General features: G+C 58.8%; 1 protein-coding gene across 1 annotated transcript; it reads right to left on the bottom strand.

Annotated features, from left to right (window-relative positions):
* Positions 1 to 4,347: 4,347 nt before the first annotated feature.
* Positions 4,348 to 37,326, bottom strand: LOC119090550 (neuronal calcium sensor 2; the record flags this gene model as incomplete). The annotated part of the gene is given in 2 exon segments (XM_037213372.1): positions 4,348 to 4,471; positions 36,352 to 37,326. A coding segment is annotated over 1 exon segment (111 nt), but the record flags the coding sequence as incomplete, so codon positions are not given.
* Between the last annotated feature and the right edge of the window lie 27,571 nt (positions 37,327 to 64,897).

Here is a 64,897-nt window from a genome sequence, read left to right as displayed (position 1 = left end):
TCCCCTCTCCCTCTCCCCCCAACTTCCTCTCCCACTCTCTCCAACTCCCTCCCCCGCCCTCTCCTATTCCCCCTCCCGCTCCCTCCAACTTCCTCTCCGGCTCCCTCCACCTTCCCACACCCTCTGTCCACTTTGACGCGGCATGGCCTCCGCGTCCCGAGCGCTCTGTGCCCGGCACAGCCGCTCTGGTCGGTGCTGCGACACCGTCCGGCCGGCGGAGGACCGAGCGGCGGCCTGGCCACCCTGCGCGGGCACGGCCGGCGGCGCCGGCAGCTCGGCGCCGATTCAGCGACTATCGGGCCGCCACCGTCGCCTCCGACAGGTGTCCCAGCGCCGAGCGACCAACGCCGTACAGGTGCGAGCGCGCACTGCGCCACGCAGCGGCGAGGGGCGGGGGGGGGGGGGGTGCAGGCTACCGACCGGCGACAGGTGCTGTGAACTTCTGCCGAGCAGGGGCGGGTGGGCCTGCCCCGACTGCTCCTGGCCTGCATACGTTCGTGGACCTTCAAATGGCGGTTGACACCGTCTAGCAGGAGCCGCTGTAGGCTGCACTGTCCGCAGTTCTGACCGACGCATCGGGCCCGTCCGCTAAGCATGGGCGGCCGCGGATCTCCGCCGGCTTGACACGCCAGGCGCACGGACCTGTTCGCACCAGACGGCCGTTCCACACTCCTTGGAGCGGCGCTGGTCTCACCCCCCGCCGCGGCGTCTGGCGCCGGCCGCCGACGCCGTGGGATCCCGCCGTCCGTTGGGCGACCGTGAGCCGCCGCCAGGGTCACAGCGCGGGTCATGTCCGTGAGACGCCTCGTGACTCGTGCGGCTGCGGCCCGACGCCGGCAGACCGCCGGAAACGAAGTACTTCCGGCCATCAGCCAGACAGCAGCGGCGTTTGCCCGACACCAGAGTGCCACTCTTCGGGATTACCACTAGCAGTATGTCCTTGATGATTTGCCAGGGGTTGTAACAGCAATTGAACTCACATTTAAACGTGCTGGGACTTGGGTCCGGCGGCCACGAATACTTGGGTTTTTGGAAGCAGTGAGATGAGATAAAATGCGACCGATATGGCGGAATCGTACGCCGATGCCGCGCAGACGGTCCATTGGGTGTCATCGTGACGGGAAATGCGATGACTGCGGCACATGACGACCCATTGGGTGCTGAAGAGGGGCCCCGCGTGTGTAATATCCTGCGGCCGCAGCATGCCGATAGCACCCCATCACCACCGCGAACGGGCACGACAACGGCACGGTGGCCAGATGAGCGCGTCGGAGGGCGGCCCACACAGCCGGGGCTGCCGGCGGGCTCGGCGGTGCCGACAGCAGGCGGGGGCCGGCGGCCCGCGCCATCCGCCGTCGGGCGGCCGCCGCGGGAGACCGTCGCTCCGACGACCGAGACGGGCCGACGGCCTCCGCACGGGCCGATACATATGGCGTGGGAACACACCGGCGCCGCCTAATGAGATGTCCAGCACACCAGATCGATTGACCCGCGTGGGGCGAGGACGGGGCAGGCCCCCGGCGCGCCCGGCAAGGCCGCGGAGAGAGCAATGGTGGACCGAGCGGCCGACCTCTCGGAGAGACCAGCGGCGTGGAGGAGAAGGCGCCGGCGGCGCTCCGCTCGGGACGGCGGTAACGGCTCGGAGAGGTGCTCGCTGTTCTGGGCGCCAGCCGAGGACACCGCTCCCAAAAGCGGCGACGCGACACTTCTGTCGGCGCCGTCGCGCTTCGATTCCCCCGCGTCGCACGCCACAAAAGCCGCCGCCGGGTGCCGTCCGGGCCGCTGGGAATGTCCGGAGACGGCGCGCCTGATCCGCGGCTGACGACGCTCGGCCGGTCGGCGGCCAGCGGCCGGCGACAAAGCCCTGCCGCTCGAGACGGCCGACGGGCCGGCGACACCCGGCTTTAGAGCTCGCGCTGCGGCCGACGGCCAGATCACGAGCTGACAGAAGCGCCGTCAAATGTGCCCGCCGGCGACGCCGCCAAGCGATGCAGCGAACAGTCGATCAATAGCCGTCGAAGGGCGCTTGATAGCGGCATTCGGCCGAATCGTCGCCGAGCAACTCGTCGCGGCTTCACCACAGCCAGTTCTTTAGCCGGGCCGTTCATCGTCGTCTCGCGGCCCGACCACAATCTCCAAAAATCGATGTTGGCGTCGGGCTCTCTCCCTGTCCGCCGTCCGCGCGGCCCGGGCGCTGCTGCAACACGCCGCGCAACAAAGCAATCTCCAAACGGGGAGAGCGACGACGGGCGGACAGCTGGCCAGGCCGGTCACGTGACGCCGCGGGTCGCCACCGGCCAGCGGTCTGTCCTCTTCACGACGGTGGCTGAGAGAGCGGGGCCGCTGGCGCGCCACCACGCCACGTCGCCGGGTTTTGACGACCCGGCCGGGGCGGGCCCGCTCCGTGCGAGCGCCGCCGGCTGCGTGGCTTCTCCACTCCAGCGGCGATTGCGTCCAGACGCTCGAAACTTGTCCAGAATGCTCCCGAACTCGGCCCGGGTGGGAGGCGCCTGCTCAAGTTCCAGTTCGAAACTTACAGAATCGGCCAGAGCAAAGGGTCTGATCTATCCCAAAGTTTCTTACGGATGGGCGTCCGAATGCGGGCCTCGATATAGCTGAGTCGTGGACGTTTTCGTCCGGCGCGTGCCTCCCACCTGCAGTGAGTCGGGTGGACATGGGGAACGACCGTCCTCCGCACTGAGTACTAACGACACTGGGTATGGTAAGTACACACCAACACACGCGTTGTTCACTTCACGCAACGCGCAGGACACGCGGTGGAGACGATCTCCGCCGCATTCATGTGGCGTCCAGGTCTGCCGTTTTGACCCAATGACACTGCTATCCTTACATAATGATCCGTGGAAGCAAAAGCGTCCGCTTCAACTATCCAGGGAAGTCTTACAGCTTGCATTAAAGCGAATTGCCGAGCGCTTAAGTGTCACTGCGTACATGTTGATGCTGGGAATTTTTATCTGTACTGTTAGGTGACAAAGTCCGCAAGACGTAACCGGAAACCTTAAAATAACGTCACCATTCCGTAACGTCGCAGTCACTCCGTCATACCATGTAAATACACGCCACAAGGAGTTTCGTACGAAGGCCCAGACGTGGCAGACTGGCATAGCAACGTGGAAAAATTGGGAAAGAGATCAACAAACTTCCAATTTTCTAGATTCTGACTTATCATGCTGAACGATGAACAAAACCAGCCTTTGACACACCAGGGGTGCCGGCTAAAAGAACATATCGGGCGTCTTACTGAACAAATGAAAATACCAACGCCTCAAGCAGTGCCAGTGGTCACGAATGACCATGAGCAAGCGAGAAATGTTCCACAGCCCCACCCCCACCCCAGGTATGTCATCCAGTCAGCGCGAGAGATACCTCGCATGGCAGGCCACCGCCCAAAAAGAAAAAAGAGAAAGCCTACTGGAAAGGCTGCTGGGCGCCGCAGCACGGCCTGCTAGGACCGCTCGGAATCTAGAGAGCTTCTAGATGCCTTGCGTATTTGCATGGCATGTCTCAAAGATTGACTGGCATTTTCTGTCAACCAGTGCTTCCTGACATGCTGACGGGAGCTTAATGTGCATACATAACATATGCTTCACACTGCATATACATTAGTCAATGCACGGCGTTATTATGCTAGTTTCCTTCTGATCCGGCGCGATGCTTATGCTGGCGTTCCCGCATCTGCATCCGCCTCGTGTACCGCGGGGTACTGCGGGGTACTGCAGCCGACACCGCCAACCACCGCCTAAAACCAGCAACGCCCGGTGTACCGCGGGGTACAGGGGTACTGCGGGGTACTGGGGTACTGCGGCCGGCACCGCCAACCACCGCCCAAAATTAGCAACGTTCCGAAATCACTTGTACATTTTCCACGACACGCCCGAGCGGCCGAACAAAGGCGTCCGCGTGTCAACCACCGCTCGCAGGCCGGCCAGCCGAGATTAATGCAGCGGCGGGCCGTCGGGCCTCCAGAGGGCCGCCGCACGCCGCTGCCAGCTGATTACGCGGGCGACTCCCGGCGCCCGCGGAGATCGGTGACCTTGACATTTGGGGGGTCGGCGGCACGCCAGCGGAGCGTGCGGCCAAACGGCTGGTGAGCCACGAGCGGCAGCTGGCTCGGCTGACAGGCAATCTGAATTTCCTCCGGCGTTTTTGCAACACATATCAACACATCAGTTAGACCGCGTGCTGTCATTCATCCCGGCGGCAATACCATCCGAACACAGACGGCGACGCCGGTATCGGCATTGTGAATAGCCTAATGCGCTGGCGTACTGAATACTAATGTTTTCCGCATTGCAGGCTTTTCCTAAGCGATGCCACAGGACTTACCCGGAATCCTTTGTACCACTCCTTGATGGTGGCCTCGTCGTAACGGGTGTGGGCTTTGAGAAACTCGAGGTCCTCCTTGGACAGTTTCTGCTTGCTACCCATGCACCCCATGACTGGCGTTTATCTGAAACAGACACGGACAGACGCCGGTTAAACAACGCCGCCACCAGCTGAAACATCAGGTGGTGGTGGTGATGGCGGCTGGATCTGGGCACCAAGACAGCCAGGTCAATGAACGAGCACACAGTCACACAGACCCCACCGACGGCCGACGGTCGACGGTCGACGGTCGACGGCCTACGGTCGACGGCTTACGGTCAACGGTCGACGATCGACGGTCGACGGTCGACGTCGACGGTCGACGGCCTCCCGCCGGGAAGCCGACTCGCTCTCCGTTACGGTTCTCGGGCTCGCCAGCCGTCATCGATCTGAGCATGACTCAGGGTCACACTGGCGTGCTTCGTCCCGCCTAGGCCTCTACAACCTCCACATCCGGTCGCTAGCCTGAGCCACAGCCGCAGCCCGGACCGATCCCCGCTCAGGCGGGACCCCGAGCCCGAGCCCGAGCCCGAGCCCGAGCCCGAGCCCGAGCCCGAGCCCGAGCCCGAGCCCGAGCCCGAGCCCAAGCCCGAGCCCGAGCCCGAGCCGGAGCCGGAGCCCGAGCCCGAGCCCGAGCCGAGCAGGAGCCAGTTGGCGCGGGCGCTCTCGTGCCGTGCGCGGCCACCGTTCCCGACAGCGGCGGCGGTCGTGTTGGGCCGGTCGCCCGAGCAACAGGCGGCCGGCGGATCGACCTGACGGAGCGGTCCACGTCAGCGCCGCACGCCGGCGAGATGGCCGGCACACAACCGGCGCCGACCGGCGGCCGGCGCACAGCCGCCGGCACGCCTCGGCGGAGCGGCCCGCATGCCTCTCGTAGGGAGACCGAGGGAGCGGCGCGGCTCGCGGAAACGCGCCTGAGGTGTGTCGCCGTCGAACTGGGGCAACGATTTGTTGACGGGCAACCGCGGCCAGCGGTTTATCTTGGTGTGGATCACGTCATCGTCATAGCGCGCGTGATGGACATCCAAGAGCGCTGGCAGCTGTATGCATACGACGGACTTGGCTATTTCTAGCAGCGCACATCGCCAAACAAACGGACAAATCAGGGGATTAGCGTGCTGGTATGCTTGGGTCATGGCGTGCTACTCATGTCACGTGTTGAACTAATGTCATGTACGAAGCTGTCTGAAAATAGGTGGAGCACGCCGTGCCTGAGGCACCACTTCTTTGTTCACCCAAAATCAGCTCACGCACTCAGGTAACCGAACAAAAACAGAACTTCACACAAGTCTCCGCTTTTGTCGATTCATAACAGCAATTCAAGAATCGTGCCAATCCACAACGCTTCGCGGCCAATCCTCCGGCAGCCCCCTGCCGGCGGTGGAGACCAGACCAGGCCAGACCAGGCCAGACCAGACCAGACCAGACCAGACCAGACCAGACCACCCCCACCCAGTCTAGCCCAGCCCAGCCGCCACTGTCTCCTGGAAGCTCCAGTCGGCCGCCGCCAGCGTACATCTGGTCGAGCCGCTCCGGAAGCCGGGCAGACCCGCTCCGGGAGCCGAGCCGGGCCGCTCCGGGAGCCGGGCCGGGCCGCTCCGAGAGCCGGGCAGACCCGCTTCGGCAGCCGGGCAGACCCGCTCCGGGAGCCGGGCCAGGCCGCTCCGGGAGCCGGGCCGGGCCGCTCCGGGAGCCGGGCCGGGCCGCTCCGAGAGCCGGGCAGACCCGCTTCGGCAGCCGGGCAGACCCGCTCCGGGAGCCGGCCGGGCCGCCCGGTCAGGTCACGGACCGCGTCGCCGCCGGGAGCGCGCCGTGATTTCCCGCGGGACGGCGCGCCGTGACGTCACCGAGGGCGGGATATCAATCTGGCCCCGCGACGAGCCGGCCCGCCCCGCCCCGCCTATTGACCCGCGTCTGGCCCGGTCGAATCGGCTCCTCGGCGGCGCCGACCCCGCCGCGGCCGGCCGAGGAGCCGAGGCTAACACACTGCGGCGGACAGACTCGCCCAGCCACCGCCGACTGATGGCGCTAATCACTGCACTGAAACGTGTTTTATCATCGTCCTGAGCGAGCGACGGGCCGCACTGCATTGGGCGTTGTTGATGGAAAACGGCGGGCGGACGAGCAGCGCCCACACACGCGTACCAGTCGCGGGAGCTTATCGGACACAATGCACCGGGCGCTTATCGGACACAATGCAATGGGCAGTGGAAATCGCCGCCAGCAGCCAGCCACGGCCGATCAATTATGGCGAACGTCACCCACTGTGGTAAGCTGGCTGATCCCGCCGCGGATGGGAGGGTAGCACCCGCACCCCCGGCAATCACCCCACAACGAAACACCGCGAGCCGCCGACGGGGCACGGAACCGCGCGACCACAGCGGCGGGCACTGCATCGCATGGGGCTGGCGCTGCAGCGTGGGACGCAGCAGGCGGCCGGCCGGCACGGCCTGAGAACGGCGGCGCCCGCGACAGCCCAGACGACAAACTGCCGACATCACACGGAGTTGAAAGGCCGGCGCCGGTGCCGCGCGGGGGCCACTCGTCAGCCGCCGGGCGGTCGGCCAGCGTCCCGTCACGAACACCGAGCGTGGCGTGGGGACAACCCCGCGGCGGGGGGTCGGTGCCGCCAACGCGGCGCCGTGGCGGACTGGCGCACTGCAGGTGCAGGTCGACGAGGAGCGGGCGGCGTTAGAGGCCGGCGACGGCGAGCCTGGGGGGGGGGGTCAGGCGCACGCCGCACGAGCTCCTCCAGCTACGGAGCCGGCCGACAAGCGGGACCGGGCCCCGCCGGGCCGGCCGGCGCCTCGCAACGCCCTCTGGCGACAGACGACCTTGTCGCGCGGCCGAGAGGAGCCGATCGTTAGGCGAACCCATCGACCTGGCGCGCCATCCCGGCCAACCGAGCCTACCGCCGTCTCGAGCGAGTCACGGCCCGGCCGGTGGGTCACGCCCGCTCGTGAGCGAGCGCCGCCGTTCGGGCCTCGCAGGTGCGGCGACGGCCGGCGCCGCTGGCACGGCCGCCACGACATAAACACCGGTCATATAAACCGACACCGGCCGACTGACACGACCCAGCCGCACCTGGGCGGGCCGGCACGAGCGCCGCGGCGCCCGAGCTCTCCGCCCCCGCGCGGACCGGCCGGTCGCGGCGCCTCGCGAGCGAGCGCCCGCCGCCAGCCCCAGCCGCTCGCCCCATGCCGACATCTCGGCGTCGCAGCACGGCGCGGCCGACGGACCGCGTCCCAGGGCTCGACGTCCGTCCGTCAGAGCCGGCCGGCTCTCCCCAGAACGGATGAACTCCTGCCGGCCCGGCGGAGGGCCAGCGAGACGGGGCGAGCGAGGCCGCCCGGTCGCCGCCGCTGAGCCGGGCGGACCGCGAGGTGTGCGTGGGCGCAGCGCCGGACACGGCCGGCGCACGTGTCCGGGAGGGGATGCCGAGGCCAGCCGCGCTGCGTCACCAGCCAGCCGCACAGGCGGGCGCCGGGGGATGAGGTCACTCACTGAGCACGCAACTGCGACTGCTGCAGAAGTCGCACGCTGAGCACGCGACCGTGGCTGCCACAGAGGTCACTCACTGATCACACCACTGCGACTGCCGCAGAGGTCATACGCTGAGCACGCGACCGTGGCTGCCACAGAGGTCATACACCGAGCACACAACTGCGACCGAAGCAGAGGTTAGAAGCTGAACACGTGACTGCGGTTGTTGCAGAAGTCATACGCTGAACACGCGACCGTGTTTGCCTTATAGGTGAGGACACACTGAGCGAGTGACCGTGGTTGCCGTGTAGGTCACAAGCGGCGCATGTGACCGCCACTTGGTGCTGAACACGCCCAGCGGATATGATCGTGACTCAGCGTGTCACGTAAACCACGAACACAACATGGCGTTGTCTCCTCTTGTATCACAATTCCGGCTCGGCTGTTGGTGATGCGTCATCATTCCGGTGGCTGCCACCTAACGATGTGTCACCTATCCCACGACCGTGGCCTGGCATGCCGCCCCCCCCCCCCCCCTCCCACCCCACGGTCGCGACCATTCCCCGTGACAGGATCTGGCGCGGGGCGGGCCCTGCAGGCGCTGCCGGTGGCGGCGGCGGCGGCGGCGGCGGCGGCGGCGTCTTCCATCCCGCCTCGTGAGTCACGCGACCCGCCGGCGGGGCGCCGGGACCGCCGGCGGCGGCGGCCGTGACTCGCGTGACTCCAGCGGACGTGGCCCCGTGACTCCGGCGGGCGTGACCCGCCTCCGGCCCGTCTCGCCCGCCTCCGGCGTCCCGTGACTGGCCGCGCGTCATGTGGGAACGGTGAGCCGACAGCAAGCCACAATGGGCCGGAAATTATTGCGGCCAACAAAGGGAGAACGTCATAAGAGCTGAGCGGGCGGCCGCGCTGCCGGCCGGGGAGTCAGAAAATGGCCGAGACGCGAAGCAGGAGGAGGGCGCCGGCGACGTGGACGGTGCAGTCGAAAGGATCTGTGCTGGCCAGGCCGTTTCCTTCCCCGCTGGGTGCGATATCGTTTGGCAGATACCAGTCAAATGCCCCCCTCCCCCACCGCCTAAAATTCCGCAAATTGTGAAATTGACGAGGATTACGATTTGGACCCGTGCTTAGCTACCAACCTTGTTTGCTTCATTTTTGTTTGAGCTTGTCATGGGTTCTAAAATAAGATGCAAAGTATAGGGCTGCTGATGCAGCTACAATCTGAAAGGGCTCCCCTGATGGCTGCTTCGTATTTTAGAATGCTAAGAACGCCGAGGACTCTCTCACAGAGACGCGGACACAGGCAGGCACAGAAACGTATATGCAGGAACAAGCTTCCCAAACATGAAAAAGCGCGCCCAAATATGAAAAAGCGCGTCCATGATAGACACTGACCACCGAAAGGCCCCGTCTTCCTTTGCTTGGAAAGGAAGCTTGCAGAACTGAAATGATCTGGGTCTGCATCTAGATAGGATCCTACTGACGGGTGAGATTTACCGGGGGATATGCGACCTGGTCCCGGACCGCCTCTCCGTCGGTGACCTGCATCAGGCGAATTACACCTGGAACTGCCTGAGAGGCGATCATGCCACCAACGGGCATAGGACAAAGTTAGAAGCAAAATGCGACTAAATCGTGAACAGATGTCCAAAAGTTAACATGTGCAAACAATATAAAAGACATAGTGACAGCGCCTCATTTAAAGTCAGTAATTGGATTTACGGGCGTAATTGGGCTTAATAAGAGTTAATAACTGAACTCACGGGCGCGTCAACTGTTCTGGTTATTCCCCGCAGGAGCATTGGAGCACTCAGCCCCCCCCCCCCCCCCCGCCGCCTACGGAAAAGGTGGCGCCTCACAGGAGGCCTCATTTTTAAGACAGGGCTGAACTGCTGATCCTTCCATTGGCTCAAAGTAGCCTTACGGCGCACGGGGCCCAAACAAAGCCCACTAGGAGCCAACTGGATAAACGTCTGTAAATAATTACGCCGCGTCCAAACAGCTTGCAACCGGTTTTTGTTTTGGTTCTTACGCGAACAGCAGGTCTAGCACAAACAAAGGCGTTTTACAGCGGAACGACGGATGGTTTGAAAGCCGGGAATTGATCCGGCAGGTTTTCACCAACTCCAACGTCGCAGTTTTCACAGCTCAAAAGATCGCTCTTCTTTGACCACAGTCTAAACTAACAGCAGCTTACAAGATTGATGCACACCGTCTGGGGCTCCGCGTTTATCACACCCCGGGCCCTCTTGCTTTACACGCATCAAGAGCAGAACGCCGCTCAGTGTCCAAACACCGGGCGTTAACGGCCCCACGCCGAGAAAAGCACATCGCCTGCTCCTAAACCGCGCCACCATTCTGCCAATGGCCGTCACCAGTCCAGAGACCAAGGTCTTCCAGGACCGGCGGCGCTGCCGGTCCGCCGGACCCTGCCAGGGCCCACCTGGTCTGGCGGCGGCCGGGCGCGCCGAGAGGCGGGGGGCGTTCCAAGGCGTGCCAGGGCGTGCGGCGCCCGGCCGGACGCCGGCCCGGCCGGCCGAGCCTGTGACATCACAAGTCACTGGCCTTGAAGGCGGCGGCGGCGGCCGGCCCGACCGGTCCGGCCGCCGGCGCCGCCGCAGCCGCCGCCGCCGCCGCCGCGTGGCCCGTCGGGCGATGTCGGCACCGGACGCGGCGCCGAGGAGCACCGGACGCGACCCCAAGGAGCACCGGACGCGACGCCGAGGAGCACCGGACGCGACGCCGAGGAGCACCGGACGCGACGCCGAGGAGCGCTGGACCCGACTCGGGCGAATGCAGGTTCTGCTGGACCTCACCAGGAAGGTTAATGAACACCGCCGCTGTTTGTTTTCGGTTGATTCCGAACTGATAGTAACTGCGGAGTCCAGGGGTGCCACCGGTCGTGACTCTGAATCACCAACGGACGTGACTATCAACCATGACTGGACGTGACTCTCAACCATAACTCGACGAACTCTTAACCACCAGTGGACGTGACTTTCAACCAGACCTGGAAGTGACTCTAAATCACCAGTGGTCGTGACCCACAGCCCAAACTGGACATGACTCTCAATCATCACCGGTCGTGACTCTGCCACCAATCGACGTGACTCCGAGTCATCAATAAGGTCGTAACTGAGCCGCCAACGGTCGTGACTCGATACACTGAGCAGCGATCCCCGCCGGACGTGCTCTGAATCACCACCTCGTGATCACGTGACCTTGAGCTTCCAATGCAATGACTGACGCGGGACACACAGTGGCGGCATTAGGGCGACGCGCCACGTCATCATTGGTAGCCAATTATGCAGTGAGCTTTTTAGCAAATGCTTTATCTTTAAGTAGAGCAATGCACTTTCTGTACGTAAAACTATACACTAACATCTGAAACTTTGACCGTGCCCGTTTTCCCGAAACCCTTGCATAAGATCCTGGAGATAAATGCCGCCACCAGCACGCTGGCACGCCGACAATCCGGTAGGAGTGGACGTGGCCGGGGGAAGCATCTGTCAGAAGACCGCGACCCAGCCCCTGCACAGCGCGCCGCCGCGTGACCGCAGCGAGCGCGCCGAGCTCGGCTGGGACCACAGGGCCGGTGGCGGCCCCCGGAGGCCCGCCACAGACACGGACGGACGGTCGGCCGGTCGGTCACGCCCCGCCTGGCCGTCGCCAGCCTCGTGTGACGTGCTCCGGCTGATACAGCAGCGGCCCGGCCCGCTCACGCGCCGTCGTCAGCTGCTGCCGCGCGTCACGTGGCCGCGCCACGGTCGCTGCTGTTTGTGCGCCGGCCGCGCCACGCCGCGCTGGTTTTACTTGAGGACTAGCCAGTCTTGTGTGCCGACTTTTTCACTGCTCACGGGGCCTGGGGGGGAAGGGGAGCGTGGTGCGCTGGCGACAGATGTGGCAGCGTGAGTCAAGCCGGGGGAGGGGGGGGGGGGGGCGGGAGCGAAGTTGACATAATGAGGCACTTCAGGCTCAGGTTTGACAAAGCTTGGTGCCGTTTCAACAGCTGCGTTGCATGCGATGATGAGCAGTGCAAACCCAGTACACCGACGCGCCCCTCGATATGTCTGGTGCTATGCTTATCTCTTTGCTAACTTGGACCCTACGAGCCAGCCTGCCGGGGCGCGCTGGGTGCTCTCTGCAGGCTGCCAACCAAGCTCCGCACACAAAACAAAGACGGACACGATAAACGCGGCCTGCTTTCAGCGTCGCGCTCCCGGGGCGGCCCAGAAGTCGCATTGTTCACTGTTAAACTGCAGCGCCCGTATGTTGATAAATAATGCACGGTATAAACAGTCGTGAGCCACCCCGGTGCGAGTTCAGCACCAAGCAGGTGTCGATGACATGCAACAAACGAGTGGCCGCTGAGGTCAGCCCGTGACCCCAGCGAGGCTATCGGCGCCATTTGACGGGCCAGTGCCGGAAGACGGCAGCTGGCGTCCGGCAATGGCGCGCGACAGCTGCACGATCCGTCTGGCGCTGCCGGCCGCAGCGGACTCCGGCCAGCTCACAGTGAATGCCGGCGGACTCCAGCCAGCTTGCAGCGGACTCTGGCGGACCCCAGCCAGCTCGTTACGTACTCGGCGGACCCGAGCAAACGCTGCGCAATCGGGCGCAGCACAGCGCGACTCAAACTCAGCACGTCAGGTATTCTGGCGCGCTTGCCGCAGTCTGGCGCAGCTCGACGCCGGCCACAGACCCGCGGCGCCCGAGCACGCAGCGGCTGACGTTGAGGTCAGCCGGGACTAAGTAGCGGCACGGGCCGCCGGAGGACCGCCTCAGCCGGCGAGCCGCAGCCGCCCAACGCGCCCGCCTCCTGGGCAGCTCCCGGGCCGCCGCCGCCGCCGCCGGGCCGAGCCTTCGTGGAACGCGCAGCCGCGCTGAGGTGGCGGCGGTCGCGCGTGAGCCGCCAGAGGTCGGCGCGTGACTTTCCTGTCGAGGCGGCCGGTCGGCTGACACGGCCGGATGTGGCCCGGCGGCTGGCGCCGATGCCTTGGCACGGCCGGCGGCCGGCGGCCGGTCAGCCGCACCGACACCAGGCAGGCGCCAGCCGGCCGGTTCCGCGCCACCGCCCGGATCGCTCGCGGCCTGACGCCAGCCGCCTGGCGCGAGAGCCAGCGACACCCCCCGAGTCAACCGCCGCCGCCCAGCCGAGGGGTCCCGCCGGTGGGGCACGCCGTCTGGGTCGGCGGAGCGTCCGGCGCGGCGCTCACCTGCTCTACGTCCGGCGGCAGATCGGACGGCGGCCACACCCTGCTTCGGTCCGCGAGAGCGTACCGCGGGACCACCGACCGGCGACAGCACCCGAGCGACTGAAGGCCGGCCCGGCGCGGCGGCCGAGGCGGGCCAGGATTCAGTGCAGACCCGCCGCCGCCTGCCGGCCGCGGCGCAGCGGCGGCGTACGTCGGCTGCGGCGGCGCCGGGGCTGCGGGCCGGAACTGACCCGGCTCGTCCCTCGCGACGTACCCCTCCCTCTCCCCCGCTCACCAGGCGGGAAGCCAGGTCATCCCGACATGTAGATGTGAATGGAGAGAGGTCACACACCGAGCAGCACCGCCTGGTGGCCCGCAATGAGAGCGAAGGTGGGTTCCGCGCCTTCAATCAACCTTCTAATCAGGTTTCCCTCAAACTCACCTAGTGCGAATTTCTTCCATTCTTCTTACACGACGGTGAGAAATCACCAACGTCTAAATTCTTTCAGCCCGCCGGACCACTCATTCCTTAAAGGTTTATTCATGACCTGGATTTACGATGCGACTGGCCCGACTAATTCCATATTCCACCTGCCGCACGTTGTTTGCTGGGCCGTTACGTGCCAGTGAATAATTCACCGAGCGACATGATGCGGGCGCTATGTACACTCTGGCACAATCCATTGATACAAAGCCTAGATAATTGGTACACACGAACAGGCTGTGCCTTTGGGGGCAGGTATCCATAACATTAAGTGTATTTTCCTCGATTTGTAATAAATCTAACACATGTTAAATGTTGAAATGCGTGAAAATGAAGACATAATGGCAGTTACACATCTAACGCATGATGAAACACGAATAACGTCGTTTCTGTCCTGTCATTTCGATCCATATGATCTTTCTGCGAAACGACATTATGGCGAAAGCTCACTACCAACAGCTGAAGTTTATATTTCAAGCAGCTAGACCATATCTGTCATGTCCCGCTGCCTTGCAAGCGCCATTCCAAAATATGACCAGTAACGTCTTAAGCTTTATTAAAGAACGAGCATTGCTTCTAGTAATATTCAGGCTCGGAATTTTGATTAATAGCGTTCCACAAACCTATGCTGCCATTAAGCATGGGTCCCCACAGCGGAACTAAGTCCCTTGATGAATCCGTCAACCAAAGTAAAAACTGGTCTTGAATTCTGAAAACATGATTTCCAGGCGTAACATAATGTCTTATATCAGCAGATTCATCGCCAAACTCCCATGACATCTCGAATAAGGTGCCTGGACACAAAGCACGAAAACACGCTGAGTTCCCGTTCATCCTTTGTCAACATTAAAAATGCGCCCGGGATTCTAGGTGGAAACGGGTCCTAAATACTATGAGCGATTCTTTGTAATATTATCTCGCAAACTCGAAAATGTTTCGCCATTTAGCACGTTTCAAACCTGCCTTGAACAAACACCCACCCAACCCATTCGGGTTGGCTCATTATGAGCCCAACACGTCCATGTTGGTTTGTGAAAGCTATACGGTCGCTAGGTACAGTTCTTCAAGTACTCTGTGTTATTAAGAAAGTTACCACAGTGCTATCGCAATTTGGTTAACCCTCAGCAGCTCTGGAGCCCAAGTTTGAAAATGAGCCCGCTCAACCCGGCTTCACTTCGGGCGAGTCAATTAAAACCCGTCTATCAAAATGAATCCCCGGACGAGTTTGCGGCAAAATTCGAAAATAGACCCCGGATCCTGGAAGATCCTCCAGCAAGATTATCGGAAGCATCCCGAGTTCTGAAGGATGGCTCGCCAATTCCGGTATCATTTAAAAGATTCAGAATGTTCGCATGTCGCCGCTAATACGTCCTACATGACATCAGCTTGTGCAGGTTTGGTTGACCAAAATGAAACGAATCCTTATGACCCATGCATACAAACGTTTGAAGTACAACATAACTTGCATCCAACCAAGCGTATTCTCTTTGGCTACTTCTGAACCAAAGCCAATATGGGGTGAAGCATACTGCTCAACGGCCGTTTATCAGTACGTCGTGTCGTACACAGTCGTGTGGCCTTTCACCCGATCCTGTAACACCCATCCGTCATCACGCGGCCGGGTGGAGGACTGCCGCGCCCGACAGCTGTCTCGTTCGGATGACGGGCTGATCCCGAGCGTCGGGTACCGACCGGCCGGAAATCCCCACGAGCCTCGCCTCTCATGTCCCGGCTGGATTCCAGCGGCCGCTGCAGCCGCCGCGCGCCGACCCCCAGTCAAAGGCGGCCATCGGCCCGCATTAGCCTGCACATCAGAGCCGTCTGCCGCCGAGGCCCCGGCGCGCCCAGCGAATCGGAGATCAAACAAGAGTCTGCCGTCTCGCTGCCGGCGCGTTGCCACACCTGACGACCGCGCCCGGATGGACGCGCGGCACCGCGTTAGGAAGGGGGGGGGGGGGGGCAGCGTTGTAAGCCGAGCCGACCCACAGCTGTTAGCACGTGGACAAGGCCGTCGTGGCGGACGAGAATGACGTCCACACGGGCAGAGCGGCCGGCCAAGTGAGCCGCACGCAAGCCACGCACGCTGAGAAGCGATCGTCCCCCTGGTCTGGCGGCACTCATAGACTCGTTGACTTGCTTCGTCGCCCTGACATTCGAAGAGCACTCAGACACAACCGAGAGTGGCTGCCGTCTTAGTCTTCCCCGACGGACGTGCACGCCACCGCTGTCCATCCGATCCCACACGAGGTGTGGCTTCTTTTCAATGACGGCCCACTTCTGGGCACCGCAGAGCCGGCTCACGAGCATTTGTCACGCCTCAGCCGTCGGAGGTCACACGACGAGACAGTCTCTTTTGTTGGAGACGACTGGGTGACCGTCAGTCAGCCACTGGGCGACTCACAGACCAGGTTGCACAATATTCAAGGTTCAAGTGTCCATCTGCGCTTTGGTGTAACAGAGCACACAAGCTGGCACTATTAAATGCTGATGCTATCCATTTTCTGTGCTCCCCGAACATCCTTGAACCCTACACAAGGCCAGTTGAAAGAATGGCCGTAAGAAGTGAAGCCGAGCTTGGCTTGCCGTTCAGCAAACTGCAATAAATAATCGATTCGATAAAAACGCTTCTGATCGGTACTTAAAGTCGCAGCGGTCGAGCCCGAATCACAAACAGCGCCCGCCGCCGGCCACATTCTGTCCACTGACTCAGCATCATCGGCACAAACGCGAGCCATCCCAGGGCCCACAAATGTCCGCTGCAGCCTCCGCTGCAGCTCGGGCCCGCCAGGAAATCTGTCCGGGCCCAAGCCTTCACTCACGGCGGCGCCATATCCTCCCAAATGCCGACGGAAGCGCCGCTAAGTACGCAAACGCCACGACAAAGAACAGCCGGTGACGACGGCTTAGGCTGTCAGCCATAGTCTCCACAAAGAGACAACAATCCATGTGATGGCAACCACCGCAAAAAGGGCTTTAAAAGATCAATCCGGCGGGCTATGTAGATCCCGACATAGCCGTTACCATACTCCTGTCTCGTCGCTTCCAGACGACTGACCAGATCGCCTCGAGGAGGCTTGTTTGCACCCGTGAAAAATAATGCACCTGGTTATTTTATGGGATTACAAACAAACCCTGGCCCGACGCCAACCTCCGTGTCGTGATTGCTAAAGCGAATAGTTCCCGCGCGCGCGGTTGCATGAGTTGGTCCCGCTTTGTGGAACGAGACCAATATGGCGGTTTGCTATTTGCCCACGTTTCCCAGTGACCAATGAAAATGGTCTGAAATACCTGATCATGTGAATACGACATACGGTGTGAACGTGCGCGATGGTGTACTTTCAGCAAAGGCACATCGTGTCCACGCACCTTGGCAACCATCCCCTTCAGCTATAACCTCCCTTTGCTTTGCACCGCTGTCCAGTCTCCTCCACTTCCACCTTGGCTGCCTCTTCGCCTGCATCACACCGCGACCAGCCTTCGGGCGCTCCTTCCCTTCGCTCCTCTCATGCTTACCGATTGAGGCGATCAATAGCGGCAGAGACGCGGCTCCCGGGTCGCGGTGACGTCACCCGTGACGTCACAGACGCGACCAATCCATAACGTCCGGGTCCTGCGAGCGCTGGCAGAACCGCGTCCGTTCGGTCAGGCCTCGGCTCGACCGCCCGCGGCTCCGGCGCACCTTGAGGCGGCGCGAGCGTCACCGAGCCGCAGACCCCGACCGATTCCGACTCTGGATGACCCCGGCCACGTCACCCTGCGCCGCGGCAGACCGCAACTGGACAAGAGCGGGCCGCTTTCCACGCGGGAGTGAATCAGACCGGACGGCACGGCGGCGGTCTGCCGGCGCCCACCGGCCAACCAGACGCCAGCCGGACGAGCGCCAGGGCCAGTCCCGCCGCCGCCATTAATTAAACGAAACTGCCCCGTGTGGCTAATGCGGCCTGACAGAGATCATGGCGCCACACCCATCACAGCCATCCACGCGGCAGTCGCCCATCCGTGGAAGGCCGCTCGCCACGTTCAGCGGGAGGAGCGATCGCGCCACCGAGCGAGCCGCGCCGCGCCGCGACAGCGCCGCCGATCGAGCAGCTGAGGCCCGATCCTCGAGCCGGCGCGGGCTTCGGCCGGGCGGCCGGCGCTGGCTCCTCGCAGTGTTGACCTTCCCCGCGTCGCGGCGTGTTGTGCCGCTCGGCGCCAGGGGGCGCGCCGGCCTGCTATCCGTCTGCTCGGGCTTGCAGCGGCGCGGCGGCCTGCGGCAGGACCGCCCGCCACCGGGCCGAGTTCGGGGAAGCCGACACAGCGTGCCGAGCTGACGACGACACCAGAGCGATGCCGTCCAGGGGACAGCCGACTCGGCAGGCGGCTTCTGTTGTTGGCCATAACTTTGGACAGCTGTGGACAGGAGTGCACACAGAACACTGATCATGTGCATTCCAGCTGACAGAAGACACGAGCAAGACCTTGCTCGCAAGTCGGCCAGCACCGTCGAAAAGGATGTCAGACTACTTGAAATTTGCACGACCAATCAGTGCATTTTCAAGCTGGAGCACGACTACGATGCGTTTCACCACACAAACGGAGTGGTTCTCCAGTTCAAGTGGCCGCCAGTGACAGGGCGACGGAGCCGCTGTGTCTGCTGGCGCGCCGCCGCCGCGCGGTTGATTTTCGGCGTACCCGACGCGGCACCACACGAAGGAGACCAGTTCTCCACACGCGTCCAGTCAGATTTCCTCCGAATTTGCGGCATCCCGTCCCCACAACCACGGGCGCTGGCTGGCTGGCTGGCAGGATGCACGGCTTCTATTGTCGCCGGCTCTGCCCTGACCACCCATGGTAGCTCGTGGAGCCCGTTCTCCGCCGGCTGGCGACTCGGAGAGCGGCGACACACCTCAGGCGCCCGTCCCAAGATGCCCACACACACACCGTCGGCCGCTCGGGCCCGCCGCGCATGGCTCGGCGACGATTGTCTGCGGGGCGCACGGCCGCCGATGCATGAGAGGAACGGATTGCCAGGCCAAGCGGCCAGCGCCGCAGCGCGCGGTCGGCCCAACCGCCCGGCCGCGCGCTGCTTCCTAGTCGCAGTGATTTGCTCCTGTTCGGCATAGCTCCCTGCTCACACACACCGAGGCCCGTACCTGCGAGCTGGTCCCAACAGTCGGCCAGCCACTAGCAAGGAGCGTGCTGAACGATACGGCATCACATTTACGAGGTGGCAGCCCGGTGTCTGGCCATGAGCCACGAGAGGGCGCAGCCACCAGCGACTCTGGGGAGTCCCAGTCGGCAGCCGGACGGGCAGCGCCGGAAAGCGCCGCATGACCGTCCCCCATCCCCGCCCCGTCCCCGGCTCCTAATTATGTGCCGATACGGTACTGATCGATGTCGGGCACGCAAGCAGCCACGACAGAAACAGAGCACGCTCGGCACGGCATCTGGAGCCGGACGGCAGGAGAAGAGGGTCATCCAGGACAGGTCGGGTCAGTCAGGTCATCCTTCCATCCTGGGGAAGAAGCTGCTACCGCCGGCCTGGCGCTAGACCTACGCTGGCAGGTGCCAGATGAGCCAGGTTCTGAGACGGCAACAGCCCAAGCCCTCGCCATCAATGACCACGCTCATTCGTCCAGAGCACTCGGCTGACACCGCTGTCTGCTGCTCCGGCCACAGCACGCCGCCTTCGCGTACACCCAGTAGAACGGCCCACCACACCCTTCTGCAGCCCCGTGACCCCGCCCCGGACGGGGTCACGGTCCCGAAGGCAGTCCCGTGACCCGGCCGTGTACGGGGCCGCAGTGGCGGCCGCGCGCCGGCCGTCGTCGCCAGCGGCGGGCGCGCGGCCGGCGCCTGTGAAGCGCCGCCGCGAGGTCGGGCCGCGGCGATCGATGCGAGAGGCACCGGCCGGCCGGCGACACAACGCAGGCGGGACCCGACGCAGGCCAGGCGGACCAGACCCAGCGAACCGCAGCCCCGGCAGACCAGACCCAGCGAACCGCGGACTCGGCGGACCAGATCCGACGGACCGCATACCTGGCTGACCAGACCCGATGGACCGCGGACCGAGTGAGTCGACAAACAGGGCGGGCTACAATGAACGGCACACTGGTTGGACCCAGTGGACCGATAAACCGGATAGACTACCAGCGCCCGCTGAACCAAGCGAATGCTGAATCAGCAGACGCTGCTCACGTTAGACACAGCTCGGTAAATAAATTACATAATATGTAGGCACCGAGCAGAGTAAAGCACGTGAAACACACCAGATGAGAAGCCCATCTGATTAGCCAAGTGATATCTGTGAGCCAGATGTAATCCGGACACCAGGCACGTGACCTGAGAGTGAAGCGCCACGGTCACGAGGACCGGCGGACCCCGGCGACGGCGACGGGGCCGACAGGAGCCGCCGCTGCGCGTCCCGTGCCAGCCGGCCCAGCAACGAGCGATGATCCTCCTCACGCGGCGCTGTCGGACGGCGAGCAACAGGGTGCCGGCCGGTGGGAGGGAGGAGGGAGGGGCGGCACGACAGGGCGCCGCCGCGTCGGGGTCAGGGTCGAGCGACCGGGCCCGCCCGGCATCACGGCAGGGGGCGCAGGGCGCGGGCCCCACGCTACTGTGACGGCTGCGACGTGACGAGAGCGCCACGCTGCCGGCGCCGTCACGACAGCCGAGCGGTATGTCCACGCATGTCGCGTGACCGTGCCGTCGGCGCGGTGACCGCCGTCACGCGACAGGCAAAGCCGAGGTGACGTCCGTCCGACATGACGTGGTGACGTCATGACGCACTGCGACGACGTCAGAGTCGATGAAGACCCAGCGCTGTCGTGAACTATCGAGCGATGGTAAACTTGTCAATGTTCAGGCATAGAAATACGCGTTTGCCACGACAGGGACATGACCTCAGCCGATAGGGTGGCGCCTCCTCGAGCTTGAGGAGCCAGGTACCCCATACCCCCTCCAACGATTTCACTTCTTGTGGCATCAGGGGTTTAGCTTTCTGTTCAGTCCCTCCAACTTTGAGAGATTAATGGGCCAAATCCGTGTAGAATCCGGTCTGTCGAAAATTTGGAAGAGGTTTCACACGGTTTGTTTACGATTCAGCACCCCAGCACAAAGCGAAACTACGCCCCCGTGTGACATGCAGGAATTTCACCACTCCGTGACAACAAATACGCGCGCTGTGTACGACAAAAATTGGGGCCTGCAATCCCACCAGAGCCATCCATTTCGATGGCGCACGTGCTCCGAAGACGATCAATTCGTCATCAGGCTGATCCAGCATCGCCGCGACTCTCGTGCCGACTCACCCCTTCCCTTCAGCCCCCCCCCCCCTCATCGACTGGTGTGCAGCGCTCTGTCCTCGGTCGAACGAGTCCGAGCGCTGTGCCCGGCGGCTTTGTCTCAATGTTTGTCTGAAACGACTTGGCGAATCGCCGATTGCTGTGGCAACTTGGGGCAGAAGCACCCCTCCGGAAGGAAGCTCGCCGTCCTCTTTATACGACAACGAATGCGAGGGCGCTGTATCCCCGTCGCCGCTCGGGATCTCTTTCACGGTGGCGGCGCCTAGGAGCTCCATAAGGGGACGTCCAGGAGTGGAGCCCTGGACAGACGTCAGCCGGCCCTGCGTGACGTGCAGCCTCCCGCGTGACGTCTGCCTGTGCAGCATAAAACCCGACGATCAGAGCCGTCATGTCCAGTTGTTTCGGTACTTGCAAATTATTACTGCATCCGGGCTATGCGTTGACCTCCATCACTAACCGATGGGCCTTTACGGATACCGCACTGATTTCCAACAGCGGCACGATTCCAAGCGCCTGGTCTATTGGTGACAATGTGGGCGTACGGCGTACAAACTATGTGATGGGCTCGTAACTCTGCCGCTGCAGCACGTGCCGGTCCCGCACGATCTGCCTGACCCGGGTGACCTGTCCGGGCGGCAGACCGCACAGCCGCACGGGATGCGGGCGGAACTGTTCAACACCAGCGCCCTCTGGTGGCCGGGGTCAGGCCCATTTGTATCGCGCTTTTCAAGGGCTGCATGGCTGCCAATATTGCTCACCAGCGCACAAGGCGCTCCGCTGGCATGATGGCCAGTTGGAGGCGGTCCGTTAGAAGTCAACGATCCAGAGACAATCAACGCTCAGCTCTCCCGAAATAAATCATAGAAATGTTTTAATATCGAGCACTATGAAGTTCCACCAGTTTTGACGGTGATACAATGGGTTGTAAAAAAACCGTTGCCTTTACCTTCGTTGTACTTCTGTTCGATATATCCACAAAAGACAATATGACGGCGTTTGGCATATAGTACACGAGAATGCAACGGTCACCAAAACCACTGACGTTGCGCCTGTCATGAGCAACCCTGCATGACTTCCCCTAAACTCCCGGTCGGTACTGATTTATGCGCCTCCGACTGCAGCTCTGCCAGATGAGAACGCGTCTCCTCACACCGCAGTGGTCAGGAAATATCTCCCAAGAGTTACACAGCGTGCCGCAATTCGATCACTGGACGGTACCAGGGCTTTTTAGGAGCACGCCCGTGCTCTCTATATAACGCGAATGGCCTAACGTTTAGTGGCAGGGCCATTACGGTGCCCATCCCCGTAGCGCCCCCCCCCCTCCCACCCGCCCAGTGGCACCGCCGCTGGCTAGCACGCATGCATGAGGGGCACACGGCATTAACACCACGTGGTGATTCGCACCGCATAATTTCAGTCACTTTGCCAGTTCGGGTGTTTGGGTAACCACCCGAGGCATTACCCGACTCGGTGGACATGGCAGCGAAATCCAACAAGAGTGTCAGACACGACTTTTGCGTAATTGAATCGCCCAACTTGCCGACCTGAAACACGATTTAGTCTCGTAGAACTAACTCGACCTGACTGAAATGCTTTGCAATCGAAATGCTGATCCACATCAACACAATAGAAAGTGTTCAAACTTTGTAACACACGGCCACCGTGTTTCCAGAGTCTTTATCCGATATTCTTGCGCGGCAGAACTGCAGCTGGCGCTTAGGCATATGCTGCTACCACATTTAGTTCATAATTAAGCAAATTATAAAAGTTTCGACACATTCGATGAGACTTTGTTAGTGCAGTGAGCGAAGTGAATTTCGATGAGCAATCAAAAGCGTAGACCAGCGCAGGGCCACACAAACAGACAGGGAAAGAAAACCCAGACAGACAGCTGACCTCCGATTCCAATTCGAACCCCTACAGTTACACGCCGAGCGGCGGCGGGAAGGGACCCGGACACTCTCTCCGCAAACATCAGTGGCGCCCGCCCACTGACACCGGACCCGCCCACCCGCAGAGCGAGTTAGCCGGGCATTGTCGGCCGCATTTCCGAGGCGCGCTCCAGCGGCGGCGGCGGCTTGCAGCCACGCTGTCGACTGTCCAGGCGCGGACTTTCCAGCACAGCTCACGGGAAACGAGCATCGACCCAGGCCGCGCCGAGCGCGACGCCCCGCGGTCGACCTGCCATCTATTGGCAATGAGACAAAGCGCTAGTTTGAAACCCTACCGCAATATCTGGTGGGGGGAACAACAGCAAGCGTGTCAAGCGAGTATTATTCCATCATTTTCTGCACAGCGTTCGTAGCTTGCACGCAAGACCCACTTACGCGCAGTAATGGAGCTCACGCTGGCCTGTACTTTTCCATGTGAGTATCGACGTGAGCGCCGCCAGGGGCGAACACAGAAATGATTCGGAGGGGTCTAAGCCAAACGGTACTGGCTCCGGTGTTAAGTGTCACTTAACCTCCCCTGTTCAACCACTTTGGGCCCTTCCCCCTAAAAAATTTCACAGACATAGAGCGGTGACAAGCCCTGGGTATGCCACGTGGTATCGTGACCCTGAGTACGAGGACACACAAGAGGACAAATAAAAACGCATACGAACATAACATCCCGAGCCGACCGCCAGTCACTGCCGTGGTCCACCTCTGTCCGCACGCCCAACGTCCAACGTCCGACGCCCAACACCCGCGCGGTGTGTCTGGAAGGCAGCGTGTTGCATCCCGATGCTAACGCAGACCCCTGGCGTGGTGGCGCCGGCCCGGCGGCGGCCCAGGACAATCCCCGGCTACGCCTGTACGGCCCAGGACAATCCCCGGCTACGCCTGTACGGCCCAGGACAATCCCCGGCTACGCCGAGGCCTGTTGCGCACGGCGACCGCCAGACGCGGGACCGGCGGGGGCTGGACGAGGGACGGTCGTGTCGTGCTGCGCGTGGAAGGCGAACGTACCATGAGCACTTCGATGAGCGTCTGTCGTGACACGTTCGGTACGTTTGCAAGGCGTTCTCCTCGGTTCCACGTAAATTCCATACCGGTCGTTTTTCACCCCGCCAGCCATTCCAGGAGTTCATGTCCTGTGGGGCCCATGCGTCCCCCACGCCTGTTACGGTATGCCGCCATCTATCTCAAACTCCACCTTGGCTCACTACCCACCGGAGTACGAGACAAAAGTGAACTACGACCTTCGCCGGAAAGGTCAAAATCTCACCGGCAAGCGTTGACTGGGCTTCAGTTCCGTCTGAGGCCGCCAGAACACCGCAATGGACGATTCGTAAGGTAGCAATGATGTGTGTAATACCCACCGTCCCAGTCTTCCCCAATTCGTGTGGCCAACACTTCGTTACCGACGCATCGGAATCTTGAACTACTCAGTGTTTCAACTACGGCGAAAGACTGGCCACCGGCGAAGTCTTCACGTTGGGCGGGGAGGCGGTAGCGGATTCGGCATCAGCATGTGTCCGTTGTACAAACAAGAACACGTCCATCATTGTCGCGTACCTCAAGCCATCAAGTTACTTTTAGGGAGCTACATCTTTAACAGCAGCGTATGTAATGCGGCGGTCTGCCCCCCCCCCCCCCCTCCCCCTCCCGCCGTCCTTGCCCGAGTCCAAACACAAACTCATCGGCTTTCTGTCAAACCACAGAGATCGATAGCACCTGAAAAAGAGAGCAGCCGCCGCATGCATCGAGCCAAGCGGCTCTCTGTCGTCCTAACACAGAACCGTGGAGCTCATTCCGCCACCCACGGATTCCCAACACTGCAGACCGCGAGTCGTCACTGCGCCTGTGACCCCAGAAACATACAGCTCATCCCAACCCATCTGCCGTTTCCGGCAGCACTCTCCGGAGTGCCCCCCGCTAACCCCCCAGTTATCCTCGGAGCACCTGCGCCAGCTCCGGAGTTCGCGTGACCACCGTCCCTCCATTACCACCCGGACCTGGCTCACAACGCTGATGGATTTCCCAAAAGCCCTGTCTTTTACTTTACGGGCACTCCCGTGCACTTCAGGGGCGCCCCCGCCCCCTCCCGGCGGCCGCAATCAGTCCAGAAATGCCGGGGGCGGCAACGGCCATGGCACAGGGAGGGGAGGGGGGGGGGGGGGGGAGCGCGGGACCGTCACAACCACCACCGACTGCCGCCTCTAAGAGCCCGGTAGGACCGGAACAGCCGACCGCACAGAAACGGCAGGACAGCGAACCTGAGGTGATGCACCACGGTCCGACTGGGGTCACTGGACGGCGGCGCAAAGGGATATGAACGCTGGGACAGCGAGGCAGCAGAACGGCGGGAGGACGGCGGCAGGGACCTGGACAGTGGGGTTGGGAACGGGCTTAGGCTGGGAACAGGGACAGGAACAACGCAGTCGTGAGAGAGGGATGGCAGGCAGAGAGAGCCCCGAGCGGCGGAAGGCGGGAGGATTGAAAGGACATCGGATAGCGTGACGAGGCGGGATGGACAATTATTTATTGTTGCAGTCACACAGGTACGGTATCAGCCTGCACTGGGATTAGTGCCGGGGTTGGATCGGGAAGGGCCCTGAGGGCGAAACAAGAGAAATGCGATCATTGAGGAAAGAAGGAAGAAAACCAGCAGAGCACGAGAGATCCGACGTTCAAACACTACCGACAAACGAGAAGAGACCGGTCGAACCTTGAAAACTTCGTCCAGAGGGTCGACCCTTTAAGGGATAATTTATCGACAGTGACCTTGACTTGGCGGCGGCGACCTTGACCTTCGCGCTGGGTCAGCACAAGCGGAGCCTCTGACCCTCCGACCCACAGGCACAGGCTGGTCGAACACCGCTGGGAGCTACGATGAAACCATGCCGTGGAGGCTGACAAACTGCCAAGGACAGCGGTCCTGTCGCGAGTTGGAGGCAGGCTGGCATTACTGCATTGTTGCTCTGTCCGTGTACAGCTGACCAACGCAGCGCCCCTGGTAGTGGTGCGGCGAAACAAAACAAGCCACGGGCCGCGTCCTTCGACCCCCGCGGCGGGCAGTCGCCGCTGTCGCGCCCCCTGGAGCGCTGTTGTCAGACGAGGGCAGAGCAACCAGACTGCGGCGGCGGTGGGGAGGGGGCTCGAGCTCAGGTTTGTGACGTGCTGGAACGGTTCGCAACACATAGCAATGCTAGGTGATGCAGATGGTCACCACATACGCTGTACACTGTACGGTGACAGCGGACGAAGAAATGTACTGTTACTGCTATATCGCGAATAGTGCAACCCACTGTTTCCAATTCAGAGGCAGAACCAGTGCAAGCTCCTGACCACTTCAGCGAGAGCTGTCTAACCTGACCTCCTACCCGACCCTGGCAGAGCCTGTGAAAGAGCCCCGGCTACAACTACAGCTACAGCAGAGGCTATAACATGGCCCAGGCACCGACGCCGTGTCCGCGAAGCTCCGAGTTTCGGGGAATAGCAGAGCATGGTTGGAAGCAGCTTATGCAGCTTCATCAGCTTTAATCAAAACAGACCGGGCCCTGGGCACCTCTATCCTCATCCCATTTTCAGATTTCAGTACGACTTCTGAGGACTGGGAGTCCCAAACGGTCATCCAGAACGGTCATTCAAGCTCTCTGAGCTCCCGTCTAAGCTCGCTTCAATTCAGTTTCATCCGTATTTAGGTGTGTTTGGGGGAGGAGGGTCATTATAACATTCCTGGTGTGATACTGTTCTTGTGAGGGGGTGGAGAAAGCCCAAGAGTCTTCCGGATGTGGTTTCTGAACCATTCGCGATGGAAGTTATAACTCGTGGCTTTTTTAGTGACCCCTTTCTACACATGCCTTACAAAGTCGAAGACCCAGTACAGGTCATAACCAGTGTCTGAGGAGAAAGGCATGCCCGAGAAATCCCACACATTCGCGTTCGTTGGTAAGCGATGCGAAATAGATCCGTGAGATGAATCACAGGAAAAATATGACTTCCTGGCGGACAAATGTTAATGAAAGTTTTACTCGTCCTGTCCATAGATGGAGTCAGACTGCAATTGGTCATACTCATTATGTTTTGTCTTTAGCAATTCTTATCAATGTGAGTAGCACTTGAGATGATAAATGGCTTGAAGAGCACCACAATAAGTCGGTTGGAATGTACTGCGTGCTCTGTTCTCCCTCATTTCTTATATCCACAAGCCGTAATCGCTTACTGAGAGGGAGTTGACACAATTCAATCAGGTATACATATTACGTATCAGTACCGCGACTTCCCGATTCTGTTGAGGGGCGTTTAGTTATGACCAAGAAGCTTCTTAGCAATATACAGACTGATTGTTTAGCATACAAATTCCGCTGTAGAGCACAAATTGCGCATCGTCGGCTTGGAACCAAGATCATGGCAGGCATGTGTATATTAGAGGCTGGATGTCGAAAACACAGCTGTTTGATGAAATAGAACGGTTCTTTGAAATCGGTGCCGGAGCGATCTTCTCTATGCTCTTACTTATTCTCTATACCTGTCTTTTGTGTACCGTGGAAATGCAAAGCACAGAGCATGCTGGATTTGCCTGTTCACTCACGCATTTGCTTCAGACATTCATAGGTTCCCATAGTTCCCATAAGACCCATAGGTTCGAGTCACTTTAGCTGGCATCTAAGAACTCGGGCGCTACCAGCTCAATACCAACTCAATGCAGTTCAGTCATTGCAGTTCACGGCAGGCGCTTGAGATGGATGCATCGCAGCCGGGGCAACGGGATCAGTTCATTTCCGACGGCGTTCCGTCGGTCTACACGGCCTCACCGCTTATTGTGTTTCCAATGCTTTGAATTTTACCTGGCTTATTCAGCTCCAGTGCATGTCTGAAGTACGTGGACGGTATCATAATCGTGATTCAGTGGATCATCTATACATGCAAGAGATTTTGTTTGCACTTTCGGCGATGCGAACGGCATCCACCTGTCGCGGTTGGCAGAACAAACTGCTCTAAGAAATTTGCGCTTAGTTCAAACGTGCTGACATCCCGACATGTAATTATACATCACACTTACAGAAAAATGAGGTTCCAGTCCATCTAGCGTTCTGTCCCCCCCCCCCCCCCTCTGCAGTCGTCCCCGAATTTAGATCAATATCACATATGAGCGTAATCTTATTTATCAAAATTAGACTGTGCAGTTTTACTGTCATCACACCATGCGAGGTAGATGCCTGCTCAGACAAATTCAATGATTATAAATTTCCTGCCCGATGTATGCGAAGTGAAAAGCAAAGACATTACTCACATTTTAATTATTGAAATAAAAAGACATAACAGCGAGTGTTAAGACATTTATCGCGGCTTACACCTGTAGCATGGGGCTGTACGTCGGCCACTGTACCCCTGTAACCTTCGATGCATGCAACTGTTCTACACCACCCAGCAAGACCATCGTTATCGAAGCTATTTGACTGGGCGCACTGTGTGCATCTGTTTGGACGGTCACAGCAACTGCGCCACCAATTCTGCCCCGAGTTTCCAAGCTCTTTCCGTTGTTTCTGTGTTTGCCAAGATCTGAGTTTCAGGTTCGCGTCATCACTCGGGGTTCGAAATCGCTCCTGTTATCCACACAGACTGAGATTCGATGCATTGGAGACGGCGATGAGAGGTAACGCGAAGGATGTTGACGTTAACGGAGCGTCCGCAATAAATGCACCCGTCTCAACCGTGTCGTCATGCCGCGCCAATTCCAGGCCCCAGAAGTGAGCTGCGAATTTCGACCACTGATTTGGTGGTCCTGGCCGGGTCCGTCCATGAACAACTAAAACGATTCTAACCGGTGTGAGTTCCGTTTCGTTAATACAAGTCCGACGCCACGAGCTATCCACAATGTGAAACATTATACCTGCGGACAATTTAGAGGCCACATAGCAGTGCCTAAACGCCTGATGTCTAATCTGAAAACATGCCTGCAGTGTCCTGCTATTACGCTGTGGTCGTCGGCTGTTCTATTACGCTGCGGTCGTCGGCTCTTCTATTACGCTGTGGTCGTCGGCTGTTCTATTACGCTGTGGTCGTCGGCTGTTCGGTGCACGACTGCAGCCGTCCGGTGTCCGGTAAGATCACATCAGTCATCTGCTGATCACTAGTGATGACTTCAGTCGTCCCTGTTCTCAATTCATGATCGCAGTCGTGCCGTGTTCGCTCTTCACGGCCGCCGTTGTGCGCCATCCGGTGTCCGCGCCCGCCACCGTCCGACCAGTAACGACGCCGTCTGTCCTCCGGCACAAAAACGGCGCTCGTTACGTAGCCGGCCGGCAGTTGGGCCGGAACACCCATCATCGGCGCCGGCCGATCGCCCGCGCCGCGTCGCTGACGACCTCCGATCGGCACGAGTCGCGTCCGGCGGCCCCGGGGACGGCGAGACCCGGTCCGGCCGGACAGACACGCCGCGAGCTGCTCACGGCCCGCCGCCGGCTGGCACAGCAGACGTCGAACAGAAGTCCGTCGAGACGGGTCGATCGGAGCGGCGGATTTCGAGGAAGCGGAAAAGAACGGACGTTGGAAATGATGCAGACCGTCGTCGCCGACAACACCACGCGAAGAGCCAGGACGAGTCAGCATACTGTGATGAAGCCAGCCTGGACAAGCGCAGTCGCAATCTCGCATCGGAAGCGACTGTCAGAACTGTGGTCGAACAACAACAGTGAACATAGTCGACATCAGCGACTACTGAAGATCGGCGGCGGCCAAAAAGTCTACGCAATCACGGCGCACACGCGGCAGTGCAGTGTCCATAACCTAATCCCGGGAAGAATTGCTGATGACGCATGGACCATTGCTGATGGCCCGCAATGGCCACCGATGACGCGTGTAAGACCAACGATCCGTTTAGAGTCAGGGACGAAAAATGCGTCCCTTAGAAACGGTTGGTAATCGCCTTGTTGCTGTAAGGCATCATAAATGGACTGCAGATTAGTGATGACAGGCTTGGGAGCTTGCTGGCCGTGTGCAGACCGGCTCGGAAATGCAGTCCCCAGCCGGTCACTCTGACATCCGGATGTCAGAGTGAAGTCGCCAAATAATTATCTATTGAAGCGAAGCACATGCAACTGGTAAATTTCAGTAAATTCAATGCTTAACGTCGGCTTATGTGTCAATGGGCGACCGTGATTGAACAGAAATTCCAATGCTCGTCTCAACACATAATGTTGACCACATCCGTATAAAAAATCGGCTGCTTATCAGCCCCATCATGATAGAGAATTACCAATGAACTGCAGAAAGCCACCGATGACCCGTCGATACAAACCGACGCTCCATGGCCAGACGACCCAGTTCCCGCTGCCAGCATAACGACCCACGCGTGAGCTAGCACGCCCTGCCAAAACACCGGAGGTCACCAGCTGAGGCAGCGGCCCTGGGGCCGGCGACCCAGCCGTGGGGCTTCTGACAGTTCCGACCGCGCCGCGCCGCCCCGCCGCCCGCCATCACGGCACGCGCTGGCCAGCTGCGCCGGCTCTATCACGGCGCCGGAGCGCGGTGCTCGCGGCGCCCTGCAACCGGACGGCTGGTTGCGCCCCAGCTCGCCGCGGGAAGCGGCGTGGGTTCGAATCCCGCCACGATCGTCGTTTTCCGCCGACTGGGGGGAGGGCGACATTAACCGTGGGTGGGCGCGTCACGCTTGGGGTCGCGGCTCCAGCGGCGCCATCTGGCTCAGGGTGTGCGGACTTCCTATTCACGGCTGGAAAGCTAGGTATGCCGGGCTGAGGGACGGGGAAGCATTTCGTAGCTTCGTCTGCTATCTCAATGCACTAAGGATAATATATTCATGGAGAAAACTGGGAACAAAAACACGCATAGACACTGGAAACTGGAAACAAAAAAACCCTCAGACTGGGCGTCGGGACAGCGGGCCTCCGGCAGCTGCGCAGCTGCCAGTGACACCCGGCCAGGTACCCGGAAGGGTTACATGAGCCCCGTCCCCAGCGGTCCGCTCTGCTACCGGCGACACCCCGCTCTGTGCCGGCCGCGTCCCTCGCGCGACGCGTCGGCGCAGCGCTCCCAGCCGACGACGCGCACCAGGCGGCACCGGCCAACGTCCCGTGAGAGCACCCGTTGTTCTCAAAATAGAAGCCGGGCGCGGAAACAAAGTTCTGCGCGCAGCTGAATACACACCGACAGCGAACATCCACCTGTGCGAACCTTTTCCAGATATAAATCTGAAGCATAAAATGCATAAACTTAAGAGCCGACATCCGCACTGGGCGAGAACGATGCACGTTTCCAGTGGGACCTCTCAGACTATCTTCTTTTTCTTTTCAATAAAAAGAACGCGACGCGCATCATCAGGTCCATTTTGTGGAGCGCCAGTGACTGCATTGGTCACATTAGCGCTCAGGAGCCATGGCGTAACCGGGATTCGAGCGCGGGTCCCCACGTGGGAACTCGACGCCTAACCAGTCAGAAATTGCGCCCCCTCAGACCATCTTTAAAGTAATTACATTTTAACGGGCGCATTCCTTCCGGCCACTGCATCAGCTCGCATGTTTAAGAGCGTAGAAATCCGACGGTGTCATCAAGCTAACCAGAGCAGAACACAGCCGAGGAGTTCAATATCGATAAAGATCCGAAATGCGCGGGCCCCTCGCACCCAATGAGCAGCAAGATCAATAGCCGGTCACCTCGACCGGGCCGGTCATTCGTATGCGCCCGTAGGCCGTCGCTGGCAGACAACCGCGACAAAGGCGGTTGTCTGCATCACATCAGCCGCATTGTGGTGGCCGTGGTCAGTGACGTCACCCATCCGCTGGGACCCGCCGCCGAAGCACATCCGGCCGGGACGCCGACTTCCGGTCCGTCACGGTCCCGGGGGTGCGGCCGGGGGAGGGGGGGGGGGGGGGGCTCTGGCCCTCTGACCGCTGCGGGAGTCACTGGTCTGCGCCCGGCGCGATGCTTGGTCTGTGCCCGACGGGCGTGTCTGGTCCGCACCCACCGCGCGACCACTGGTCTCGCATCCACGCTGTTCAGCGGGGAGGCAAGGAAACGTGGTGCATTCAATGGGTCGGGCTATTTTAAGATTGCCGTAAAAAAACTCGATCTGAAACAGCCAGCAAAGCCTTTCACCAAACTGTATGCCGGGTAACGACCAGCTCCAAATAACCCGACACACAGTGGATGTCTACCGCGCGTTCATAACGACAAATGGCAATAAACAGGGGAAAAATACAATGCACTTCTACACGGGTTATCTGAGATCAGTTTAGCTTCCAACGGGTACACCCTGCAAGTGAGTAAGCACAGCATACGCGCCCACGATCAACAGCAAACGCTCCCTATTTATAGACGCTTTACGACTCAGCCTTTCCCGTCGATGCACTACTAACCTCGGCAACGAGGCTGATTGCCTGAGTGAAACGACAGCTATGTACCGAGCCGAGACTGAGGTGGATATCGTTATCATATAACTGGTTGAATAAAAATTGGTGACATTCACCAACATCTCCAGTTGAAAGTGTATGAGCACTCTATATGCAAGGGGATATAATACATTTATGCATCAGCAGGGCAGTACATACTTCTTTTACCAGTGGTCAACTTCAACTGGATTTAGCCGTATAATGGTGTTGTTTCTTCACCGACCGCTTTGTCTAGGTTTCGAGCACAGATGTACTCACCGTTGCACGACCACGGCCGTTATGCAATATCTGGGGTGAAGTTCGACACATCGACCGCCGGCAGAACCGTATTAATTGGTTCCTATGTTTATGCGGCTTTCAGGGGAACAGCCCCGCCGTGCTTGACGGTGGTCACCCAGAGTATGCTTACTGATACAGGTAGAATACGATAACTTAAATGCAAACACAACACTTTTCGCTGAAATCGACTGTTGAGCGCTATAGTGATAACGTAGAACGCAGGCCAGATCGCTTCAAGCACGACCGACCGACTACGTGAATTACGCTTTGAAAGTTTAAAGCACGGGGCAAGGCTGAGGGATTCCTGGGACGCTATTCGAGTACGGGCAAACACTTCAAACATTCTGGGAACTGGAGTGGCCTACGGCGGAGCAGCGTAAGGAGGCACGGCCAGTTAGAGACGTGCACCGCGCAAGAACCGGCAGGCACTATTATCTCCGCAACACAAGCCGGCGGTGTTTGTTTCGCCGTTGACGTCTCACCGGGTGAAGAAGGCCACAGGATCGATACATCGGTCAGCCCACTAGGCACCGCCGCGACGCGGCCGCATTGTCCGCTACAACGCGCTTCTATGGCTGTGTGCATACGTGTGCGCATGTGTGAGTGGCGCAAATCAATGGACTTATTCACGGTCGCCGGCAGACGCGCCGCATGGTCGAAGGCTGCCAGACAGCCTTGGCAGAATGTCGAGCCAACAGTAACGCCGCGGTAGCACGCTGCAGCAGCATATCCCGAGGGCACCGAATGAGCTCCACGCCGCTGACGTTGAGTCTAGCTCAACTCGCTATGAACCTGGACTATTCATATCCAGTCTCACTGAAGTTGTAACCATGACAACGGCTTACAAGCATCATACAGGTGATTTGTCATCACCATGTGCAAGTGAGAGCAGTCAGGTTCAAATGACAGCGGAGGCAATGGAAAAACATGGCCGCCAGTTCACCGCGGGCGAGCTGGTGACTATGTTGTTTTGTTTTTTTGCCACCACAGTGGGTGGATACGCACATTTTCACTGTATAATATGAATGCGAAACCCATTTCATGCATATCATGTTTCGTTTCAAAAAGGCGTAGTATACCGGGAGCTGTTGGTCTCCGCCGAATTTGAGCCAGCCCTGCGTTCGTCCGCGCCAGCCGAGCACCGGCCGTCCCTCCGTCTCGGCACGTTTACAGCTGGCGATGTCATAGAAGGCGAGTCGGGAGCTCGGCACCCGTGGTGCCTGCCTGAATCCTCTCCGAATTCTGACCCTACGTCGACAAAAACGCGTGCGTCGGCACGACCGGTGCCGACGTGGCCGACGTGCGGGAGCCAGTTCAAAGACAGGCTCTCGTCTGGCGCCACAAGACAATCAAGTGCCTGGAGGCGCGACAGAACGAGAGCCGGCGGCGAGGCGGGCTCTTCGCCACTCCCGCTGGCGACGGCGGGCCAGCGTGGACAATCTGCTGAGTGGCTCGGCGCGTGCTGTCGGTGGCAACTCGTCTCGGCAGCCGCCTCCGGGGTCAGCCCGACGCCAATGGCGGCTCACCAGCGGCCCGACGCGACGCCCGAACCGACCGTCGGCCGACGGAAACATCAGCTACGGCCGGATCGTCTCAAGGCACGTGATCGGCGAGGAGGCGCGAGGCGTCAGTCCCGCACGGCAACTTCGTTAGCGCTGCGGCAGTGACAATGCCGCGTGTCTTCACCCCGCCACGCGTCTTCACCGCGGCCGCTCAAAACGCTCCGTTCAGCGTGGTCGCCACAGCAATCAGCAGAGCCGCGTGGCGCCCCGCGCCGTGCGCCCTCGCGCCCGCCCGTCGGCCGCCATCCGACACATCGACCGCCGCTCGACCCGTGGCGGCGGACGGCGACCTGTCGGTGACGGGCAGCCCCGGGCGGGCGGGCCACCGCGTCCATCGGGCCAACGTCGGCCCGACGCGACGCCCGAACCGACCGTCGGCCGACGGAAACATCAGGCTGACATCAAAGAACTCGGAGCCATCGCGCCGCGTAATGGCTTTGTTGTGACACGGATAGGGGCGGCCGCGTATTAGCTGAATTGATATGGATAGCGTATTTCGGAGTTGAAGCAGGTGCGTTTTATACAGCGAGGAAGTTGCGACATTCTACCCCGCTGTTATGCCCGCGGTCGATCATTAAGTGCCTAGTTCGTTTCACCTCCGGGAACCACTTGTCTCCAAGATTAATTCCCTGGCCCAACCGTTGCTTAAACTAATCAGACGACGATCAAAGTCGACGACTGTATGTAACACAAAGAACATGTGAACCCAATGCATCTGTTCGTATGTAGTGCATGCAACATAGCAGCAGCATTTGCGAAAGATCAGGGATAATTCAAGTGAGTGGGCTTTGGTTTAACCAGTGTCGGTCCCGGAATGCTTTGGAAACGTTATGTCCGATTAGTGAAAAGAGGACAAATTCAGCAACCGTCAAAATCCCATCTGAGTGCACTGTACACGACTGGAACCAAATTGCTGGAAAATTGCTGCAGCTATCGCGCCATGGTAATCCAACTGAACACGCCATGCTCACGTCCGAGCACCGCAAGCGTGCGTTTCGACGACAAACACGAGACGGCACGGCGCGTCACCGAGAGACGCCGACGTCATCCGTCCGCACGCGCCGCGCCACGGCTGCTTTATTCAGGCGCGTCACGTCATGTGCCGCCGGCGTCACCAGCGCGGGGGCGTTGTGTTCCGTCTGCCGGGACCTGCCGAGCTCCATGCTGACGTCATGGCTGCGATATGCCCAGCTGACAGCCTTCCGGGGCTCGTGGGAGCCAGCAGCTGACGGCCGTGCCGCTGCGTTCCGCGTGCACCGCGGTACGAGTGAGCGGAGAGAAAGAAAGAGCGTGAGGGAGAGAGGGAAGCTGGCGGTACGTCGACCGCTCAATGGCGGTCGAGGCGAGGAGGGCGCCGCCATGTAAACGGAAAATGGTCACCGACTGACGGCATCACCTTCAGTTGGTACGGCTGCGGCCACCCCGGCGCGCTCTTTCGTCATCCGACGTCATCCGCCGGACCACACCCAGCCTTCCGCAGCCATCCGCCGGGTCATACCCAGCCTCCCAGTCATCCACCGGGCCACACCAAGCTTCCCAGTACGTCTCGACCTTTGACCGCATGCTTGTCATGCCGTCTGGGTCGAGGTCACGAGCCGCCGCCGCGCGGGTCTCTCGTCCGGGAATGTCGGTAACGACGCTCACCACAACCCGGTGCCGAATGACACCGAAAGAACGCAGCCGTAGCCAGAGCCCACCCGCCCGGCCGGAGCTGTCCGCTCGCCACAACGGGCGCGTAGGTCTAGCCGCCAGCCACCAGCCGCCAGCCACCAGCCGCCAGCCGCCAGCCGCCAGCCGCCAGCCGTCAGCCGCCAGCCGCCAGCCGCCAGCCGCCAGCCGCCAGCCGTCAGCCGTCAGCCGTCAGCCACCAACCGTCAGCCGCCAGCCGTCAGCCGCCAGCCGCCGCCAGCCGTCAGCTGCCAGCCGCCAGCCGCCAGCCGCCAGCCGCCAGCCGCCGGCCGTCAGCTGGGACGGAGCTCCATTCTCGGCAAAGCGTGGACAACGGGATATGCGCTGGTGGGATGTTCAGGCAACATGCCATGAAGCTGATGAGAACAATCCGTCAGAGCTACGAAATTTGTGCTGGTTAAAGCAGCACATCTGAATCGTAAATGAACCTAGTTTATGCAACATCCTGGGTCCAAAATGGGCAGTTACGTAACGTATCTGGAACCGAAATGAGCTTCGCTTACGTAACGTTTTACGCAACGTAACGCAACGCCTATGTTACGTTTTAACGCATTTCGTCCAAGCACGCTTAGTTCCGGGCTTTATTCCTTGTGTTGTTCAGGCGTGATCCGGAAACGGCGATCAGACACGACAACGGAATTCCACTCACCTGGTTTAGCTGTCTTCCGATGTTCTTCTCCGGCAGTCCGCGTCGGGTCACGCAGACGGCATGTTGCTCCCCTTCAAGGTTCTTGTACGTTGCCACGATGTGATGTGATTTCTCTTGCGCGCCGAGTGCCTCCCACGATTCAACACACACCGCCCGGCAGCACACTTCACGGTGTGAAGTCCTCGGTGTCTAGCACCGGTAGCAGTCCACCCGCTTCGCCGCGCCACAGCGCGTCCATGGCGCCCCGTCAGTTCCACATCCACCATCAGTTCAGCGACGTCAGTGACGTCATCATCAGTGACGTCAGTCCACTCAGTTCCACATCGCACACTTCCTCGTCAAGCGGTGCGCCGCAGTCGCCGCCTTCCAGTCGGACGCCGCTGCAAGCCGGACATCGCGCACACGCCCGCACAGACGGCACACAGACGAAACACACTAATTACACGGCGAATACAGAGCAAGCGCGGGCCCTGCGCCCCGCCGTCGCCGGAGCAGCTATTCCTGACGGCTCCGCGGCGGACTGGGCTATCTCCAGCGCGACCCCGCTTTGGTATCCGCCCGAGCGAACGACCTAGCCCGACCCGGAGCGGCCGCCGGAGGCGGCGCGGGGAGACGGGACGCCCCGTTATTCGCCGACAATGCCGGTGCCGAGCCGCCATCAATTTGGGCACGCCTCATTCGGTCGGGGAATTATCGCCACTGAACCGCCCGGCCTCGGGGCAGCGGGAGCGGCCCGGCCGTGCAACGACCACCCGAGAGACGCCAGACCGCCGCGACGGGGTCATCACCGGCCCAGACGGTCCGACTGAGGTCACGGAGACGGGTCCCCACGGCCAGAGACGGCATGGCCACCGGCACGGGTCACCACCGGCCCAGACGGTCCGACTGAGGTCACGGAGACGGGTCCCCACGGCCAGAGACGGCATGGCCACCGGCACGGGTCATCACCGGCCCAGACGGTCCGACTGAGGTCACGGAGACGGGTCCCCACGGCCAGAGACGGCATGGCCACCGGCACGGGCCACCACCGGCCCAGACGGTCCGACTGAGGTCACGGAGACGGGTCCCCACGGCCAGAGACGGCATGGCCACCGGCACGGGTCACCACCGGCCCAGACGGTCCGACTGAGGTCACGGAGACGGGTCCCCACGGCCAGAGACGGCACGGCCACCGGCACGGGTCACCACCGGCCCAGACGGTCCGACTGAGGTCACGGAGACGGGTCCCCACGACCAGAGACGGCACGGCCACCGGCACGGGTCACCACCGGCCCTGACGGTCCGACTGAGGTCACGGAGACGGGTCACCACGGCCAGAGACGGCACGGCCACCGGGACGGGTCATCACCGGCCCAGACGGTCCGACTGAGGTCACGGAGACGGGTCCCCACGGCCAGAGACGGCACGGCCACCGGCACGGGTCACCACCGGCGCACGAGACCCCCTGACCAGGAACGAGGCGGCACTGGAACAGGGTTTTCGCCACCAGAGGGCAGCTGCTCCCACTGAGGTCACGGCGACGGTGCCCCCTGGCACAGCCTCTTGGGGAAGGGTCGCGCCGCCACAGACCATTTGACTGGGGGTTAGAAAGATAGTGCCCACTCATCTACTCCCAGCCTTCTATATATGGGATTACGAAAAAATAGGTTGTCGCCAATAACCGGAGTGTCATCTCTTAATTACAAACGCCACTGAATAATCATTTTCGGGGAAGTCTGTAAGCCTTATCGATGTTTTGGTCCCTACTGGTATCCTGGTGTCCCTCCTGGTAGTTTGGAATCCACCCGTACCAATTCAAAGCATTCACTGGTATTCACCTGTACCAAAAAAGGGGAAACCAAATGCCCTACGGCGGGATATGCGAAAAAGAATGCCGCGGCCCAAGCATCGCGCTCCGTCTTTATACTGGAAGTGAGAAGCCTGGCGGCGCATGCATTAAAACGGAGACGCCACCGCGGCATCGTCCGTCTTCTCGCGCGGCGGGCGGCTATTGGAACAACAAAGAAGCCCCCAGAAGCGGGCCAGCCAAAACGGCCGGCGCGTGCCGCGAATACCCTCCACGCATGCCGCCCGCGCCCTTCGAGCAAGACGGATGGTGGGATCCGAGCCGAGCGGGCGGAGAGCAAAAAACGCAGGAACAATGCCATTCGACCCCGGCCCGTCCTAGCTTGGTGCGGCGTAACAGACCCCCGCGCGTCTGCCGCCCCGGCGAGCACATCAGGGAAGCGCTATACGCCACACGGCACGAGACAACTAGAAGCGGCGCTACGCCTCACGCCGGTGTCCGATTCCCCGTGGTGCCCGCCCTTCATGCCTGGGTGATAGGCAGGCGACGCCATACAGCCTCAGCAGCCGAGTGCGTCGTAACGCCGCAGTGACGACGACACCTCCGACACCAGGTGTTCCGAATTAACCATCTTATAAAATCATTAGCGTTACCAATTAACGCATCCGTTACGTTCGCTTTGGAACTGGCAATCAGCGCACCCTTACTGGGCCAAGTTGCAGCGCGGTTCCGTCAGCCGCCGGCGCAGCAAACTGCGGCAACCATTACTGCGTGCCGGGCTCGGCTAGCTTACCTGGGCGGCGACCGCGAGGGATGAACCACCTCGACCGACTACCTGGACAGGCAGCGAGGCATGACGCTGGACGTCACCTGCCGGCAAAGGTCACGGTCACGGTCACCGACGTCCATCGCCGCGCCCGCCGTCGGCACGCACGCGATGACGCTGTCCCCGCGCCCCATGGGAAAATGGCGCTACGCACAGCGGAGCGCCCTGGCTCTGATGCTATCACGCGTTGGTGGATAATGACGTGCAAATTCTCGTTGCATGGCGGTGCGACAAATGCGTGGCAGATCCGAGTGCCAGCGCACCAAATACGTTACTTGGGCGGATAATCTTTCGTCGACACGCGTTCTTTGCCGGTACGACGTAGTATCGGCATGGCCCAAGGAGGACTTGTTTCAGGCAACAGTGCGCATTTAAGTAACCTGTTCACGCATGGCAGCTCAGTGCGTGGTGGCTGACAGGGGAAAATCGACCACAGGACTTTCGACAGTAACGGCATCCGGGATATGCAGTGGCCGTCCGGGGTGTGTTCGGCAGATGGCATCTGCCGTGATGCATTCTCAGAGAATGCTGAGAATGCAATGCCTGCCCACTGCCCGCTGGCGGAAATATGCCGCGACACGGCCTCAGACGGGGAGCGCTCATTGGTGATCGAGCATGGACCTCTCCTGAGGCAGCCAATCGGCGACGATCCGGCGTGACCTGTCTGGTCTCTCCCACCCCTACTCGCCGCGAGTGAAGCCCCGTGCTAACTGTCCCCGGCGCCGCCCCTCTGACACCAGGCCTTCCATCCGTACCTGGAGTCCCCATTTCCAGCCATCCCTGACACCGCCCCTGGAGCCCCGTCCCAGCCATCCCTGACACCGCCCCTGGAGCCCCATCCCAGCCATCCCTGACACCGCCCCTGGAGCCCCCTCCTAGCCGTCGCTGACGCCGCCCGTCCGCCCGTCGGGCGACATCAGCGGCCGTGGCCGGGCGGCGCCGTCGCGCGCGGACGGGTGGCCGTTATCAGGTGTCGGCACGGCGCCACCTGTCACCGCACACCAATCAGCGCCGCGCCCGTCCCCGCCAGATAGCAACACCGCTAATGGCAACACGGTCGGCCCCGCCAGCGCGCAGGGGTCGGGCCTGACCCACCGCAGGCCCCGGCGGCGCGGCCGGCCCCGCCAGCGCGCAGGGGTCGGGCTTGACCCATCGCAGCTCCCGGCGGCACGGCCGCCAGACCAACAACACGGCCGGCTCCGCCAGCGCGCAGGGGTCGGGCCTGACCCACCGCAGGCCCCGGCGGCGCGGTCGACCCCGCCAGCGCGCAGGGGTCAGGCCTGACCCACCGCCGCTCCCGGCGGCGCGGCCGCCAGACCAGCAACGGTCAGAGGGAGAGGGGGCGGGGGGGGGGGGGATTCAAACTGCGAGCGTGAAGAGAGCTTCTGATGGCATCGCGATTATTGGCGCGTTCAAAGGAAATACGGGAGGTCAAGCTGCCAGTGTGAGGAGAGCTTTGATGGCACCGCTATTACTGGCGCGTTCAAAGGAAACACATTCGCTCTCAGTTTGCGGATAATCTCGAAGAAGAAAAGCGTGCGACCGTAGGCCACAAAACTCCGTAACTGTTATACGGTAGGGTGCACAGTTCTGAGCGTTCCATTCATCTGTTGGACCCGACGTCCGTTCATCAAACGAGCGGCGTATCATATCGTGTTTCGAGGCCGGTTATCGCCTTTCTTTGTACAACATTTCGTCTTAATGGGAGTTACCAGATCCGCCAACATCTGGATGGTCTTTCCCACCGCAAAAACGTCCACGCCTTGCTCTTAAACATCCGCCCAGACGGCCGCGGAAAGCTGTTTCTAGGTTATCGGCGACAGCCAGTCACCGGCCGGCCGTGACAGGTGATCGCAGATGACCAGAGACCGGCGACACTGACCAGTGAACACCGTCACCTTCGGCATGTACCGGCACCAGGCGTCGGTCACGTGACCAGTGGCGTTCAGTCTCCCCCTTCCCCGCCCTCCCGCAGGCAGCGTCTACGCGGCCCGTTCCATCGTAGATCAGCCCGCCTCAGACACATGCTTGGGGACGCCACGGCAACGGAGAGCAGAGTCCTCCAGTGACGCATGCTCGGCGGCAGCGGCAAAACCAGTGCCACACGGCAACAAACGGTGCGCCAATACTGCAGTCCAGAGCAGACGGCCGCAGAAGCCTCGGCAACAGCTCAACCTGTGACACGAGGCCGCAGAAGCCTCGGCAACAGCTCAGCCTGTGACACAAGGCCGCAGAAGCCTCGGCAACAGCTTAACCTGTGGCATAAGGCCGCAGAAGCCTGGGCAACAGCTTAACCTGTGACATAAGGCCGCAGAAGCCTCGGCAACAGCTCAACCTGTGACACAAGGCCACAGAAGCTCCGGAAACAGCCCAACCTGTCACATAAGGCTGCAGAAGCCTCGGAAACAGCTCAAACTGTGGCACAAGGCCACAGAAACCCAGGTAATAGCTCAACCTGTAACAAACGGCCACAGAAGCTTCGGCAACAGCTCAACCTGTGACACAAGGCCATAGAAGCCTCGGCAACAGCTCAACCTGTGGCACACAGTCACAGAAGCTTCGGCAACAGCTCAAACTGTGACACAGCCACAGAAGCCTCGGCAACAGCTCAACCTGTGACACACAGTCATAGAAGCTTCGGCAACAGTTAAAACTGTGACACAGCCACAGAAGCTTCGGCAACAGCTCAACCTGTGACATAAGGCTACAGAAGCCCCGGCAACAGCTCAACCTGTGACACACAGTCATAGAAGCCTCGGCAACAGCTCAACCTGTGACGTAGCCACAGAAGCTTTGGCAACAGCTCAACCTGTCACATATGACCACAGAAGACGTGGTACCCTTTCAACCTGTGGCATACGGCCATATAAGCCAAGGAACTAGTTCAAGCTGATATAAACGGCCTAGACAGCACGACAACGGACAGTTCCGTTCCCTCCCGATGTGCGCGGCCCGCCAGCACAAAAACGGCGGCCCGAGGCCGTCAGGCAGGTCCGACCACAGGGGAAGACACAACGGCCGCTGATCGCCCCGGCCGTGACGCACGCTTCGAGAGAGCAGCGGCAGCGCGGATCTCCCAGTTCCGACGGCTGTCCGTAGAAGACATGACAGCAGCTGATCACCCCCGGCGCAGATCAGCCGGGACACAGACATTTCCCCGCACACCGCCGCGACAGCGAGCCGGCCCAGGTCGTGACGCGCGGCGGTCCGGCAGCCGCGGGCCGCGTCTGCCCCTGGCCCGCGGGGGCGCGAGACGTGAACCGGTCCGCGGCTGTGCTCAGGTAGGGGTCGCCACTGCCGCACGGGCGGCGAGCCGCCGGCGGTGCTGTTGTGAGCCGCAAACACGGCCAAGGACCGGCAAGACCGCAGCAAGGATTGCAAGCAGGTGCGCCTTCATCAGAAGTACGGAGGCAGGAGACACTGCCATTACAAACGCGCTGCATCAATGCTCCTCTGAGTTGAAGGTTGCTGAGAGTTGTCACATGGCTTCTTTGCCGATTAGGATGCTTCTTCCGTGGTTTCGCGTTCCAACACGTGAGCCTTCCAATCATGCTAGTTGACACCTCGGGGACCAGGTAAGAGCTTTATTGATTTATGGCATGTGCTCGACGTACCCGCACACACTCATCGCTCGCCCCGGTAACGGCCAAACATCGTCCATGTATGCACATTGCATGCCACACATCGCATATGGGTGAGTCAGTCCACATCGGACCAGGCGGATCACGTAAAAAAGTCCGATAAATGCGGGATCAATGCTCGAATCCAGACGACTGTTCCTGCGCCAACACTACGAATTAAATAGCAGTGAAGCGCACCTTCCTCTGTGCGACGATCACAGACCAGCCAGCAATGGAACGTATGACGCTCCTTAGTCCAAGGCAGTCGGAGACTAGTTTTTTGACGGCAGAAAGTCGTGACTTCTTCCATGCCTCCAGAAACCTTACTAGGGAACCGTCGGTGACGCAGCGCGGACGTGTTCTGTAACAAAGCCGACTTCGTAAGTTGTTCAGTGCATTGGCGAGGAATATTATTATTAATTTAGGTAAGACAGTAGTATAGCCTTATTCCACGAAGAAAAACTAGGAGAATGGAGATATTTGTTGGGTTGATATTTCGGCAACATGCCTTCCTCGAAACAATAGCAGAAGTGAATTTTGCTATTGTTTCGATAAAGGCATGTCGTTATTTACTTCTGCTATTGTTTCGATAAAGCATGTTGCCGAAACATCAACCCAACTATATCTCCATTCTCCTGATTTTTTCCCGAGAAATAAGGCTAATACTACTGTCTTATCTAAGCCGACTTTCATTGAATCCACAACTAAACCAGTCACTGCACCTAAACTAACACGTTTCAGACAGCATGACAACGCAAAGGCATCCGCGAATGGCTCGGTGATAGCGCCATACAGTTAGCAGCTCTGCTCTCGGAATGACAGCGTGACGACCAGCATCCCCGCTGCGGTAGATGCCGAACCCGAACAGCGCTTGAATGAAACTGTCGGGTCCAACGTAAACGCATCAGACACGAAACAAGCTCCGGCGCTGGGCCCGTGGAGAGCACTGCGCAGACCACCGAACGATCGCCGAACGTCGAGAAAAATGATGTGAACCTCGGGCCCTCGTTACCGACCACGCCACTGAGCGGCGGAGCGACCAACGATGGCAACGTGCGCCGCTGATTACTGTGCGGCAGCCAGCAGCTCAAGATAGGCGGCCGGCTCGATACGGCCGTCCCGCTGCAGGCGTATCGGTAAGAGCGGGGCCGCCCGGCCGGCGAGTCTCAGTGTCAACCGGCTGGACATGGCGCAGGTGCAGCGACACACTCCAGTCACGATTCTCACGGGCTCACCGCTGTTTTCGGCAAAAGGCAGCACTTTTTAGTTGGGCTGTGACATTTCAAGGCACCTGAGTGCAGGATTTACATCGGGCGGTGTATTCTGGCGATATGGCAACATCACTAAGGTTTCACCTCCCCACTCAATTGACATGGGAAACGTAAATTTTTAAAGCGCAAAGAAAGCTAAGAACCGGGTCGGAAGCCGACCTTGGCTACCATGCGTTAAGCGAGGTGAGACAAAGTGATACAAACTGGAAAGAAAACAGACAGCCGTTCTAGCAAAGTTAACGGCAGATGCGGCCATTTTCGAAAGTTTTTGTGAGCCGTCAGATCTCGGCAACCAGAGCAGATAGACACGTACAAGCAGCTATACGGCTCCGGCAAACATACCGCACATAGGCCAATACACCCTGCACGGATACTCAGTGTACCTAAATGGACCAGAAAGCAGTCAATGTCACATGTTCCGAAACGGCACCTGGCAGCACGCTGCGACATCGAGACAGATTGACCACGAAAACTACATGGGCCCAGCAGCCCGTAATATTGCGACCACACTCGCCTTAAAACATTAACGTTTGCTCCCGACACTTTTGTCATCGCCACTAACATTGCAAACAATTCCAAACTTGTTTACCTCTTCAACAACAATGAGTGCAATCCAATCCAGCAAGAATACTTGTAGATGGCGCTGGGTGCCAAAGCAGACAAACCCGAACGCTGCTGTCTGTCGCGTATAAAGCGTTTGGTTGCGGCCTGCTCACGCTGGGACGCTGCTAGACAGATTGTGGACAATAAGGCACGAGTTCCATCAACAGGAAAAGCCAGTGACAGCAAGATGAACAGTTGCGCTGCAAGAATGCACTGAAGAGCAATGCGCGCTTCAATCATTTGTGCCGCAAAATATTGTCAGCCGTGTTATTCTTCTTCGGTGGGGAGCTTGTCCACAAGTCCCACCAAACGTGTTCTACTAAACTCATCCACCTATACCCAACTGGATAACAAACACTGGATGCCTCATGCTTGCCCACTTCTCGTTCTGTAGTTGGGGGACCGAATTGGCCAATATTTCTAAATGATGCTTGACAATGGTGCCAAGAACGATTGTGGCGGTTACGAAACACCACAACTGTCCGCCTAAGGCCGCTATAAGAGTCCCCCAGCTTCACCGGACAGAATGCAACAGACTCCGAAACAAGCCGAGCGCTGGCAGCTCGATCAGAAACAAAGCGGCGCGAGCCTCTTCACCAGTACAAAAGTAACCCCCCGCACACGCACGCACGCCCCCACGCGCGCACGTACACACGTACACGCACGCACGCACACCCACACCTACACACAGCCCCACTCTGATCCGGAACGGCGTCTGACAGCACGGCGCGTTGCCCCGGGGAGCGGGGGAATCACAGCGCTTTATTTCACCCGGGAGCGAACCACAGTCTAGATTCAGCTTTCCTCGTACAATCCAGTCCGAGCGACTGGCCATCAGCATCGTGTCTGATCGTTGCCAAACTGGTAGCGCATAATAGCTGTTGGATGTGCCGCTAAGGCACATTTCGCGGTGTGGGATGAGTGTAGTCACCCATACTTATAATCAACGGCCAGAGAACGGACAGCTTCAATTGTTATGTATATAACGCTGTAAAGCAAACTATTGGAGCGCACATCACACATCACATCGTCGGCAGCCGATGCCAGTTGGTTCTATTAATAAGCTGAAAAGCGTCTTTTCCATGACAGTTTACTAAAAAAAAAGTGCGCAAGACGTAGATCAGGCATAGATAAGACATAGCGATCTCATGCCTATATTTCAGTGTTTCGCATGCGCCATTTCTCCGCACTTTCTCCTTCTCAGCTCGATACAAACTGCACCAGGCAACGTCTGGACACAATCGTGGTAGGATTATGCACGGCTCCTCCTTCCTCGACATTCAGTTTATGGTTGTTATGCTCACAACATAACTGATCTTTCACACACCAGGATGCGCCGGTTAAACGACGTCACTTGGAAAACATTGCCCACATTGTCAACGTAATGTTTTTTTTTTTACAAGAACAGAACATACCTGGCGTAATGAAGGTCTGTTATTGTCAGAATAAAAATTCGCAATCGCAATCACAACAATTCTTTCAGTTTCAACCAAACGGCCTAGAACTTCGCCTTCACCCGCAGCTTCTGGAATTTGCGACGTTTCGCGGCCTTGGTAAATACAACCGCATGGCAAAATACACAATTTGGGTGGATATCGACCCCAATCAACCGGCTACCGCCCATATATCTTTTAGGCCCCACTCTTTCTCGGTTTCGGCCACAATGCCTTGCGCTCAAGGTCGGTTTCGGTGAGCTTGGAACCGGCCACTCTCCGGTCGATTACTGGCTCACATCTGCTTCAGACATTTTGAAATCCGCTCGTTATATCCGTCTACACCATTTAGGTGATTCACTTTTTCATCTGTTTTGGTTGTTGAGACCTGTCACCAGCCCTCAAAAGCGTCCCGCATCTGGCGGAGATATGGTTTGCGCAAATCAATAAGCGACCGTCTGCAGCCATCAATGCACACTTTTCCAAATACTGTTGTCCGCTTTTCCTCCGTCAGAATGTCAATCTCGAGTTGCTGCGAAACTTGGCCGTCTATATCTGGGCCCAGTTCTGACACCAGTCGTTCAGCTACTTCGCAATGTGAACGTTTTTCCTTTTCCTATTAGACGGATGGGGCAGGCGGCATCATGGTAATATCGTTATGCTACAGGAAAAAACATCCGTTTAAACGGCCTTCATTCAAATGCCTACCTAAACGGGCCTGAATTTCGCATGAGCCAACGACCACAAATTAAACAGACTTAGCTTCTGCAAAGAATGACAGTCAATACGAGCCGGGTCACTTGAAACTGCTTTATCAAAATTCAAACCATGGCTCGCCTGGCCTACCGCCCCGCTAGTAACACCTAACCGCATTACCCACTACCACTGGTGCGCGGGGTCCCGCTTCTCGGATATCCAGCCAGAAGTGCAACGCCCTCCAAGGTCCCGCCCACACCACGCACAAAATGCCTGTGGAAGCCAGCCAGCGGCACTACGCCCCTCGGGGCCCACCTGGCACTACTCCCGCCCAGCCGCCCGGCAGCTCCGCGTCGCTCGCGCCGCCGCCCCTCGCCGCGTCGGCCGGCCGGACCGGCCACAAAAATACAGCCGCATCGTAACGGCCGGCGCTCCAATCTCCATAAGGGTCGGGTCGATGCGATTCGACGGGACCCGGCAGGCTGGTGCAGCCACTGACGCCGACCGTCCGGATCCTGTGGATGATCCGCACCGTCACGCGTCCAGAGTGGAGCTGGCCGTTCGGATTCGCAGGATTCGAATAAATCGGAATAAATTCAAAACTCGCGAGTTCTCAAATCATAAAAACGAGGGTGCATACACTAAAATAGGATTCAAATGTTAGGAACAACCGCGGATCCCAAAAGACATGATTTGAATATGTAAATAACTATAACAAATGTCCCCCAAGGTCATATTCCCCTCACATTAACTACCAGCAAGACGTATGTGATGGCTCTCCATCGGGCTGAATAGCCCGTTCTTCGCATTACCGGCTGTCCCGCAGCAGGTGACACATTTCAGGTGAAAATGTCTGTAAAATTAAACCGGGGATCGTACTTATCTTATCTCCATATTAAAACTGACTTCACGTAAGTTTCTAGCACAACGTCATTCAGCCCCTGACGAGAGACAACTAAATGAAGACCAGAGAAGCAGTCCTGACCAACTTTATCTTAAACTTTACTTTTATAACGTTCCATTGACCGGTGCACTTGCACTTAAACTCGCACCGATCGCATTGTCTTTGGTAATCAATGATGAAGGAACCTGAAGAGTCTTGTACACACGAAAAGCCCGTAGCCACTAAGCCAACTCAAGCCAACGAGCAGCACTGCCATCAGCGCGTGACACCGTCGGATACAGTTGCTCGTTTGGCCCAAGAGGTCAAGAGGCGTGCCAGCGTGTGTGTTGAACGGAGAGGAGCAGTTGAAGTACGTGCTTTTGGAGCACGTGCTCTCGTGAGCGCTCAACTTCGGTGATGGTTTCAAGATTGAAAGTGAATAAGCTGTCATGCATCACGCACAACGCTGATATGTATGCAGGGCATTACATTGCACTAGTTAGACATTTCGCTGCAATGATTTGAATCCATTCAAGCCTTTTCCGATATATTCAAATCAAAACGTCAATCAAAATCTTTCACAACTAGGATCTTAATTCCATAATACTGCGAGTTTTCAGCGCAAGGACCAGACATCGTGGAACACCCTCGCGACACGGTAAATCGCGATCGGCAAATAATCACGGTAAATTGCGAGCTGTGTTGCCGATGAGGGCACGGCACTGGACAGCTCGCTGCAGGCCCAACAGCAGCCTCCCCCGCATGCTGGTACAATACAGGCGACGGACCGGGCGCATAAGTACGCCGCCGCCTACCCCCCCCCCCCCCCCCCCTCCTTCCCCACCACACGCAAACACCTGCGCGATGTACCGACTTCCCAGGTGTGTGCTGTATTGTTGCACAAAGATAGAGGGAAAGAAAGTCGATACACGCAGGAGATATAAGGAAACAAAGCCTGCACCAACGAAAAGCGTCTGGAATATATTTAATGGAATATTTGAAGACACGTGTTATCCAAATGGGAAATGCGTAGCAACGCGATAGTCCACAACCACGTTAAGACAGCTTAAGACAACAGTGTCTTTGAAAGGCTGCAATGCGCCCAGGGACGTCAATTTATATACTTTCTGAGGCCGACCCCTCCCTTCCCCTGCTGCCTTGAACCCTAAGTGCTCTTCTGAGTCCCCTATCCCTCAATGAATAGGACAAAAATTAACTACTGGACCACGCAAATACACGAACGGCACCCAAAGATAAGTTTAAGGTAGCTGGTGTCGAGATATGTGGTCTTCATAACGCTGGAAGTTACTTACCACGAACGATACGGTTTAAGAGCGCTGCACGAACATCACGAGCGTTAGTCATCCAGACTGTCACGTCCCGTCACTCAACACGCGGTGCTGTGCTGAGGTTTTGCGAGTTGAGTTCAATTTTACTTTTGGTATAGATACTTCCTGGCAGCGCACACTGAAACGTTTTCTGCAGCCTCCTCACCGAAAATGCATGTGCACACTCTTATCTAGTCTGCGTGTCAGGCCACGACACTCTGCACAAGACTGTCCTCCTGCCCTGTCACGACTGTCCACCGGCCTCCTGTCCTGCACCTCAGACAACCTCCATAAACTGCAGACGAGATCTGTTTCCGGTGATCACATCGGCCCGTCTTACTAAAATGTTTCCTGTACACTACTTCCAATTCTAAGCTTCTCATAAAGCCGCAATTGCACATGTTCTTGAAATGTAAAGTCATTCTTTCGCAAAGATCATATGGAGCGATAAAAATTCTTGACATCAGGCACACAGATTTAAGTGGCCCATATCCGGGGTGAAATCACGCTTTGAGGGTATATTGGACAGCCTTATCGGCTCGGCCCCAAAGCAGTTTTAAAAAGTGGCACCCCTGAATAAACCGCTCATGGAAAATGTGTGCGCACATCCGTTCAAGCAGCTTTGTTACTCATCTCACATCTGGCCGCCAGCCAGCAGCTGTCACCACGGTTAAAAGACTAAACCAGCCCAGCGCGATCCCGGAGGCAATTCTAGCATCACAGACACACTAGGTTATATTACGAGGATACCAGGCTTTCATTGGGTGGGTCAAACTGCGTTCAGCCGTAGCAACACAAGTAGCATAGATCCGATAATGCTGACAGTCGTTTTGAAGCGTGACTTGAAGAGGAAATGAAACATACAAACTGACTTGAGTTGCAGACAGCTTTGCAAGTGTCAATGCACCACCACTTTCCGGCACGGCTGTGCGACACCAGATGATATCTAGGAAAAACTTCTAATATTTGTAGACTGGCCTAACATATACAGCAGCTGGAATTAAATTAACATTTAAGGGGTACCTACAGGATATCATGTGATTCAAAATGCACCCAAAAGACCGAGTGACACCCACGTTGCGCAAACTAGGATGGCTCAATATCGATGAACTGATGTGTGAATGTCATCGTACAGTCATGCGTAATATCCTCACAGCCACCTACGTGGGGGGATGCCACGACGACGTAAAGTACGCTGTTCTTCTGTGTCCGCTGGTGCCACGCGAGCAACAGCCGTCGAGCAGCTGCAGCTGCCGCGTGTCGCACAACGCCGCCGTGTGTAAAGGGATGAGCTGCCCAATGTCGCCGCAGCACAGCAAACCGGAAGGACCAAAAGGCTGTCAGGTGCCAGTTTTGTCTCCCGGAGGCATACCAACACCGGAGCCGCTCGCTAACGCAAACCTGCAAATCCTGACAGCTCGCGCTGGTGCCCCTGCTAGTTCACTGTAAAATGCTTATCATCGAGCTAAAAGGTGAGGAAGGTCCTTAGATCCATAGATACCGCGGTATCGACGTTTGCACGGAGACGTGTGTATGGGTTACAGTGCAAAACAGACATGACTTAAAATAACTCGGCTGCGCCAGTCGCACGACACCCGGACGGCCGGCTACGGGGCGCAGGGAACCATCGGAGTCCGAGCCTACCGACGCCGGTCGGGTTCTGGGATGGACACGTGAGCTGCCATCTGTGGGCGAAATGGGCCAGGGAGGGCGACGCTTTTCCGAACGCTCCGCTCTAGACGGCGACGGCGCCGGCCAAGCCGTGGAACCTGGGTGGGGCACCGGAGGATGACTCATCGGATGCCTTCATGCCCGGATGGGGCTTCCGGGGCCTCCGATCGTCGTCTGGACGGTGGGACCATTGCATAAATCATTTGCGCACACTTACTGTTATCTGGGGACCAACGTTTCATACTATTTCTTTTCAGTAATGACCATCCGATGCTGGAGCTGGAGAAGGGTCTCTTGTTGGAGGCTGCCTTTCACCCACGTTGTCTGCACGTCCGCTTTCCCCTCGGGGGCGATTGCCTGCTCCGCCCCCCCCCCCCCCCCTCCGACAGCCGATTAATCGCCTTCGTCCTCTCGTGATCAGCCAGACGCACCTTGGCCTCGCGGGCGCGCTTGGCTTGGCTTGGCTTGACTTGGCCTCGCGGGCGCGCTTGGCAGCCTCCCGACGCTCCAGCGTCTCCGCCACACGTTCAAAAGCACTGGTAAGAGGTGTCTGCAGGTGCAAGAGACCCGTAGAGGCTCAGACGAAGGGATGCCCGACGGCGCGCGAGGACTGCGGCCGCGCCGAACCGTCGTCCAATCGTCATTCGTTGGCGATCCAACAGGTGCCGAGGAGGCCGGCAGCACGGCGGCCACCGGCCGCTCGCTTGGTGGGAAGGCAGCTTGGGGTGCTGACTGGGAGCCCAGCGCGCGAGATGAGGGCACAAATGAATGGCCAAATGACCGCGGAAGTACCAGAAACTGATCGGTCGTCATTTCCTCCGACCACATTAGTGTGCGGCAACGCAGTTTTTACTTTCGAAGCCTACGATATTTTCGGGTGGACTTCGCTGTAAAGTTCTCGAAGCTTCACGGAAGGTTTCAGAACTTTTAATTGAAATCTCACTTTCCCCAGCGTAAGCTGCGCATGGGCGGTCGTACGTTTTTTTGCGGAACCTGGTCCCTGCCGTAGTTGACAGTGGGATTTATGAAAAAGTGCAGGACTTGGCTCGTGTGTTCGAGGGGCGTACATTTACCACACGCTGCGCGGTTCCGTTAGTTGGGTTTGGTGTGGCCAAATCGCTAGCACTGATAGCACCGCATCGGGTTGAGCATAAACTGGCAAACCTTCACGCGAGCGTATCATACACGTGTCTCGGATGGCAACTCAGGGAGACTGAACATGAGTATGAAGTTGGCGAGCATTAACGCTCCTCTTCTAACAAGGATCCTGCGAGCGGCGGTCACACCATACTCAGACAGTTCGTCGAATATGTCGTCCTCGTCGACGTCGAGCAGATCAACGCAATTGACTCCGTCCCAGGTCAATTGTTTGGTGTTGTGTGTTGTCGCTGGCATTGGCACGGTCTTTTCACGCCCGCCAGCCTTATACAGAACACTGTACGTAAATTTATTTGCTTCCATATACCGGCCCCCAAACCACTTGCAAACTCAACTTCTATTTTTCCATCCCGGAGCTTGTCACACCTGATAATTTCTGTGAGCCTGTCGCAGCCGTTTCGTCTTTGAAAGGGTGACAGAGAGACCAGTCTAATTTCTTCGTTACCAAAAATAAGGACCTGAGGACCCAGGACAGCAGCATACTCGCTGCATCCTGGAATTAAATAAGTCTGACCCCTTTCAGAGGACGGGTATGGGATTAGTTTTTATATGTCATGCAGGGTGGTTTTTATTTCAGAACCGGAGCTTCCCACATGACCAGGTGCAACGGGGGAGACCCCTCTCCGTCCTGGGCGTGGTTCAGCACCGCCACCCCTTGACCCCTTAATCCGTGGCACGCGGCCAGGCGCCTCAAGCAAAGACTTGCACGGAGCACCCAGCCGCAGCGCGAGCAACAAGCCGCTAGACCCGTATGGATGCCAAGGGCTTCTGCATCCCCAGATATTCTGGCCGAAGTAGAGTGTTGAAGCGCGCCGCGTCCTGACCCTCACGAAGCGTCGTTCAGTCACTAGGATCCGATCAGCCCGGGCACGCGGGGGAGGGGGCACGGCGAGCCAGATAAAACGAGAATAAGGAACGGTGCGAGGGCGGGATGCGGGAATGTGGGTAACAGAACGGGAGCAGGTGGGACTAGGAGCATGAGCACTAGCAGAATCACTAGGCCCTGAAATGAACAGCTTGCTCTGTCTACCCGTTACCGGAGCTGGGACTCAGCGGGCCCTACTCCCTACACCACCCGAAGCCGTTACCTCCGCGAGCAAAGGCTCCAACGTTATGGTATCATCACCTTCCATTGCACACGCATAGGGCTATCACAAATTGGACAACGTTCTGCTACTGCGAACGTCATCCAGTAATGCATTTGCACTGCTGTCCCAGTGGCCGGCGGCACGACTTGTTGTCCAAGGCTCATCCGTTGATGGCCAAGAGGAGAGCGTGGCGGAGTCGGAGATCGAGGTGCATGACCGCGAGAGAGCGCAGCCAGATGGACGGCTGGCCGATCCTTTGAGTCACGCTGCGAGAGAACCTACCCAGATACACAGTTGGCCGTTCCTTTGTGCCATTTTCCATTGAGCAATATCCACCACTGTTCCCAAGACGGTGCCTCCTTCCTCCTGACCTCAACGAATGTTGGCAAACTCAGGCCAACGGACTGCTGCATTATCAAATGTTTCCGAAGGCTCGAATTATATTTAAAAAACCCAACGTGGGCTTGCCGCGAGGTAAGTTAGCCCAACACAGTCCCAGCCCAGCCCGGTGACTGCACCAGCGCGCCTGACACCAAACTGTTCCGTAATGGTTGTATGTTCGGCGGCACAGCATGGATGGCGGTGCGCTACCACTAGCGTCATCTACTATACGTAAATGAACTAACCCGTGACCAGTTCTCCAGCGATGAAGATTCGGAATATAAATGCAATTCTTTCCAAATTATCAACCTGCAGTCCAGCTCGCCCGGCCAGCTGGTGACCCAGCCCGCAAAACCCGCTGTGTTTCAATACTTGCCAGCAATTAACTCCCAGGTGCAAAGTTAATGGAATCTGCATTTTTAAAATCTATCTTCAATTTTAGAACTATACATTAATGTGTCAGAAAATGTCACACCCGTGTCACCTAAGAAACAGCATTATTTGGCAATACCAGTGATGTTGCTTAGAGATAAGTGATGAATGTACTTGGACAATAGAATTTATGTTGCACCTACATGATTTTTAAACAATGTGAGGACAGTTTTCTTTTACCACTGAGAAAGAAGAGTGAAATTCAAATTTATGCATCCAAATTTACTTGAGATTCCCTCCTTCTAGCTTATCTCATTAGACTAAAGGCCATACCTGCTAAGATGCCATGCATCAACTGATGGCTGTGCAGTGAAAATGTGCAAAATGAGTGAGTACAAAATACTCGATGATTCAAGTCATGAGAAGTCTCCTCGTTTCATCACACTCCACTTAAGCATAGCACCCTTTGAATGCATCCCAGTCGCTACAATGTCATAAGCCACATTCACGAGTTAGAGGCCGTCTTTTATATGGTGTTTGCTGTCCTTGAATGGATATATCATGCAACAATCCGGAGTACATGCCGCATGGTGGCTTGGAAAATGTCCACATCGCCTTCCTTCCACTATCCATGTTCCATCCCACAGTCATTGCGCGCCGTTTGTGTGATATTGCGTACAAGCAGAAATAGTAACAACACTTTGTCTGCCAATATGTACCCCCCCCCCCGTCATTGACATAACTGACACTTAGCAAGGCGACAAAAACCGTTAGATATTGTTAGTTGCTGCAGCACTAAGCTGTAAAAATAATGTCCAGGAAGACATTTTACATTCTACATAGCCTGCTGACTGCAGCTGACTCCATCCAATGCCCATTTGACGCCATGGTCGATATTATATTCTTCACACACGTCTATATACAGACACAGATATTGGAAGAGATGGAAAAAGCAGACATCAAAACCCTAATGGAAATCAAATGTTGAAAAACTAATTGCAATCTACACAAGGATGAAGCGCATCACATGTAAGAAACCTGTGACCTGACCGTAGCTTGTGTGCTCTTCAAGCATAAAACGACAGACTCTATGCTACCACTGTTTCAGTTTTCACGACCATCGCACATTTGATGCACCAGTAACTGCTGTCTGTATTGACAGGTGAGTGTGGCTAGAGCAATGAAAGGCACACAATTTCATATCCATTTCATTAATGATGATTGAGATTTGTGCGATACAATTTGTGGGATATCTGAAGGTTTGAATGCCCCCCCCCCCCTCCCCTGCCACCCGCATAATAATAGCCAAGCGCAGTGTGTAGCTGTTTTTATATCAAGAGCTCGTCTAACTATTGCTCAATAAAATCAGACCAAGCTTTGTCAATATTTGGTGGCAATTCTTGAGTTTTCAGTGAGATATTTGGCTAAAATTATTAGACTTGTGCAACTTGGTTGACTGGTGTGTCATGTCTACTGTGGGTTTTCTGTCACCAAAGCTGTTGCTGTAAAACTGAATGGCATATTTCAAAATTGCATTGAGATTGGTAGCCCACTCCGTTTTTTATAATTTTTTAAAGTTGAGGGATAGCAGACCACAATCATTTTGCTTGTTACCATTTTTGACCCGCAAAAGTCCGCCATGTCTGGCCACAATCCGGCCAAAAGCCCGCGAGTTTTTGCGCGCCAGATGCTGGCGGGCGGGCGGTTGAAAAGTCGCAGCTCTAATACAGAAGCTTCCATTCCCACGTACAGTTAAAGACTTCCCGGCATTTTGTCTAAGGGTCGGGACGCCCTTCACTCAGCCACCCCATGGCGCTGCTGTCCGGACCACGCACACTAGCGTGACGCGAACGTGACACTACCAACATTCCGTCAAACGTGACGTACCAGCACCAGAGTAGCACTGATGTCGCCTTAGACGACACCAGCCTGCGAAGTTTGACCGGAGCTGGTGGCCGCTCGGCGCCGGGCACCGGACGCTCATCTCATGCAATTTGTCGGATGAATTGGCCTCTCGCCAACGAGCCATTCTGCGGCGTAAGTGGACCGGCGCTCAACGAATGTATGGGATTAGAATTTGACCAGTGGTTTGAAAATCTCGTTTTCAGGGGAAGACAACGGAACGTCGGCTTCAAATCACCGCAGTTTGGATGAAGCAATCAGGGCTTTGAAGGAATGAGCCGACCAATGGCATTTAACGCACACAAGGCCGGCAGTACGTGCAGTTCAAGTATCAGGCAACCAGCTACAGCAGCTCCAGGAACTCATAGACGGTGGTAGATGCGCAGCGTGCGGCATCACAGAAGCCAGCCCTCAAAGAGCCGAAAGCGATGCAGCAAATACCCCTCCTCGTATCGACGTCCCGCCCCTTTGCTCCCGCCCGAAGCCGGCCGTTCGTGCATCACCACGCACGGCCTGCGGCACGGAGCCCCAGCACCAGCACGGCCGCCGCATGACGACGGCAGCAGACCCGGCGCGGCTCGCGGCACAGACCGCTGCACGACTCGCGGCACAGACCGCTGCACGGCTCGTCATACAGATCGCGACACGGCTCGTCATACAGATCGCGACACGGCTCGTCATACAGATCGCGACACGGCTCGTCATACAGATCGCGACACGGCTCGTCATACAGATCGCGACACGGCTCGTGGTACAGATCACGGCACGGCTCGTGGTACAGATCACGGCACGGCTCGTGGTACAGATCCCGGCGTGGCTCGCGGCAGACCGCGGCACGACTCACGGTACAGACCGCGGCACGGCTTGTGGTACAAACCGCGGCACGGCTCGCGGTACAGACCACAGCACACCCCACGGTACAGACCGCGGCACGGCACGCGGTACAGACCGCGGCACGGCTCGCGGGACAGACCGTGGCACGGCACGCGGCACAGACCGCGGCACGGCACGCGGTACAGACCGCGGCACGGCTCGCGGTACAACGCGGCACCCGCGGTACAACAGTCACGCACCGGTACAGACCGCGGACGGCCGCAGGTCAGCCCGCGGCACGGCACGCGGTACAGGACCGCGGCACGGCTCGCGTACAGACGGTACCGTACAGACCGCGCCAGCACGCGTCACCGCGGTCACCGGACAGACCGCGGCACGCACGCGCAGACGCGCACGGACGCGGTACAGACCGCGGCACGGCACGCGGTACAGACCACAGCACGGCTCGCGGGACGGCGCGCTGCACGGCTCGCCGGCCGCCCCGCCTTAAGACCTGGCGTGCCCAGAAGCGTGCGGCGGCGACGTCAGGCATGGGCGCCGACCAATCAGCCGGCGCGTAGATGACGCCGATCGTCTCCCGAGAGGGCTGATGCGAGGCAAAACAGCGTGATAGGTGCCGGGCTGGGCACTGCGACCGAGCCGGACACAATATTCCTCAGCGGTGAGGAATGGGAGGGGGGGGGGGGGCATCCGAGCCGCCAGACTTGCGTCACGGAAAAAGACCGGTGGCGCGGCTGGCCACGAGAAGCGCAGATAACAGCGCGTCTTTACAGCAGCTCGAGTTCTTCGGAGGCGCCGCTTATTGCGACTCACGGCAGTTGCTCGGTAATTATCATCGGTGAGTGCCTTACTTAAAGAAGATGTTCCACCCTCGTATGGGGTTTTAAACTGAAAAAGCCACCTTGAAAATCATTCGGTGCAATTCACAGCCCACCGCTTCTTAAGACTAGGTTTTAAGACGGACCCCTAGTTTCTGGGCCACACGCCCACGAAAGTATGCAGACTATTTCGGGGAGACTATTTCAAGGTCACCGAAGCGTCCAAGACGCAATAATAACGGTATTCAAAACCTGGCATTCCATTGGCCATGCAGCGATCAAGGCCAACAAAAATACAATTGTCGTGTCATTCACAGCTGACGTTCGTGAGCATGATTTCCAGACATAACGACCACCCATTGACTACCAATCAATGTCGTATAAGGTACGATGACGCAATCGAGCAAGGGCGCATTGAGGGGCACATTTAGTCGATAGAGAAATGGTGTTGTCCGGGCAGTCTTTTCCACTTAAAATAATGCTAATAACTAGAAGTGAGCTTATTTCATCATATCTGATGCTTGCTTCAATATCATCAAATGTGAAGCATTCCAAAATATTAGTGATGCGCCATGGCCGAAGCCTGCATGAGTGTTACGTGTGGTGCTGTCATATCTTAGGAAGCGGCCAACCAGTTTTGGTCACGACTGCCCGCACATTCCACGCGAGAACAAAAACAAATACAAATTGATCGATTGCTGATCGTTGCTCCTCAAAGAGCGGCACATTTTTAAGTCCCGGCAGACAGCGCGTAACTTCCATCGATGGTCTTAAACGACGGCCAAGGGTCCGCCAGTGATCACATCATACTACTTCAGTAATCGGTCCATGATTACTGCAGCGTTCAGATTATACTCGTTTTAATGACTGTGCCATTCAGATCGGCGCAATCCGATAACTGGCGCTCGAATAGTCCGCAAAATCAAGCCACGTCATCAAGCGACCAATGGAGAGCGGACTTTAACTCTCCATTTCTCATCCATACGCACCCACCAAACTGTCCCTTCGTTGCATCGCACGACAGTCCTAGTCACTTGCCCGTTTTCAGTGCACCAAGTTTCTAGCATATCATCAGTCGCACATTCACGACACACTTGACGCATGTTCTGCATCCGAGCCGGCGTATCGCCAACGGAGCTGGCCCTCCACCACACGTGGTCGGCGGCAGCACGTCAGCCGTCCCCCGCCCGCCGCGCGGCGCGGCGCGTCAGCCGCCTCCCCGCGCGGCGCGATGCGTCACCAGCCCAGCGTGGCGCTCGCCCGGGCGCGCAGTCGCATCCCGCCCGATCCGGCGCCGCGTGACCGACAGGTGGGGGGAGGGGGTGGGCGCCGGCGCCGTCCGCACGCGGCGACGTCTCGTTAATTACCCGACACGTCGACCGCGCGGTGTCGCCGGTGTCGCCCGCATCCCTCCTCCCTTACCAGCAGCCCCTCCCCGGCGGTATTGACCTGAGTGCGGCGGCGGCGGCGGCGGCGGCGGCGGCGGCGGCCGCGTGGCACGTTCGGTCGCGCAGGTGCTGCCAGACCCGGACGCGGACCCGGCGCCCCACACCGCACACACGCATTTCTCACGATGTCATAAACACCAGCACCGCAGCACGCGTGGTGCGATGTTTCAGGACCGCAGACCGCAGTAAAGCGTAATGTAGCTAGCCGTCCTCGTGCCTTGCCGCGCATCGCTTTCGGCATTGGCGCGGATCCACGCAGCCAACTGAGAGGGTCTTGACAGGTGGTTTACACATTCCCAATCAAGTGAGCAAGGTTCGTATCGCCATGTCCCGTGGCAGCGGCACGGACAGCTTAGGTGACAGGTAATCTCCACCAACAGACCCTTCTCCAGCTGCGGCATCGGATGGCCGCCGCCAAAAAGAAACTGTCTGAAAGGTTGTTCTGAAAACAGCCAATGCAACTGACTTGTGCAAGAGTTCGAGAAAATTTAGGCTACATGTGGTGAACATGGCGATGGCAACGGTCACAAGCGATCTTTACATCGCTTGTGGCTAGGCATTTGCAATATTGTCACGCAAAAATGTCAAAATTAATCAATCTTAGCCCTAAATTCAGTTTTACCGATATGGCCTAATTTATTGGGCCAAGACCATAATTAGAACCTTCTCGAAATCTGCAACTTAATACGATGATGCATCCCACAATGACGATGCCTTCCATTTCAATGAAATCGACGTAGCAGTCTATGCCACGAGGAGACGCGGAAAGCAACAATAGCGCCACAGTGTGAACCTCTCGCCATTCAGGGGTTATGAACAACCGACGACATTGGGGTGGCTGCCGAGCGCCTACAAACGAGACACAAACGCCGCCAGGCGGGGTCAAATATCTGCCCGCCATGGGGACCCAGTTTATGCGCCGGGTCAACGGAGTCCTAGTGGGCGGTGCCAAACAAATCCCATTGGCAGAGAGAATTTCGCTCTGGGATATTGCATTCAGCGCGACAGCACGAAGCCTAGTGCCTTTCAAAGTGTTTGGCCACAGCTGCATTTCATTTGGCGCTGCAATTTGAGCGATCCTGCCCGCTGCCTAACCTGCAAGTGACTCGCCAGTGACGAACCCAAAGCTGATGTCGAGACCATTATGTAACAGTCCAAGGAGAGCAGAAGAACTCTGGCAGAGCACGGCTCTGAACGCGCTGGTCACGTGGCGTGACGTGACGTGACGTACTGGTCACGTGACCACCGCGTGGGGTCAGCACGCTCTCGTTCACGACGCGTGCGATTATTTGAGCTGGCCGACACATTTCTTTGCACCGATCCGGCCTCACTCACTGTGCCGCGAAACCTAACTTGAGCCTTCAAGCACCCTACAACTCGGTAAGACGCTGCATCTCGGCAGTGACAATCCCTTCCACTTCAACAAAATCGACAAAGTAGCCTCTGCCGCGAGGAGTCAGAGACGGCAACAATGGCGCTACGACCATTCTTCTGACACTGCTGAACCGAAAACCGCTGACAGCGCCAGCGGCTCCCTGACCGGCGGCAGCAAGCTTCAAACGTTAGATGCGGTCACCACCGGCAAACAAGCATTGAAATCGTGCTCTGCGGCTCCCGATAGCTCTCCAGCACCACTTGCGGCTGTTTGTGGCGTCAGTACCCGATGCCTAGTGAGAGGGGCTTCGTCAGTACCCGAGGCCTGGTAAGAAGGGCTCCGTCAGTACCCGATGCCCGGCGAGAGAGACCTCGTCAGTACCTCATGCCCAGTGAGGGAAGGCCTCGTCCGTACGCGATGCCGAAGGGGCCTCGTCAATACCCGATGCCCGGTGAGAGGGGCTTCGTCAGTACCCGATGCCCGGTGAGAGGGGCTGCGTCAGTACCCGAAGCCTAGTGAGAAGGGTTTCGTCAGTACCCGATTACCGATGAATGAGGCCTCGTCGGTACCCGACGCCGAAGGGGCCTCGTCAGTGCCCGATGCCCGGTGAGAGAGGCTTCGCCAGTGCCCGATGCCCGGTGAGAGGCTTCGTCAGTGCCCGATTCCCGGTGAGAAGGGCTTCGTCAGTACCCGTTGCCCGGTGAGAGGGGCTTCGTCGGTACCCGTTGCCCAGTGAGAGGGGTTTCGTCAGTATCCGATGCCCCGTGAGAGGGGCTTCGTCGGTATCCGATGCCCAGTGAAAGGGGCCTCGTTAGTACCCGATGCGCGGTGCGAAGGGCTTCGTCAGTACCCGATGCCTGGTGAGAAGAGCCCCGTCAGTACCCGATTCCCGGTGAGATGGGCTTCGTAAGTACCCGATAACTGGTGAGAAGGTCCTCCCGTGAGTACCCGATGCCCGGTGAGAGGGATTTCGTCAGTACCCGATGACTGGTGAGGTCCTTTCGTTAGTACCCGATGCCCGGTGAGAAGGGCTTCGTCGGTACCCGATGCCCGGTGAGAAGGGCTTCATCAGTACCCGATGCTCGGTGAGAGGGGCTCCGTTTGTACCCGACGCACGGTGAGAAGGGCTTCGTTAGTACCCGATGCCTGGTCGGTGGGCCTCGCGACAGGCGGCAGACGGGAAACAGCATCCGACGTCCAAGGTCTGATGCAAATCCGGTTTATTTACGACGCGCTATTAATTAGTGACGCCTGCTCAAGTAGGGGGGTGAAATTTGAATAGCGGCGTAACTCAGGCCCATTTCTGACGGTGCTTAACCCCGATGCATGGGGCGCGCACGTCGCAGCTCAGTCCCTTCCGACCGCTTGTCTTCGCGGCGAGGGGAAACATCGCGATCTGTAGCGCCCTATGCCATGTACGGGTTGACGAGAGCAATTCGGCACTGCAAATTACCTCCGCAGGACTTATCTAAGCCGGTGAGAGGTGACGGTTCCCCCTACTGCAAATGTAATAGCTTGGCACTGTTGACGAGATCGCCGTCGGCAGAAGACACAGACCGGCCGTCGCCGGTGGACACCACCGCAGCGGTCGGCAGCGCCAGCAGGTCCCGCGAGGCTCACTACAATGGCCCAGGGAGCGTCAATGGCCGAGCCGCGCGCGCAGCCGGGTCCGCTGCGCGGCTGCCTCGGAGCGCGAACCGGCCTGACACCGACGGCCGGTGCAGACACGAGGGCGGACGGCACGCGTGTGGTGTGATGCCACACGCTGAGGACGGACCGGCGACGCCGCGCCGCCCGGGGTAGTTTCCCAGCGGTGGAAATCTTCCCGGCCGAACGACCGCGTCATGGACGGGCGGCGCGCCCTCGGCGGCGGGCCGACCGCGTCATGGACAGGCGGCGCACCCTCGGCGGCGGGCCGACCCGCGTCATGGACGGGCGGCGCGCCCTCGGCGGCGGGCCGACCGCGTCATGGACGGGCGGCGCACCCTCGGCGGCGGGCCGACCGCGTCGACGCGGCGTTACACAGGCGCTGTGACATCACGACTGTTGTGCACGCCGGCCGGTCGGCACCGGCACCGCGGTGTGGCGATGGCGGCGTGGCACGGCCGTTAGCGGCGCGACGGCCTATTGATTGGAGTATACAGGCATTGGAGCCGGCTCCAAGCATTGGGGCTGGCAGCGGCGGCTTTCGCTGCTGGTGGTATCCTCGCCCGCATGCCTCATTAGGTCACGTGACTGCGCAGAAGGCGGATCGGAACGGATCGCGACCAGTGAGACAGCGCATAACGGTGTCGGGCGAATTCGGTCCTATCAAAGGTAAAAACCGCCAAGCATTCCCAACGTTGACCACAAACCTGGCCTGCTTTCTAGTAAAACAATTGTGCGTTAACTGTTGCTTCCTACGCTACAGGCGGCCCGACTTCACGGACTCTTCAAACACCTGAAAGTATACACTGCAAGAATTTCAGTCAGGACGTTGTTACGGTAAAGTTTAAACTGGCGGAGGGGCGATGAACATGGCCATTCATTCACCTCGCACGTGGTCATCTCACAGTATCGCATAGGCGACATTTGCTACGTAATCGGTTGCTGTTTACTGCCCTCAAGAGTGCCGGCTTGTCAAATAGACTAGAGGACTCTTGACTTTCGTTCAGCTATTTCTTTCTCCAACCTACACATGTCCCTGGATTTGCGTCGCTTACGCGTGTGTCGAAAGTTAATTCGGCATTCACGTAAATAAACTTGATAACAACTTCTTTCTAATCGAGTTGCGTCGTCCGATTCGCCAGCCACCGGTCAAAGAGTATATTACTGCTGCATTCACCACGCCTTAAGTGTCAAGCATTCGTGTCTGCGACCGCGCTGGACGAAGCGTCAGCCAGCAGCAAAAGCTAAAATTGGACATTGATGGCGCCAAGCGCACGAGACAAGTCGAGACGAAGGGCGGTCTTCGCCGGCAGAATCGGCTGGCGTGGGGCGCGGCGGGTCGAGGCCCCCGGCGTCATTATAGGTCGGTCACGTGACCACACCGGACAGGCGCAATCAGCTGATCGGACCAGTGGGGCGCGCAGGCCGCGGCGGGCGGCCGGACGGTAAGGCCCGTCCTCGCCGCCCCACTCCAGCAGGGCACCGACGGAGGGGTGGAATGTGACCTCCCAGACACACGGGCTGCCACCACCGGGCTCCGCCGGGCGACCGAACACGTGAGAAGCGCGAGGCTACGCCCCTACCGAGCCGCGGTCACGACGGGCAGCCAGCGTGTGCGTGCGGCGGCGGCCGGAACGCGTCGCAGTACTCGCGCGACGCTCACGGAGGCCGACTGAACGAGGACGGTCAACTCCACCGGGCACGAGGAGGCCGTCTGAGCCCGAGTGACTGCAGACGCACTGGCGGCCGAACTACGCGAGGCACGCGGAACTCCGCCGTGGAAGTTCCTTTGCAAGAAACGGCTCTCACCGCCTGCCGCCCTGCAGGAATCCGAAGCTTCAGTCGCCGTGCAAATAACAAGCGCTGCGCAAATAACAAGCTTACCAAAGAACCGACGACGGCGCTTGCCGCGTCGGCCCGCGGGGTCATAATGACCCCGCTGAGCTAAGTCGGATAAGCTTCGTCTCGACCTTGAAGGCAGAGGGAGCCCAATGATCATTAAAAAAACAGACACTCTCCGGAGCGCGCAAATTGTTTGCGCATAAATCGCAATGGCTGGGGCCTGTCGCGCCTTCATGCGCGGCTGACCTAATGGCCTCACGCACGAGACCGCACGAGAGCGCACGAGACTACGTGGATACAAGACCCGAGCTGCCAGCGATCGCGGCCAGTAAACGGCCGGGGATCGCGCAAGAGTCAAAGGGTGCGCACGTTTCCACACGCCGGCATCATTAATCACCGACACTCTTGAGCCCGCAATAAAGCGTCCACAGGTGCGGAGGCGTCGCGAAGCCATCCCGGCCGGATTTCAGCACGGAACGTCACTTCTCGCCGCGCGCCGACGGTCGCTGACCGTGAGCGAGTTGCGCGGAACGCACGGCCAGGAAAGCACGCCGTTAGTCGCCGGGCGCCTCATGAACGTGAGCCACGCACGCCGGGCCCGAACACCATCGATTGGCTACTTTCCGGACTGCGAACCGGAATGGGTCAATAGCGGGCCGGCGTTGTTAACCATGGCGTGATTCGGCCGGGGCTTCCCGGAATCGAGCGCCGTCTACCCAACACGCCTCCGTTCCCATCCGGGCCGAACGGCTGTCCTGTCCGAGCCCAGCTGATCGTGCATATCTGAGCAGGGCAAGTCGACGCCCGCCGACTGCTTCACCAGCGACCGCCGGTGAGTCGTCAATGTCTGCACTGGGATAGCTAGGAGACACGCACATGGGATACTTTTTAAAAATGCAGTACACATCCAGCTGTCTCCACCCTCAATCACGCAGCATGGGACCCTCCGTCGACTTTCCATTCAGCCTCCCAGCCGCCCCCGGAACCCGCAGACGGAAGACCCAACCTCGAACCGCACCTCCTCCGCCCCTCCGCCGTCAGCACGTGCCCGCGCCAGGGCGCCTCCCCCGGGCCCGACGCGACTCGGCCGGGCGGCGGCCGGTCGCCGCGCCCCTCCCGCCCCGGCCACCTACCGGGACTGCGGACGACCGGTGCTCGCTGGCTGGCGCCGCTGCTCCCGCCACACACGCTCCGGACGGCCCGGCGCGTCGACTGCGTCGGCCGCGACGGGCCGCCGCCGCCGCCGTCGGGCCGATCGATCGGCGGTCGCGGCCACACAGCCACCGGTCGCCGGCCGGCGGGTCAGGCCAGGTCACCCCGGGGAGCGCCGCCGGCCGTGGCCGGCCGGGCGCGGTCGTCACCAGATTGGGGTCGAGTCGGGGGCGGCGGTGGGTTCGGCCAGGCAGTCGCGAGAATGGGTGGTGGCAGACTGCGCGCAAGGTACTTGGTCGGGTGACCTAGGCATGTCATCGGGGGGGGGGGGGGGGGGTACGATCGGGCGTGGTGGGCCAGCTCATCCGGAGATAGGGGTGGGTCGCAGGGCATGCCAGTGCGAGGGCGAGCG

Source organism: Pollicipes pollicipes, unplaced genomic scaffold (genome assembly GCF_011947565.3).
Source record: "Pollicipes pollicipes isolate AB1234 unplaced genomic scaffold, Ppol_2.1 Scaffold_3087;HRSCAF=3621_pilon_pilon_pilon, whole genome shotgun sequence".
Classification (NCBI taxonomy): domain Eukaryota; kingdom Metazoa; phylum Arthropoda; class Thecostraca; order Pollicipedomorpha; family Pollicipedidae; genus Pollicipes; species Pollicipes pollicipes.
This window is presented reverse-complemented; position numbering and strand designations above follow the sequence as displayed.